Source organism: Procambarus clarkii, chromosome 64 (assembly GCF_040958095.1).
Source record: "Procambarus clarkii isolate CNS0578487 chromosome 64, FALCON_Pclarkii_2.0, whole genome shotgun sequence".
Taxonomy (NCBI): Eukaryota; Metazoa; Arthropoda; class Malacostraca; order Decapoda; family Cambaridae; genus Procambarus; species Procambarus clarkii.
This window is the reverse complement of record NC_091213.1, coordinates 20,433,304-20,500,803: the sequence shown is the minus strand read 5'-3', so window position 1 is coordinate 20,500,803 and position 67,500 is coordinate 20,433,304. Positions and strand designations below refer to the sequence as shown.

Below are 67,500 nucleotides of genomic sequence, written 5' to 3'. Positions count from 1 at the left end.
ATATATATATATATATATATATATATATATATATATATATATATATATATATATATATATATATATATATATATATATATATATATATATATATATGTATATATATATATGTATATATATATATATATATATATGTATATATATATATGTATATATATATATGTATATATATATATATATATATATATATATATATATATATATATATATATATATATATATATATATATATATATATATATATATATATATATATATATATATATGTGTGTGTGTGTGTGTGTGTGTATATCACGAAAATAAACACGTGATTAAGAATGTGACAATGTCAGACCACGGAGGAAAATGAAACAGGAATTTCCTTAAGTACTTTCGTATATTAAATACATCTTCAGAAGGAATGATTTTACAGATCGAGTGATAGGTATAAATAGGCAGGAGAGAGTGGTGAAGTGGGGTGAGGTACAATACTTGGACAACGCAGACGGCCCATTGGCCCATCAGATGCACCCAATTGGCCCATCCGATGTAGCCCAATGGCCCATCTGATACAGCAGACATACAAGCATAATACATAGGTAATTATAACATAAAGAGGTAAATATATACAATGAATTAGTGAGACAAATGTTTTTCAATGATCCTACTTAAATCGCCCTTTAGCTGATCTATTAGAAATGGATCTAAGTTATATAGACCACTGCTAATATTCAAATTACTTTCTTTGGTGATCTGTATCAAAGCGGAATCAATTATGTTTCTGTTATAGGTGCTTTTACAATTTGTTATTGAGGAAGCACTCTCCCAATCAATTTGGTGAGCTTTTCCTGACAAATGCACAAACAAAGCATTAGACAATTGGCCATGTCTTACAGAATATTTATGTTGCGATATTCTACATTTTAAATCTTTAGATGTTTGCCCGACATAGAACTTATTACATTCCTTACAAGGTATTTTATAAATGACGCAATTATCACTACGAGGGCTGTTCCTAACTAATAGCTTACCAACAGTGTTTTCGTAGCTAAACATTACATCTATATTAAAAAGTTTCAAGGCCTTGACAATATTCTCAAACCCAGAGAAATATGGTAAACATAACACATTCTTTGGGCGAATTCTTTCACTGCATACATTATTATAATATGTACGACGTGCTTTGTTACGACAAACTTCCAAAAAATTCAGTGGGTAACAAAGCTTAAGACCAATCGAATCAATATTCTTAAATTCTTCGTCTAAGAATTCTGGACTCACAACTCGAAGAGCTCTTAGATACATTGAAGAAAAAATTGACTTTTTTACATTGTATATATGCCCTGAAAAATAATGAACATAAGATAAATTGTTCGTAGGTTTTCTGTAAACACTAAACTTTAATGAAGAGTTTTCCCTATGAATAAGCACATCTAAGAATGGCAAACATTTATCAATTTCAGTCTCCATAGTAAATTTTATGGAGGTGACTTGGTCATTGAGTTTGGCAACAAATTCGTCTGTGTTTACATCTGAAGGCCAAATACACAAGATATCATCAACATATCTAAACCAAGGAATGATTCCAGGACTTATTTTTGAAACAAATATATATATATATATATATATATATATATATATATATATATATATATAACTAATATATGTATATATATATATATATATATATATATATATATATATATATATATATATATATATATATATATATATATATATATATATATAACTAATATATGTATATATATATACATATATATATATATATATATATATATATATATATATATATATATATATATATATATATATATATGTCGTACCTAGTAGCCAGAACTCACTTTTTGGCCTACTATGCATGGCCCGATTTGCCTAATAAGCCAAGTTTTCCTGAAATAATATATTTTTTCTATTTTTTTTCTTATGAAATGATAAAGCTACCCATTTCATTATGTATGAGGTCAATTTTTTTTTATTGGAGTTAAAATTAACGTAGATATATGACCGAACCTAACCAACCCTACCTAACCTAACCTAACCTATCTTTATAGGTTAGGTTTGGTTAGGTAGCCGAAAAAGTTAGGTTAGGTTAGGTTAGGTTGGTTAGGTAGTCGAAAAACAATTAATTCATGAAAACTTGGCTTATTAGGCAAATCGGGCCTTGCATAGTAGGCTGAGAAGTGCGTTCTGGCTACTAGGTACGACATATATATATATATGTCGTACCTAGTAGCCAGAACGCACTTCTCAGCCTACTATGCAAGGCCCGATTTGCCCTATAAGCAAAGTTTTCATGAATTAATTGTTTTTCGACTACCTAACCTACCTAACCTAACCTAACCTAACTTTTTCGGCTACCTAACCTAACCTAACCTATAAAGATAGGTTAGGTTAGGTTAGGTAGGGTTGGTTAGGTTCGGTCATATATCTACGTTAATTTTAACTAAAATAAAAAAAAAATTGACCTCATACATAATGAAACGGGTAGCTTTATCTTTTCATAAGAAAAAAATTAGAGAAAATATATTAATTCAGGAAAACTTGGCTTATTAGGCAAATTTGGCCTTGCATAGTTGGCTGACAAGTGTGGCTACTAGGTACGACATATATATATATATATATATATATATATATATATATATATATATATATATATATATATATATATATATATATGTATATATATATATATATATATATATATATATATATATATATATATATAAATATATATATATATATATATATATATATATATATATATATATATATATATATATATATATATATATATATATATATATATATATATGTCGTACCTAGTAGCCAGAACGCACTTCTCGGCCTTCAATGCAAGGCCCGATTTGCCTAATAAGCCAAGTTTTCCTGAATTAATATATTTTCTCATTTTTTTTCCTTATGAAATGATAAAGCTACCCATTTCATTATGTATGTGGTCAATTTTTTTTTATTGGAGTTAAAATTAACGTAGATATATGACCGAACCTAACCATCCCTACCTAACCTAACCTAACCTATCTTTATAGGTTAGGTTAGGTTAGGTAGCCGAAAAAGTTAGGTTAGGTTAGGTTAGGTAGGTTAGGTAGTCGAAAAAACATTAATTCATGAAAACTTTGCTTATTAGGCAAATCGGGCCTTGCATAATAGGCCGAGAAGTGCGTTCTGGCTACTAGGTACGACATATATATATATATATATATATATATATATATATATATATATATATATATATATATATATATATATATATATATATATATGTCGTACCTAGTAGCCAGAACTCACTTCTCAGCCTACTATGCAAGGCCCGATTTGCCTAATAAGCCAAGTTTTCATGAATTAATGTTTTTTCGTCTACCTAACCTACCTAACCTAACCTAACCTAGCTTGTTTTGGCTACCTAACCTAACCTTACCTATATATATAGGTTAGGTTAGGTTAGGTAGGGTTGGTTAGGTTCGGTCATATATCTACGTTAATTTTAACTCCAATAAAAAAAATTGACCTCAAACATAGTGAAATGGGTAGCTTTATCATTTCATAAGAAAAAATTTATAGTAAATCTATTAATTCAGGAAAACTTGGCTTATTAGGCAAATCGGGCCTTGAATAGTAGGCTGAGAAGTGAGTTCTGGCTACTAGGTACGACATATATATATATATATATATATATATATATATATATATATATATATATATATATATATATGTCGTACGTGCGTCTGGGATAGTAGCCAGAACGCACTTCTATGCCTACTATGCAAGGCCCGATTTGTCTAATAAGCCAAGTTTTCATGAATTAATTGTTTTTCGACTACCTAACCTACCTAACCTAACCTAACCTAACTTTTTTGGCTACCTAACCTAACCTAACCTATAAAGATAGGTTAGGTTAGGTTAGGTAGGGTTGGTTAGGTTCGGTCATATATCAACGTTAATTTTAACTCCAATGAAAAAAAATTGACCTCATACATAATGAAATGGGCAGCTTTATCATTTCATAAGAAAAAAATGAGAGAAAATATATTAATTCAGGAAAACTTGGCTTATTAGGCAAATCTGGCCTTGCATAGTAGGCTGAGAAATGCGTTCTGGCTACTAGGTACGACATATATATATATATATATATATATATATATATATATATATATATATATATATATATATATATATATATAAACCATTGGAGATGCCGTTATTGACTAGGACCTGCCTTACCCTACAGAGTTCTTCAAGATGAAGAACTCTGTAGGGTAAGGCAATACAATAACGGCTTCTCCAATGGTTTCATCGAAGACATCATAAGAAGGAAAGTGAAAAGCCATGCAACCTCTGAAGAGACAACTAACACAACACCTATACCCCCTATTAGACTATTTTACAGGAACTTCTTTTCCACAGCTCATAAAACGGAGGAAAGGGTCCTGAAAGATATTGTTAATAGAAACGTTATCCCTACAGACAAAAATCAGAGGATACAACTGACGATTTACTATAAAACCAGAAAAACGGCCAGCCTACTCATGAGAAACTCTCCAGACACAAAACAGAACGCTTTAAAAGAGACTAACGTCGTCTTTGCCTTCAAATGCCCACTTGGGGACTGTAAGCTCCAAAAAACCCAGTATATAGGCAAGACAACAACATCTCTTTCTAGGTTTTTAACGATGCATAAGCAACAGGGCTCCATTAAAGAACATATAATCTCTTCCCATAACCAAACCATCGCCAGAGAAATCCTAGTAAACAACACAGAAATCATTGATAGATACAGCGATAGCAGGCGGCTTGACGTTTGCGAGGCACTACACATCAAGAAGTCAACACCAGCAATCAACAGCCAATTATTGCACAACTATATTCTACCCACCTCAAGACTCCGCTCCAATATAGAAGCATCAAGAAATATGGACCAATAGGCTTTCTACAAACACTTCTATTCAATACCCATTGTTTCTGTTCTGTCTTGTGTTGATACTTTTAATACCCTATTAATATCCCCTCTTGTTCTGTCTTGTGTTAATGCCACATCACCCCTCCCACCTCACTCAAATGTAGATATAAAATCAGAGATACGTAAGTTCTAATCAGTTGTGTATTTGTGAAGTCTTTGAAAATGTAATAAGTTTTACGAAACGCGCCCGTGTCGCGTCAGACTAGAAATAAAAATGAATTTTGGAGAAGTGATTTTTGATTTACCTCCAACAGTGAAGCGTAATGTACGAAAGATTGAGAAAATTCGTGTTAGAATTATTAATCTTACTTTTTCGGTCATATTTAATAATATATGTCTACAGGAAAGACTGCTACCAAAATATACTAATATATATATATATATATATATATATATAATATAAACAAATATAAAAGTTGTGAGGGTACCACCTCTGGTGCAAATGTGGGGACCCATAGCCTCAAAGAAGAAAATAAGGAGTATTCAGAGAAGACCTTGTGGATTCTCACTGAACACTTTATTATTTCCTTCTACTACCACCCCCATTCGTTTGTATATACACATATATGTTTATTTTTCTTAAACGTTGTTACAAAAAAGAAGTTACATATTGGGTACAAAGATAATTATCATTAGTTGTCCTTAGTGTGCATTTCCCTTCTGTATCGCAACGCTGATGCGCTGGAAAAGGAAGCTGCCAGCTCTAGGGTCTCTTGTTGTTTCAATGAGCCTAGAACCCAGTTCCTTAAAAAAGCTGGTGGCACTCTTACTCCAGGCGCCGAGTGTCTCAGAAACAATGGGGGCAAAATTGTAGTGGTGATCCAGCTCTCTGTTCTTACGGGATTTGGCTGATTCCCTATGAGTAGCAGCGCCACCTGGTTGTGCAACACTGAAGTTAATGTAGGTGTTAGCCAGGGTTGATACGCAAGTGTAATCCCATACCAACTGCATCCATTCTTCCAGGGGTTCACTGTGATACCATCCGGGCGACCAACAAGAGCATCAGAGTTGCGGGCGTTAGGTAACGGGGCTCTCTCTCAAGGCTGGGCATCCAGCTGTGGTGAGACTCCTCTTGATATCGTTAACTTCACTGTGCCTCGAGTGCCACCCCCCTGTGCTTTGTCAGAGTAGGCCATGTTGGCCGTACATGTCAGCCACCACCTCGCCGCAAATAAACCTATATTTGGTATGGATTGGGGCAGCAAGGTGGAGGGCCACAGCAATTCGGAGGGGTGATCATGTCTCCCCGACCTCTTCTCTCTTCCAGCGACGTGAGGTGCAGTTCACACAGCCGTTCCTCATAACTCATGCCTCGTAGTTCTGGGACTAGCCTAGTGGAATTCCTCTGAACTTTTTCCAGGTTCGTCTTGTGCTTGTCAAGATACGGGCTCCATTCTGGGGCCGCATACTCCAGGATTGGCCTTACATATGTGGCATACAAGGTTCTGAAGGTTTCCTTACACGGGTTTCTGAAAGCAGTTCTGATGTTAACCAGCCTCGCATACGCTGCTGATGTTATTCTGTTGATGTGGGCTTCAGGAGACAGATTTGGCGTGATATCAACTCCTAGATCTTTCTCTCTCTCCGTTTCGTCTCCCATTCGGTATCCAGTATCTGGCCTCCTATTTCCTCCTCCTAGTTTCATTACCTTACATATACTTGGGTTGAGCTTTAGTTGCCATTTGTTGGACCACTCCTTCAGTTTGTATAGGTCATGTTGTAGCTTCATACTATCTTCCTTTGTCTTGATCCTCCTCATAATTTTTGCATCCTCAGCAAACATCAAGAGGAACGAGCCTATTTCTTCTGCGAGATCATTTACGTATATCAGAAACAATATAGGTCCAAGGACTGATCCCTGTTGGATTTCACTGGTGACTCCTCGCTACTCTGAAACTTCACCCCTCACAGTGGCTCGCTCTGTCCTGATGCTACCCTTATCCAGTACAGTACCTTCCCTTTCACTCTTGCCTGCATCTCCAGTTTGTGCACTAGTCTCTAATGTGGTACTGTGTCAAAGGCTTTCTGGCATTCTAGAAATATTCAGTATGCCCAGCCCTCTTCTCTTTTGACTAATTTTTGTTGCTTGGTCATAGAACTCAATTAAACCTGTCAGGCATGATTTGCCATCTCTGAGCCCATGCTGATGTTGTGTTACATAGTTCTTTCGCTCCAGATGTTCTACTAGCTTTTTACGCACATTCTTCTTCATCATCTTGCATGGAATGCAAGTTAGGGACACTAGCCTGTAGTTCAGTGCCTTCTGCCTATCACCCTTCTTGTATATTGCGACTACGTTGGCCGTCTTTTAAATTGTTGGGAGTTCGCCTGTTACCAGTTGTTGTACACAATGGAGAGTGGCAGGCACAGAGCTTCTGCTCCTTCCTTTAGAATCCATGGTGAGATTCCAACCGGGCCTATAGCCTTTGTCACATCCAAATTTAGCAGATGCTTTCTCACCTCCCCACTGGTAATCACAAACTCCTTTAATGGTGTCAGGTTTGATATTCCGTCTCTTATCTCTGGGACTTCTCATTATTCTAAGGTGAAGACCTGGAATTTCTTATTGAGTTCCTCGCACACTTCCTTGTCGTTTGTAGTGAATCTTTCTCCCCCTATCCTCAGTTTCATTACCAATTCCTTCACTGTTGTTTTCCTCCTGATGTGGCTATGCAGCAGTTTGGGTTGAGACATTGCCTTGCTCGCTATGTCATTTTCATATTACCTTTATACCTCTCTTTTCACCCATGACGTATTCATTCCTGGCGCTCTGGTATCTTTCTCTGCTCTCTAGTGTTCTCTTGTTTCTATAATTTCTCCACGCCCTTTTACTTAGTTGCTTTGCTAGCTTACATCTCCGATTAAACCATGGGTTTCTTGTCTGCAGTTCATTTTTTTCCTTTTGGACTGGGACGAACTTGTCTGCTGCCTCCTTACACTTCTGTGTGATATAATCCATCATGTCTTGACCCGTCTTTCCTCTGAGCTCTGTTTCCCCAGCTATATCAGTTAGGAATTTTCTTATCTCCTCACAGTTTCCCTTCCGAAATGCTGGCCTCTTGCTTTCTGGTCCCTTCCTTGAGTACAATAACCCTTCTTCGACCAGATACTCAAACAACACTGTGATCACTCATACCCACGGGGGATTCAAGACCGATTTCCCTTATGTCTTTATCGTTCAGAGTGAATACTAGGTCGAGTCTTGCTGGTTCATCATTGCCGCTCATTCTCGTAGGACCCTTGACATGCTGACTTAAAAAGTTTGTAGTCGCCACACACACACACTAGGTGTGTGTGTGTGTGTGTCATATGGTGTGTGTGTCATATGAGGTGAGTGTCATATTTTATGTGTTGTCTAGTATGAATATCACTCGCTGTATGTGGTGTGTGTGTGTGTGTGTGTGTGTGTGTGTGTGTGTGTGTGTGTGTGTGTGTGTGTGTGTGTGTGTGTGTGTGTGTGTACTCACCTAATTGTGCTTGCGAGGATTGCGCTCTGGCTCTTTGGTCCCGCCTCTCAACCGTCAATCAACAGGCGAACAGATTCCTGAGCCTATTGAGCTCTATCATATCTACACTTGAAACTGTGTATGGAGTCAGCCTCCACCACATCACTTCCTAATGCATTCCATTTGTCAACCACTCTGACACTAAAAAAGTTCTTTCTAATATCTCTGTGGCTCATTTGGGCGCTCAGTTTCCACCTGTGTCCCCTTGTGCGTGTGCCCCTTGTGTTAAATAGCCTGTCTTTACCTACCCTATCAATTCCCTTGAGAATCTTGAATGTAGTGATCATGTCCCCCCTAACTCTTCTGTCTTCCAGCGAAGTGAGGTTCAATTCCCGCAGTCTCTCCTCGTAGCTCATACCTCTCAGCTCGGGTACTAGTCTGGTGGCAAATCTTTGAACCTTTTCCAGTTTAGTCTTATCCTTGACTAGATATGGACACCATGCTGGGGCTGCATACTCCAGAATTGGCCTGACATATGTGGTATACAAAGTTCTGAATGATTCTTTACACAAATTTCTGAATGCCGTTCGTATGTTGGCCAGCCTGGCATATGCCGCTGATGTTATCCTCTTGATATGTGCTCCAGGAGACAGGTCTGGCGTGATATCAACTCCCAAGTCTTTTTCTTTCTCTGACTCCTGAAGGATTTCCTCTCCCAGATGATACCTTGTATTTGGCCTCCTGCTCCCTACACCTATCTTCATTACATTACATTTGGTTGGGTTAAACTCTAACAACCACTTGTTCGACTATTCCTTCAGTTTGTCTAGGTCTTCTTGAAGCCTCAAACAGTCCTCTTCTGTCTTAATCCTTCTCATAATTTTGGCATCGTCCGCAAACATTGAGAGAAATGAATCTATACCCTCTGGGAGATCATTTACATATATCAGAAACAAGATAGTGTGTGTGTGTGTGAGTGTGTGTATGTGTGTGAAAGCCGAAGTCATCAACAGACACAAGCTGTAGCCTGAAGGCTCATTAAACCACTCGGCGTCAATGAATACTCTACATGTCGTACAGAAGAGCTATACATGTTCTTTAATACATATTACTCGTTAAACTATTCCAAGCGGAAAAGTTATTTGTTTTACTGTGATAAACAAATCAACGACAGCCATTCCTTGACTACGACGCTACAAGCGACCTGTCGTTGTCAAGCTCTGGGTACTAGGTCTCACGCTCAGCGCCAAACTCCAAAACCTTTATACAATTTCCAAAAACTATTTCGCTACGTAATGCAAGGGATTTTTTAACGCTAAAACCGAAATAGATATTTAGAAGAATAAAACTCATTTATCTCAAAATAATTGATATACAAAATTTTGATTTCTAATGACCAATTCAAATTTTGGAATTTATTGCTTAAGGTTAAAGAACTGTATAGAACTTCTGTAAAATTGTTGGAATTCTTAGACAATATGAAATGCTAGTATTGACGGAGGCAGCGTTCACCACAGTGCTGGTATTGACGGAGGCAGCGTTCACCACAGTGCTGGTATTGACGGAGGCAGCGTTCACCACAGTGCTGGTATTGACGGAGGCAGCGTTTACCACAGTGCTAGTATTGACGGAGGCAGCGTTCACCACAGTGATAGTATTGACAGAGGCAGCGTTCACCACAGTGCTAGTATTGACGGAGGCAGCGTTCACCACAGTGCTGGTATTGACAGAGGCAGCGTTCACCACAGTGCTGGTATTGACGGAGGCAGCGTTCACCACAGTGCTGGTATTGACGGAGGCAGCGTTCACCACACTGCTGGTATTGACGGAGGCAGCGTTCACCCCAGTGCTGGTATTGACGGAGGCAGCGTTCACCACAGTGCTGGTATTGACGGAGGCAGCGTTCACCACAGTGCTGGTATTGACGGAGACAGCGTTCACCACAGTGATAGTATTGATGGAGGCAGCGTTCACCACAGTGCTGGTATTGACGGAGGCAGCGTTCACCACAGTGCTAGTATGGACGGAGGCAGCGTTCACCACAGTGCTGGTATTGACGGAGGCAGCGTTCACCACAGTGCTGGTATTGACGGAGGCAGCGTTCACCACAGTGCTGGTATTGACGGAGACAGCGTTCACCACAGTGATAGTATTGATGGAGGCAGCGTTCACCACAGTGCTGGTATTGACGGAGGCAGCGTTCACCACAGTGCTGGTATTGACGGAGGCAGCGTTCACCACAGTGCTTGTATTGACAGAGGCAGCGTTTACCACAGTGATAGTATGGATGGATGCAGCGTTCACCACAGTGCTGGTATTGACGGAGGCAGCGTTCACCACAGTGCTGGTATTGACGGAGGCAGCGTTCACCACAGTGCTGGTATTGACGGAGGCAGCGTTCACCACAGTGCTAGTATGGACGGAGGCAGCGTTCACCACAGTGCTGGTATTGACGGAGGCAGCGTTCACCACAGTGCTGGTATTGACGGAGGCAGCGTTCACCACAGTGCTGGTATTGACGGAGGCAGCGTTCACCACAGTGCGGGTATTGACGGAGGCAGCGTTTACCACAGTGATAGTATGGACGGAGGCAGCGTTCACCACAGTGCTGGTATTGACGGAGGCAGCGTTTACCACAGTGATAGTATTGACGGAGGCAGCGTTCACCACAGTGACCCTCACCCACCAGAGTTGATCATTTACCTCCTCAGGTCACATTAATTTACTTTTGGTAAAGAAGCAATTTAAAGTCAGGAAAATTTCCATCTCACACATCTTGGAGAGGTCGGTTACCACAGACCACCAACCCTCACATCTGACAACTTCCTCGAGAAAATTGTAAAGTTTTTATAGGCTCTTCAACACGATTTTGCATTAAAACTCAATGTATTCTTGTTATTTAATAATTTAATAATTCACTGTGTTGGGGGGCAGAACCTTAGAGTGTATTCATACACGTTAGTCTTCTTTCGTGGTTCATACAATATCTTATACAATTCTGTTCATCCCTGCATTGTAACTATTTTGTTTGTCTCAAGAAAAAAAATGGCTCTCGTAATCAACATAAACTGTAAAAGAAACTATATTAACAATAACAACAGTAAAACCAAAAAATTATTATAATCTCGACAAATACGACAACAAGAAGGTCAACAACTGTGCTTGTCAACGACAGCCTCGTCTTCAGTACCAACACTGTCAACGACAGCCCCGTCTTCAGTACCAATGCTGTCAACGACAGCCTCGTCATCAGTACCAACGCTGTCAACGACAGCCTCGTCTTCAGTACCAACACTGTCAACGACAGCCCCGTGTACAGTACCAACACTGTCAACGACAGCCTCGTCTTCAGTACCAACACTGTAAACGACAGCCTCGTCTTCAATACCAACACTGTCAACAACAGCCCCGTCTACAGTACCAACACTGTAAACGACAGCCCCGTCTACAGTACCAACACTGTCAACGACAACCCCGTCTTCAGTACCAACACTGACAACGACAGCCCCGTCTACAGTACCAACACTGTCAACGACAGCCTCGTCTTCAGTACCAACACTGACAACGACAGCCCCGTCTTCAGTACCAACACTGTCAACGACAGCCTCGTCTACAGTACCAACACTGTCAACGACAGCCCCGTCTTCAGTACCAACACTGTCAACGACAGCCTTGTCTTCAGTAACAACACTGTCAACGACAGCCTCGTCTTCAGTACCAACACTGTCAACGACAGCCCCGTCTTCAGTACCAACACTGTCAACGACAGCCCCGTCTACAGTACCAACACTGTCAACGACAGCCTCGTCTTCAGTACCAACACTGACAACGACAGCCTCATCTTCAGTACCAACACTGTCAACGACAGCCTCGTCTACAGTACCAACACTGTCAACGACAGCCCCGTCTTCAGTACCAACACTGTCAACGTCAGCCTCGTCTTCAGTACCAACACTGTCAACGACAGCCCCGTCTTCAATACCAACACTGTCAACGACAGCCCCGTCTTCAGTTCCAACACTGTCAACGACAGCCTCGTCTTCAGTACCAACACTGTCAACGACAGCCCCGTCTTCAGTACCAACACTGTCAACGACAGCCCCGTCTTCAGTACCAACACTGTCAACGACAACCCCGTCTTCAGTTCCAACACTGTCAACGACAGCCTCGTCTTCAGTACCAACACTGTCAACGACAGCCCCGTCTTCAGTACCAACACTGTCAACGACAACATCGTCTTCAGTACCAACACTGTCAACGACAGCCCCGTCTTCAATACCAACACTGTAAACGACCGCCCCGTCTTCAGTACCAGCACTGTCAACGACAACCTCGTCTTCAGTACCAACACTGTGAATGACAACCTCGTCTTCAGTACCAACACTGTCAACGACAGCCCCGTCTTCAGTACCAACACTGTCAACGACAACCTCGTCTTCAGTTCCAACACTGTCAACGACAGCCCCGTCTACAGTACCAACACTGTCAACGACAGCCTCGTCTTCAGTACCAACACTGTCAACGACAGCCCCGTCTTCAGTACCAACACTGTCAACGACAGCCTCGTCTTCAGTACCAACACTGTCAACGACAGCCTCGTCTACAGTACCAACACTGTCAACGACAGCCCCGTCTTCAGTACCAACACTGTCAACGTCAGCCTCGTCTTCAGTACCAACACTGTCAACGACAGCCCCGTCTTCAGTACCAACACTGTCAACGACAGCCCCGTCTTCAGTACCAACACTGTCAACGACAGCCCCGTCTTCAGTTCCAACACTGTCAACGACAGCTTCGTCTTCAGTACCAACACTGTCAACGACTGCCCCGTCTTCAGTACCAACACTGTCAACGACAGCCCCGTCTTCAGTACCAACACTGTCAACGACAGCCCCGTCTTCAGTTCCAACACTGTCAACGACAGCCTCGTCTTCAGTACCAACACTGTCAACGACAGCCTCGTCTTCAGTACCAACACTGTCAACGACAACCTCGTCTTCAGTACCAATACAGTCAACGACAGCCCCGTCTTCAATACCAACACTGTCAACGACAGCCCCGTCTTCAGTACCAGCACTGTCAACGACAACCTCGTCTTCAGTACCAACACTGTCAACGACAGCCCCGTCTTCAATACCAACACTGTCAACGACAGCCCCGTCTTCAGTACCAACACTGTCAATGACAGCCTCGTCTTCAGTACCAACACTGTCAACGACAGCCCCGTCTTCAGTACCAACACTGTCAATGACAACCTCGTCTTCAGTACCAACACTGTCAACGACAACCTCGTCTTCAGTACCAACACTGTCAACGACAGCCCCGTCTACAGTACCAACACTGTCAACGACAGCCTCGTCTTCAGTACCAACACTGTCAACGACAGCCCCGTCTTCAGTACCAACACTGTCAACGACAGCCTCGTCTTCAGTACCAACACTGTCAACGACAGCTTCGCCTTCAGTACCAACACTGTCAACGACAGCCTCGTCTACAGTACCAACACTGTCAACGACAGCCTCGTCTACAGTACCAACACTGTCAACGACAGCCTTGTCTTCAGTACCAACACTGTCAACGACAGCCTCGTCTTCAGTACCAACACTGTCAACGACAGCCCCGTCTACAGTACCAACACTGTCAACGACAGCCTCGTCTTCAGTACCAACACTGACAACGACAGCCGCGTCTTCAGTACCAACACTGTCAACGACAGCCTCGTCTACAGTACCAACACTGTCAACGACAGCCCCGTCTTCAGTACCAACACTGTCAACGTCAGCCTCGTCTTCAGTACCAACACTGTCAACGACAGCTCCGTCTTCAATACCAACACTGTCAACGAAAGCCCCGTCTTCAGTACCAACACTGTCAACGACAGCCCCGTCTTCAGTTCCAACACTGTCAACGACAGCCTCGTCTTCAGTACCAACACTGTCAACGACAGCCCCGTCTTCAGTACCAACACTGTCAACGACAGGCCCGTCTTCAGTACCAACACTGTCAACGACAGCCCCGTCTTCAGTTCCAACACTGTCAACGACAGCCTCGTCTTCAGTACCAACACTGTCAACGACAGCCCCGTCTTCAGTACCAACACTGTCAACGACAACCTCGTCTTCAGTACCAACACTGTCAACGACAGCCCCGTCTTCAATACCAACACTGTCAACGACAGCCCCGTCTTCAGTACCAGCACTGTCAACGACAACCTCGTCTTCAGCACCAACACTGTCAACGACAGCCCCGTCTTCAATACCAACACTGTCAACGACAGCCCCGTCTTCAGTACCAACACTGTCAATGACAGCCTCGTCTTCAGTACCAACACTGTCAACGACAGCCCCGTCTTCAGTACCAACACTGTCAATGACAACCTCGTCTTCAGTACCAACACTGTCAACGACAGCCCCGTCTTCAGTACCAACACTGTCAACGACAACCTCGTCTTCAGTACCAACACTGTCAACGACAGCCCCGTCTACAGTACCAACACTGTCAACGACAGCCTCGTCTTCAGTACCAACACTGTCAACGACAGCCCCGTCATCAGTACCAACACTGCCAACGACAGCCTCGTCTTCAGTACCAACACTGTCAACGACAGCCCCGTCTTCAGTACCAACACTGTCAATGACAGCCTCGTCTTCAGTACCAACACTGTCAACGACAGCCCCGTCTACAGTACCAACACTGTCAACGACAGCCTCGTCTACAGTACCAACACTGTCAACGACAGCCTCGTCTTCAGTACCAACACTGTCAACGACAGCTTCGTTTTCAGTACCAACACTGTCAACGACAGCCTCGTCTACAGTACCAACACTGTCAACGACAGCCTCGTCTTCAGTACCAACTCTGTCAACGACAGCCTCGTCTACAGTACCAACACAGTCAACGAAAGCCTCATCTACAGTACCAACACTGTCAACGACAGCCTCGTCTTCAGTACCAACACTGTCAACGACAGCCTCGTCTTCAGTACCAACACTGTCAACAACAGCCTCGTTTTCAGTACCAATACTGTCAACGACAGCTTCGTCTTCAGTACCCACACTGTCAACGACAGCCCCGTCTTCAGTACCAACACTGTCAACGACAGCCCCGTCTTCAGTACCAACACTGTCAACGACAGTCTCGTCTACACTACCAACACTGTCAACGACAGTCTCGTCTTCAGTACCAACACTACCAACGACAGCCTCGTTTTCAGTACCAACACTGTCAACGACAGCCTCATCTACAGTACCAACACTGTCAACGACAGTCTCGTCTGCACTACCAACACTGTCAACGACAGTCTCGTCTTCAGTACCAACACTGTCAACGACAGCCTCGTCTACAGTACCAGCACTGTCAACGACAGCCTCGTCTTCAGTACCAACACTGTCAACGACAGCCTCGTCTACAGTACCAACACTGTCAACGACAGCCCCGTCTTCAGTACCAACACTGTCAACGACAGCCTCGTCTTCAGTACCAACACTGTCAACGACAGCCCCGTCTACAGTACCAACACTGTCAACGACAGCCTCGTCTTCAGTACCAACACTGACAACGACAGCCGCGTCTTCAGTACCAACACTGTCAACGACAGCCTCGTCTACAGTACCAACACTGTCAACGACAGCCCCGTCTTCAGTACCAACACTGTCAACGTCAGCCTCGTCTTCAGTACCAACACTGTCAACGACAGCTCCGTCTTCAATACCAACACTGTCAACGAAAGCCCCGTCTTCAGTACCAACACTGTCAACGACAGCCCCGTCTTCAGTTCCAACACTGTCAACGACAGCCTCGTCTTCAGTACCAACACTGTCAACGACAGCCCCGTCTTCAGTACCAACACTATCAACGACAGCCCCGTCTTCAGTACCAACACTGTCAACGACAGCCCCGTCTTCAGTTCCAACACTGTCAACGACAGCCTCGTCTTCAGTACCAACACTGTCAACGACAGCCCCGTCTTCAGTACCAACACTGTCAACGACAACCTCGTCTTCAGTACCAACACTGTCAACGACAGCCCCGTCTTCAATACCAACACTGTCAACGACAGCCCCGTCTTCAGTACCAGCACTGTCAACGACAACCTCGTCTTCAGCACCAACACTGTCAACGACAGCCCCGTCTTCAATACCAACACTGTCAACGACAGCCCCGTCTTCAGTACCAACACTGTCAATGACAGCCTCGTCTTCAGTACCAACACTGTCAACGACAGCCCCGTCTTCAGTACCAACACTGTCAATGACAACCTCGTCTTCAGTACCAACACTGTCAACGACAGCCCCGTCTTCAGTACCAACACTGTCAACGACAACCTCGTCTTCAGTACCAACACTGTCAACGACAGCCCCGTCTACAGTACCAACACTGTCAACGACAGCCTCGTCTTCAGTACCAACACTGTCAACGACAGCCCCGTCTTCAGTACCAACACTGCCAACGACAGCCTCGTCTTCAGTACCAACACTGTCAACGACAGCCCCGTCTTCAGTACCAACACTGTCAATGACAGCCTCGTCTTCAGTACCAACACTGTCAACGACAGCCCCGTCTACAGTACCAACACTGTCAACGACAGCCTCGTCTACAGTACCAACACTGTCAACGACAGCCTCGTCTTCAGTACCAACACTGTCAACGACAGCTTCGTCTTCAGTACCAACACTGTCAACGACAGCCTCGTCTACAGTACCAACACTGTCAACGACAGCCTCGTCTTCAGTACCAACTCTGTCAACGACAGCCTCGTCTACAGTACCAACACTGTCAACGACAGCCTCATCTACAGTACCAACACTGTCAACGACAGCCTCGTCTTCAGTACCAACACTGTCAACGACAGCCTCGTCTTCAGTACCAACACTGTCAACAACAGCCTCGTTTTCAGTACCAATACTGTCAACGACAGCTTCGTCTTCAGTACCCACACTGTCAACGACAGCCCCGTCTTCAGTACCAACACTGTCAACGACAGCCCCGTCTTCAGTACCAACACTGTCAACGACAGTCTCGTCTACACTACCAACACTGTCAACGACAGTCTCGTCTTCAGTACCAACACTACCAACGACAGCCTCGTTTTCAGTACCAACACTGTCAACGACAGCCTCATCTACAGTACCAACACTGTCAACGACAGTCTCGTCTGCACTACCAACACTGTCAACGACAGTCTCGTCTTCAGTACCAACACTGTCAACGACAGCCTCGTCTACAGTACCAGCACTGTCAACGACAGCCTCGTCTTCAGTACCAACACTGTCAACGACAGCCTCGTCTACAGTACCAACACTGTCAACGACAGCCCCGTCTTCAGTACCAACACTGTCAACGACAGCCCCGTCTTCAGTACCAACACTGCCAACGACAGCCCCGTCTTCAGTACCAACACTGTCAACGACAGCCTCGTCTTCAGTACCAACACTGACAACAACAGCCGCGTCTTCAGTACCAACACTGTCAACGACAGCCTCGTCTACAGTACCAACACTGTCAACGACAGCCCCGTCTTCAGTACCAACACTGTCAACGTCAGCCTCGTCTTCAGTACCAACACTGTCAACGACAGCCCCGTCTTCAATACCAACACTGTCAACGAAAGCCCCGTCTTCAGTACCAACACTGTCAACGACAGCCCCGTCTTCAGTTCCAACACTGTCAACGACAGCCTCGTCTTCAGTACCAACACTGTCAACGACAGCCCCGTCTTCAGTACCAACACTGTCAACGACAGCCCCGTCTTCAGTACCAACACTGTCAACGACAGCCCCGTCTTTAGTTCCAACACTGTCAACGACAGCCTCGTCTTCAGTACCAACACTGTCAACGACAGCCCCGTCTTCAGTAAAAACACTGTCAACGACAACCTCGTCTTCAATACCAACACTGTCAACGACAGCCCCGTCTTCAATACCAACACTGTCAACGACAGCCCCGTCTTCAGTACCAACACTGTCAACGACAGCCTCGTCTTCAGTACCAACTCTGTCAACGACAGCCTCGTCTACAGTACCAACACTGTCAACGACAGCCTCATCTACAGTACCAACACTGTCAACGACAGCCTCGTCTTCAGTACCAACACTGTCAACGACAGCCTCGTCTTCAGTACCAACACTGTCAACAACAGCCTCGTTTTCAGTACCAATACTGTCAACGACAGCTTCGTCTTCAGTACCCACACTGTCAACGACAGCCCCGTCTTCAGTACCAACACTGTCAACGACAGCCCCGTCTTCAGTACCAACACTGTCAACGACAGTCTCGTCTACACTACCAACACTGTCAACGACAGTCTCGTCTTCAGTACCAACACTACCAACGACAGCCTCGTTTTCAGTACCAACACTGTCAACGACAGCCTCATCTACAGTACCAACACTGTCAACGACAGTCTCGTCTGCACTACCAACACTGTCAACGACAGTCTCGTCTTCAGTACCAACACTGTCAACGACAGCCTCGTCTACAGTACCAGCACTGTCAACGACAGCCTCGTCTTCAGTACCAACACTGTCAACGACAGCCTCGTCTACAGTACCAACACTGTCAACGACAGCCCCGTCTTCAGTACCAACACTGTCAACGACAGCCCCGTCTTCAGTACCAACACTGCCAACGACAGCCCCGTCTTCAGTACCAACACTGTCAACGACAGCCTCGTCTTCAGTACCAACACTGACAACGACAGCCGCGTCTTCAGTACCAACACTGTCAACGTCAGCCTCGTCTTCAGTACCAACACTGTCAACGACAGCCCCGTCTTCAATACCAACACTGTCAACGAAAGCCCCGTCTTCAGTATCAACACTGTCAACGACAGCCCCGTCTTCAGTTCCAACACTGTCAACGACAGCCTCGTCTTCAGTACCAACACTGTCAACGACAGCCCCGTCTTCAGTACTAACACTGTCAACGACAGCCCCGTCTTCAGTACCAACACTGTCAACGACAGCCCCGTCTTTAGTTCCAACACTGTCAACGACAGCCTCGTCTTCAGTACCAACACTGTCAACGACAGCCCCGTCTTCAGTAAAAACACTGTCAACGACAACCTCGTCTTCAATACCAACACTGTCAACGACAGCCCCGTCTTCAATACCAACACTGTCAACGACAGCCCTGTCTTCAGTACCAACACTGTCAACGACAGCCTCGTCTTCAGTACCAACACTGTCAACGACAGCTTCGTCTTCAGTACCAACACTGTCAACGACAGCCTCGCCTTCAGTACCAATACTGTCAACGACAGCCTCGTCTTCAGTACCAATACTGTCAACGACAGCCTCGTCTTCAGTACCAACACTGTCAACGACAGCCTCGTCTTCTGTACCAACACTGTCAACGACAGCCTCGTCTTCAGTACCAACACTGTCAACGACAGCCTCGTCTTCAGTACCAACACTGTCAACGACAGCCCCGTCTACAGTACCAACACTGTCAACGACAGCTTCGTCTTCAGTACCAACACTGTCAACGACAGCCCCGTCTTCAGTACCAACACTGTCAACGACAGCCCCGTCTTCAGTACCAACACTGTCAACGACAGCCCCGTCTACAGTACCAACACTGTCAACGACAGCTTCGTCTTCAGTACCAACACTGTCAACGACAGCCCCGTCTTCAGTACCAACACTGTCAACGACAGCCCCTTCAACACAATTATCGTTAAGAACCACAAGAATAACGTCAATATCATCAATGACAACATCACTACCTCCGCCACCAATAACGGAGACCTCACTATATACTACATCAGCACTACCACAACCATCAACAGATATATCTTTATCTACAACGTTAACAACACCATCTAAAACATCGTCAATAACATCAGCATCATGTACAACATCCACAACATCAACAATATATTTCATAACATCTATACTCAAAGAAATCACACCAACGTGATGAATATTAGTGAGGAGAATCATTTAGAACAATGAGGTGACTCGAACCTGCGATCATGGTATTCACAGCCGTGGACCTTGCCCCTGCACCACGACATGGGGTAAGTTATACATCATGGGATTCCACTGAATTCACAGGAAGTCTGGAAGCTTCCTCGAGTGGCTCCACGACTTCCGTCCAGGAATCAGTGAAAAATGTGTAACTTATACATTTTTGTGGTACAGGGGTAAGGTGCGCGTCTGTACCGTGATCGATGGATCGAGTCGCCTCATTGCTCTAAATGATTTTCTTACTGATACATATAACATCAACATCAACAATATCATCTATACTGACATCAACACCAACAATGCCATTCACATCATCATCAACAATAACAATACCATCTACAGCATCAACAACAACAACAATACAATGTATAACATCAACAACTACATTACCTTTTATAACCACAACAACTAATCAATAACATAACGGCACCATCTATTACACAGATACATCCCACTAACATGTTGTATATCAATGAGATAATCAACTGAAGCTCTGAGATGATTTGAACCCATGACCAAAGAACTCCCCGCCGCTCAGCTTACCACTGTACCACCCCAACTTATTACAAGCTATACATCCAGTATTGTACTAGAACCTCAGGGAGTCTGGAGGCCTCTACTGAAGCCAGTCCAACTTCACCGCACTACACCCAAGTTAGTGGGATTTCTCTGTGTATCTGCAGTTGGAGCGACCGGTGGACGGACCACTTTGTCTGCACCCGAGTGTTTAGGGAGTTATACAATAGGAAAAGGGACAAAGGAGCCAGGCGTTATGTAAACTATAATGGGAGGTCAACTACAGGAGTCAAAGAGAAAGAAGGTTTCGGAATGGATATAATTCCAGTACTCTCTCCAGAGGCTCACATAGACAAGGAAAAAATCGTCAACTTATGAGACACTGAGAAGCATTAGAACGTCGTTTAGAAGCCTAGACGACAGTACCGTTTTACGACTCTTTCAAGGCCCTCTACTTTCAAGGTCACCCCTTGTTAGACCAGCAGTGGAACATGGGGCACCGGCCAGGAATCCCCATCTTTGGAAAAATAAAATTTAAAGTTAAAACCTACAACAAGATTATAACTAGAACAACAAGGGCTGAGTTATGAGAACAGGTTAAGGGAAGTAAACCTCACGACTCTGGAGGAGACAAGAAACAAAGGGAACATGATCATAACATACAAGAAACTGAGAGGAATTTACAAGCGGGACTCATTTTCTGTAGCCAATGATAGGTAAGTACTGATAGGTAAATACAATAGATGAAATAAGAGTATAGGGCTGGTCTGGGGCCAGATTCACGAAGCGGTTACGCATGCACTTACTAACCTGGATATCTTTTCTCAATCTTTGGCGACTTTGTTTACAATTGTTAAACAGTTAATTAGCTCCAAAGTACCAGGAGGGTGTTTATAGCAATAATCAATATTATTTCCCCACTACTCTCATGCTAAAAGAAAACTTTCTAACATCTCTATGACTCATCTGCGTTTCCAGGTTCAACCTAAGTCCTATTCTGTTGGTATTCCATGGGAAAATTTCGTCTATTTATACTCCGGTAATCCCCCCCTAAGTATTTTGTATGCTGCTATCATATCTCTCTGCTCCGTCCTTTTGTTCTAACGTTGTCAGATTCAGTTTCTTCAGTCGTTCTTTTTATCCCATCCAGCAGCTCTGGGACTAACCTCGTCGCAAATACTTATTCCTTTTCTAGTTTCCTAATGCGATTCTTTAGGTGGAGGCTTCATGATGGGCTGCATACTCTATGACTAGTCCCTCGTAGGCAATGAGACCATTTCTCCGTCGGCCGGATTACCCATCGCCATTTTATAAACAAACATTTAGCATGGCGATGGGTAATCCTCTCTCCCCGGTTTTGAACAATTTGTATATTTGAGTGTTTTGAAACGAACATCTTACCCAGGATTTTACCCTCAAATTTGGAGTGGAATAGAAACGTTGACGATATTTTGTGCCTGTGACCGGGTAACCATGACCAAACTGATCTCCTCATTCAGCTTAATTCATTGGTTTTGTCAATTAAATTCATAATTGAGAATGAAGAGAATGGTGTTCGACCTTTTTTAGACATCATGATTCATAGGATCGGTAAGAGTTTCAAATTCAATGTGTATAGGAAACCTACCAATGTGTGCTCGTATGTTCATTTTTACTCAAATCATCCTATTCTGGTTAAGCGGGCAGTATTTTCTGGTATGTTTCTCAGAGTCCTGAGAGTTTGATGCCCGGATTTTTTTGATGAAGAAATAATGAAAATATTTGAAACTGGGTAGAAGTTGAAATACCCAAAATCGGTCTTGGATTTCGCTTTTGGTCAAGCAAAAGGAACGTTCTACAAACAAGCTCCCAAGTGTAAACCAGAAATAAAACACTCGTTGGTATTATTAACCAATTTTAATGGACTAGTGAATCTTGCTCGGGGTCTTAGTTGACATGGGCTTGAAACCGGCCATATACTGCAGGTATGTTGACGACATTTTTATACAGGTACCTGATGCCAGATGTCTGCAGCAGCTGAAGGAGGCATTTGAGCAGAATTCTGTGTTGAGTTTCACGTACGAGATGGAGAACAATGGGAAGCTGCCCTTTCTGGATGTAACAGTCACAGAAAGGAGCGGAGGCTTCCATACTGCAGTCTACACCAAAGAAACAAACATAGGAATGTGCCTCAATGCCAATAGTGAATGCCCACACAGGTACAAGAGGAGTGTTGTCAATGCTTACGTCGACCGTGCTCTATGAAGCCGATGAAGAACTCTGTAGGGTAAGGCAAGTCCTAGTCAACAACGGCTTCTCTAACGGTTTTGTTGAAGACATCATAAAAAGAAAGGTAAAACGCCATGCAGCTTCTGAAGAGTAAACCAACACAACACTTGTACCTCCAATTAAACTATTTTACAGGAACTTCTTTTCGACGGCTCATAAAACGGAGGGAAGGGTCCTGAAAGATATTGTTGATAGGAACGTCATCCCTACAGACAAAAATCAGAAAATACAATTGATAATTTATTATAAAACCAAAAAAACGGGCAATCTACTCATGAAAAACTTGCCAGACACCAAGCAGAACGCTTTGAAAGAGACCAACGTGGTCTATGCCCTTAAATGCCCACTTGGAGACTGTAAGCCCCAAAGAACTCAGTATATAGGCAAGAAAACAACGTCTCTTTCTAGGCGACTAACAATTCATAAGCAACAGGGAGCCATCAAGGAACACATAATCTCTTCTCACAACCAGACCATCACCAGAGAAATCTTAACAAACAACAAAGAAATCATCAATAGGTACGGCGATAGCAGGCGCCTAGACATCAGCGAGGCACTACACATCAAAACGTCAACACCAGCAATCAACAATCAATTAATGCACAACTATATTCTACCTACTTCAAGACCCTCGAACCAATATGGAAGCAGCAAGAGGAAGTATGAGCCAATAGACCTTCTGCAGTTACTTCCATTCATATGTTCACTTATCCAATTTATACCCATTGTTTCGTGTTCTGTCTTGTGTTTGTCACCTCTCCCAAAACTTTTGTATCATATCACCTCATCCAATAGAGTATAATTACGAAGAATTTGTGTGTAAATTAAGACTTTGATAATGGAATACGAATTACGAAACGCGTTTAGGCGTCAGACAATTAAAAAAATGAATTTCGGAGAATTGATATTTTTATTACCACCGACAGTGAAGAAAAACAGCAGAAATATTGAGAAGATTCGTGTTAGAATTATTAATCTTACCTTTTCGGTCATATTCAACAACATATGTTTACAAGAAAGACTGCTACCAAAATATAATAATATATATATATATATATATATATATATATATATATATATATATATATATATATATATATATATATATATATATATATATATATATATATATATACATATATATATATATATACATATATATATATATATATATATATATATATATATATATATATATATATATATATATATATATATATATATATATATATATATATATATATATATATATATATATATATATATATATATATATATTATACTAGCTGTACCCAGAAACGCTTTGCTGTGACTCAGCAACACATTTGCTTGGCTTAGCCACAGCATCCTTCGCCTGTCCCCCAGTCCTCTCCACCATCCGCCTTCCTATGTGCCCTCGTCCTCCCAACCATGCCCCACTCCACCGTCCCTCGTCGTCCCCACCATCTCCCACTCCAGCGTCCACTCGTCCTCCCCACCATCTCCCACACAAGCGTCCCCTCGTCCTCCTAACCATTCCCCACTCCACCGTCCCCTCGTCCACTCCACTATCTCCCGCTTCCCTGTCTCCTGGTCCTCCCCACCATTCTCCATTCCCCTCGCCCCCATCATCCCCAACTTCCTTGTTCCGTTGTCTTCCACCACCTTTTCCCCCCTCCCCTGTCCCATCGTCCTCCCCAACATTCCCCACTCCCTCGTCCATTGCATTCCCAAATAATCTGATGTTCCCATCAGAAAATTGGGAAAATCCAATGATCTGATGTTCCCATCACTGAAATATAAGAAAAATAGTTAATGAAACGAAATGAAAAATGAAAATATAAACAAATACGCTATACTCATGAAATGAACAGTACGTTAAACAACACAGCTGAATTCCAACGCAATGTCACACAAAATAATTAAATAAAACTGAAAATAAATAGAAATCTAGGAAAATTCTATTTATCATTGAAATCGGAAACTTTGTAATGGAATCATAACATATTTAATATAGCGTCTGTTGCTCTTACGTGCAACAGGTGGCACCTTTTTAAAAAAAAAATAAATAAAAAATAAGCATGTTTTTACCTCTCACAGGTGTGGCATCTGTACTTATACTGACGAAATGAACGGTATGGTAAACGACACAACTCAATTCCAACGCAATGTCACACAAAATAATTGATTCAAAATGAAAATAAATGGAAATTTATGAAAATTCGTCAGTGCAATTGTAAACATTGATATTAAATCATATAATTTTTTGTATAGCATGTGTTGCTCCTATTGAAACCGATTGTTCTGTTTAAAAAAAATACATGTTTTTACCTATCACAGGTGTGGAATCTATATAGTAGGTATATAAAAATATACACGTATTCGAATGGAACGTTGTGTCAAGATTTCAGAGCAATCAGTGAAGAACTTTTAGAGATTAGAGCGTCCGTTGCTCTTAGTGCAACAGATGGCACTGTTTTTCAAAAAAGCATGTTTTTTCTTGTCACAGGTGAGGCATGTATATTGTTAGTATATAAAAACACGCACCTATTGGAATGCAACGTTATTTGCAAAATTTCAAAGCAATCGGTAAGGAGATTTCAAAGATTTGAAAAACACATGAAAAAGACAGTTTTTCAAAAAAGCATGGTTTTTACCCGTCACAGACGTGACATCTATTTAGTATGTATATAAAAACCTGCTCGGATGAGAATGGAACGGAGAAAGAAGAACTTGCGGTGATTAGCGATTTTACACAAACGAACATTTATATATATATATATATATATATATATATATATATATATATATATATATATATATATATATATATATATATGTCGTACCTAATAGCCAGAACGCACTTCTCAGCCTACTATTCAAGGCCCGATTTGCCTAATAAGCCAAGTTTTCATGAATTAATGTTTTTTCGTCTACCTAACCTAACCTAACCTAGCTTTTTTTGGCTACCTAACCTAACCTTACCTATAAATATAGGTTAGGTTAGGTTAGGTAGGGTTGGTTAGGTTCGGTCATATATCTACGTTAATTTTAACTCCAATAAATAAAAATTTACCTCATACATAGAGAAAAGGGTTGCTTTATCATTTCATAAGAAAAAAATTATAGTAAATATATTAATTCAGGAAAACTTGGCTTATTAGGCAAATCGGGCCTTGAATAGTAGGCTGAGAAGTGAGTTCTGGCTACTAGGTACGACATATATATATATATATATATATATATATATATATATATATATATATATGTCGTACCTAATAGCCAGAACGCACTTCTCAGCCTACTATGCAAGGCCAAATTTGTCTAATAAGCCAAGTTTTCATGAACTAATTGTTTTTCGACTACCTAACCTACCTAACCTAACCTAACCTCACTTTTTCGGCTACCTAACCTAACCTAACCTATAAAGATAGGTTAGGTTAGGTTAGGTAGGGTTGGTTAGGTTCGGTCATATATCTACGTTAATTTTAACTCCAATAAAAAAAAAATTGACCTCATACATAATGAAATGGGTAGCTTTATCATTTCATAAGAAAAAAATTAGAGAAAATATATTAATTCAGGAAAACTTGGCTTATTTGGCAAATTTGGCCTTGCATAGTAGGCTGAGAAGTGCGTTCTGGCTACTAGGTACGACATATATATATATATATATATATATATATATATATATGTCGTACCTAATAGCCAGAACGCACTTCTCAGCCTACTATGCAAGGCCCGATTTGCCTAATAAGCCAAGTTTTCATGAAATAATTGTTTTTCGACTACCTAACCTACCTAACCTAACCTAACCTAACTTTTTCGGCTACCTAACCGAACCTAACCTAGACAGATAGGTTAGGTTAGGTTAGGTAGGGTTGGTTAGGTTTGGTCATATATCTACGTTAATTTTTATTCCAATAACAAAAAATTGACCTCATACATAATGAAATGGGTAGCTTTATCATTTCATAAGAAAAAAATTAGAGAAAATATATTAATTCAGGAAAACTTGGCTTATTAGGCAAATCGGGCCTTGCATAGTAGGCTGAGAAGTGCGTTCTGGCTACTAGGTACGACATATATATATATATATGTCGTACCTAATAGCCAGAACGCACTTCTCAGCCTACTATTCAAGGCCCGATTTGCCTAATAAGCCAAGTTTCCATGAATTAATGTTTTTTCGTCTACCTAACCTACCTAACCTAACCTAACCTAGCTTTTTTTGGCTACCTAACCTAACCTTACCTATAAATATAGGTTAGGTTAGGTTAGGTAGGGTTGGTTAGGTTCGGTCATATATCTACGTTAATTTTAACTCCAATAAAAAAAAATTGACCTCATACATAGAGAAAAGGGTTGCTTTATCATTTCATAAGAAAAAAATTATAGTAAATATATTAATTCAGGAAAACTTGGCTTATTAGGCAAATCGGGCCTTGAATAGTAGGCTGAGAAGTGAGTTCTGGCTACTAGGTACGACATATATATATATATATATATATATATATATATATATATATATGTCGTACCTAGTAGCCAGAACGTCGTACTCGGCCTACTATGCAAAGCCCGATTTGCCTAATAAGCCAAGTTTTCCTGAATTAATATATTTTCTCTAATTTTTTTCTTATGAAATGATAAAGCTACTCATTTCATTATGTATGAGGTCAATTATTTTTTATTGGAGTTAAAATTAACGTAGATATATGACCGAACCTAACCAACCCTACCTAACCTAACCTAACCTATCTTTATAGGTTAGGTTAGGTTAGGTAGCCGAAAAAGTTAGGTTAGGTTAGGTTAGGTAGGTTAGGTAGTTGAAAAACAATTAATTCATGAAAACTTGGCTTATTAGGCAAATCGGGCCTTGCATAGTAAGCCGAGAAGTGCGTTCTGGCTACTAGGTACGACATATATATATATATATATATATATATATATATATATATATATATATATATATATATATATATATATAAATATATATATATATATATATATATATATATATATATATATATATATATATATATATATATATATATATATATATATATATATATATATATATATATGTTGTACCTAGTAGCCAGAACGTCGTACTTGGCCTAATATGAAAGGCCCGATTTGCCTAATAAGCAAAGTTTTCCTGAATTTATATACTTTTTCCAATTATTTTTTTCTGATGAAATGATAAATCTGTACATTTCAATATGCATAAGTTAATTTGATAAAATTTGAATTAAAACTAATGTAGATATACGACTGAACCTAACCAACCCTACCTAACCTAACCTATCTAAACCTAACCTATCTAAACCAAACCTAAAATAACACAAATAAGTGAATAAATTATGGTCTTAATATAAAATAATAATAATAATTCAAATAAACTACTTGGAAAAAAATTATTGAAAATAAAGAAAATCACTCAGCGTATTAGCCAAATTTGGCCTTGCATAGTAGGCCGAGAAGTGCGTTCTGGCTACTAGGTACGACATATATATAAATATGCTTCGTGACGAAATTGTGAAGAATATTCTACCGGAACATCTAATCTGCGTGGTAGGGTACACGACCCCAAAAATTACACTGCAGTTCCACTGAGTTTCTCTCGCAGTTCCAGCACTCCAGGACAATGAAAACTAACTTCTGATCTGTGACTACTTGGAGTTTTTGGGTCATTGGATAAATAGCTTCGGCTTCCAGTGACTCTTAACAGTCTAGAAGCCACTAGATCAGAGTACTGGACCTCTCAAAGAGTTTTATTGCTCCTGTCAGTCTAGGTTTGAACTTTACACGGGAGGAGTTCATTCTGATATAATCAGCTTGCGTGTTTGTGAAAGGTAATGTGTTACAATTGTGTCTCGTGTACTCTCATACAAGTGAATTGTGTCGCTGAAATGAGAAAATTTTCCCAGCCTCATGTGAAGCTCGGAAGCAATCCAGCTGGGACAGACCAACTGCAGTGTCACCCGGTGAGCGGGTCGATCCGGCACCCAGGTCAAGGTGCCTTGGTCGACCTGGTATAATTTCACCAATAACAAATCCAAGAAAAAATATGAGAATTAGGGATAATAATTAGGAACGTATGCCGCATCCAAACATATGTCAACACCACCCATCTCTGTTTCTGTCTCTATGTGTGTACAAACGACATTCTCTCTTATAGGCATAAGAGAGAATGTTTATCTGTGTGTCCAATGTTGAAGGCCAGACACTTGGGGCTAGCCTCACCCAAGTTAACAGAGGGAATGGTCTAGGGTCCGTGATTAACATAGGCTGGTCGAGGCCGCCAGAATTCAAAAGGAAACAGCGTGTCAGGGTAGCATTTAGACCCCAATGACGAATTGTTACACTGCTTGCTGGCTACACAGTTAAATATTTTGAGAAGAAAAGTTTGAAAACAATTTTGTTTTATAGTAATATACGGCATTATTCACTTATGGGAAATGTACACATTTCCTTCCTTCTATAATTCACATGTAGTCGCGTGAAGCAGACGATCATCCAACAGCTTGAAAGGTTTCAAAAGCCACACCATTATCTCAGAGTAAATAGGGACTCTATTATTGAGCACTTGACACCGACACACTATTGGCGTGTGTCTTACTGACGACAACACACACCAATAGTGGACAATTATATTTTGTATACGAGAGAGAGAGAGAGAGAGAGAGAGAGAGAGAGAGAGAGAGAGAGAGAGAGAGAGAGAGAGAGAGAGAGAGAGAGAGAGAGAGAGAGAGAGAGAGAGAGAGAGAGAGAGAGAGACAGAGACAGAGGCAGACTTACAGAGAGAAATAGAGCTCGAGACACAGAGGGAGGCAGAGGTGGAGACAGACACACAGAAAGAGACCAGCCCATCCTCCTGTTTTGGTCGTAGTTTAAGAAACGATGAGGACTATAGAATATGTACCGACGAACAACGAAATTAGAAAGTAGAAATCTAAACTAATGACTTGGACAAACCGGAAAACAAATTTTTACTTGTGCATCTTTGTGAAACTAATCTAACCATTACTGGATGGATGGACTGACCTTCCTAGACCTAATACACGATATCTCAGGCCTAATATAGTACATATGTGTGCTATAATAGGTCTAGGAATATTAAAGTTTGTTTTTAGTTTTATTTATTTTAAAATAATTTCTTACTAGCCAGTATACTACTATCTAAATGCTAAGTACGTACGAATTGGTGACTATTGATGACTGTCACAATAGGTACTGTCTAAACAGGAGGATGGGTTGAAGAGACTGACAGAAAGTAGATAGTTGGATGGGTAGATGGCTGGACTGACAGATGAATAGTTGGATTGATAGATGGATGGATAGATTGATAGATGGAGTTGATGGATGAGAACATGAGTAGATAGATGGATAGAAGAAAAACTAGATAGATATTTAGATGAGTAGATGGATGATTGGACGGACAGATGGAAGGATAGATTGATGGATAGATCTAAAGATAGATGGATGAAAAGAGAGACAAATCAATGGATAAATGTACATACTGATGGATAAATGTACAGACTGATGGATAAATGTACAGACTGATGGATAAATGTACAGACTGATGGATAAATGTACAGACTGATGGATAAATGTACAGACTGATGGATAAATGTACAGATTGATGGATAAATGTACAGACTGATGGATAAATGTACAGACTGATGAATAAATGTACAGACCGATGGATAAATGTACAGATTGATGGATAAATGTACAGACTGATGGATAAATGTACAGACTGATGGATAAATGTACAGATTGATGGATAAATGTACAGACTAATGGATAAATGTACAGACTGATGGATAAATGTACAGACTGATGGACAGATGTTCAGACTGATGGATAAATGTACAGACTGATGGACAGATGTTCAGACTGATAGATATATTGATTGATGGACGGAAAGATCTATGGAGGGATAGATGTATGAATATATAGATGGATTGTTATCCTGCATATAATAGAACCCGAATCCTGGAGAGGGAGATCGTGGTGGAGAACCAGTGAGGAAGAACCGTGCCTCCAGGTGAAGATGAGACACACATCACGCTGAGAACTCCAGAGAGCCTTGACGGAGGTGGTGGGGAGCGCGGAGGCGAGGTCCTGACCAGCGACCATGTACCAATACATATTTCTTGACTTAAACACGTCCCCTGTTGATTAAATCTGGCTACAACTACTCAGAGTTATATCCACCAATCTGTGAACTGTGGCCTTGGGCCCTGACAGTGTCTATAAACCAGTTGAGAGTAATGTTGCAGTGAGAGTGACTTGTGGCTGGTGCAATAACTGGTCCACTTGTCTCTCTGTCCTCCTCCTCTTCTACCCACCCACTCTCCCTCTGTCTCTGTCTCACTTTCTCTCTCTCTCTCTCTCTCTCTCTCTCTCTCTCTCTCTCTCTCTCTCTCTCTCTCTCTCTCTCTCTCTCTCTCTCTCTCTCTCTCTCTCTCTCTCTCTCTCTCTCTCTCTCTCTCTCTCTCTCTCTCTCTCTCTCTCTCTCTCTCTCTCTCTCTCTCTCTCTCTCTCTCTCTCTCTCTCTCTCTCTCTCTGTCTCTCGCTCTCTCTCTCTCTCTCTCTCTCTCTCTCTCTCTCTCTCTCTCTCTCTCTCTCTCTCTCTCTCTCTCTCTCTCTCTCTCTCTCTCTCTCTCTCTCTCTCTCTCTCTCTCTCTCTCTCTCTCCCCTGATACGCAGACCAATAACTATGAGCCTGCATCTTTGTGTATGCCTCGATCCCCATATTTCCATATGTCTGACAACCATTGTGTTACCACCACCAGTGTGCTGTAGGAGAGAAGGTTAGCACTCCCCCGTATAAGGACGGACAACACATACAGTCGCTACGGTGACACCTGACACCATGTGTAGGAGGCCTGATCGAGGACCGGGCCGCTCGGACGTTGAGCCCCGAAATCATCGCAAGGAAAGGTAACCACAATCATCTGTCTATTGTCCTTCCGTCAGTCTGTCATTCTGTTCGTTACTCACCTGTCTGGTTCACTTGTGTCTTGTTTGCCTCTGTCATTGTGTCCGTTATATCACCTGTCTCCCCAAGATATGAGGATTTGTATGTATTACTTGGCCACCAGGATAATCCCGTTGCATGTGGTGAGTCATGAGTAACATTAATGAGTCCTGATTAAGATCACTGACCGGCAGGGGAGGGTGAGTGTGACGAACGATGGTAAGATGAGAGAGTCATTATGGCCGGACCGAGCTAACGGGGAGATTTTTCTCTAAGCTCACTCTGGTATATAATATAGTGTACCAATATTGGATACCAATATTGGTATCGAGGGACTCCGTCACACCCTTCACTGTATAACGGTGCTCGAAAAGACCCCCTTTACGTCCGGGGTCTCCTCCCACGCGCTTGTCCCTTCTCCAGTAGGGCTCCATGGTAGAGCTGATCACGGAGCTGAGGGTCTATTATTACTTCCTTTAGAGGAAATTCATCCTCTGAGACTTTGTAACATTGTCATACTGGCTAAACTCTTTCTTCTTATTATTCGTCTTCCTTTTCTTTGAGACTTGCGAGGTTGGTAACCAGGTCTTCGACTTAGCCTTATAAGGTTCACAAAGACTTTATTTTGATAAAGAAGAAAGGGGAGGAGGGAATTGTTTGGAAGACGAGGGGACGGGGGAGTGGCAGATGGTGGGGAGGACAAAGGGACAGTGGAGAGGGGAATGGTTAGGAGGACGAGGGAATGGTGGAGTGAGGGAAGATGGTGGGGAAGAAAAAGAGATGGGAGAGGGGGATATAGTGGGGAGGACGAGAGGACGGGGGAATGGGGGAATGGTTGGGAGGACTAGGGGGACGGGGAAGTCAGGAATGGTTGGGAGGACGATGGGACGGGAGGGGAGGAATGACGGGGAAGACTGGGAGACAGGGGAATGTTGTTGTAGGCACATGCGTTGCTGAACCAGAGCAACGCGTGGCCGGGTACAGCTGGTCTTTGAATATACGTATTCAATTTTGTCTCTACTGTATCATGTTCTGTTTAGTGCTGATATATTTAACATCTTATCATTATTTCTTTTCATCTATTTCAGTACATCATTCATATCACCACTTTCACTTCACCGAGGAAAAAATAAGTTTTCCTAATCCCTCATGTTGATGGTTTCCAATTCTTGTGCTGAACTTTGTCATCCTTCTTTGTATCCAGTTAATTGAAGTTATGTCCGCTTTAGATTCTATTTACATTTACTAAAATTGAGGTTCAAACAATTAACTGATTCTCAGCAAAAAATCCCGTTTTGTATCATTTCTAATATAGAGAGCCCAAGAAAGAAGACAGCAGTTATGCACCTTACAAATAGTTGCCAAGCTATGGTCGCTTGCCCACGTATAACTTTCTCTTATAATAGCAGTGATGACCTTCAACGTTCTTAAAATTTATATTTTCACTGTGTTGGGGTCAATCTCGCTTGAACTTGTTTCTTCAGCATTAACCATTGACCCATCACCAAGAAAATTTTGTATACAGCTATCGTCAATATACAAGTATGAAGAAAATTAAAGGAAACGCATACTGAAGTAAGTCTAAATTTAGGTATTAAATTATGTGATAGGCAAAGGAATAAGATTAGCAATTCGTTAAATGACGCGGATGATTCACTTACCATCTCATCAACTCTCCCAATCATTAACTTACTGACTTCTTTATTCCTGTTTAAAGATCTTCCACGGAGTATTGGATGAAGAAGTTGGTGTCAGTATAAGGTCAACATTAACAGTTTGTCACATGAGTGCACAAGTTGACTAATATTGGCATTAAGCGTATATGCAAGTTTAAAGATCAGGATGACTGAGATTTTGCAAAAATGACAATTTTCTGCAGTGGAAGATATTTCAAGTAAAAGACATTAATCTGTGAACACTTGGGAACAGTTAACTTAAACATATTTAATTGAATTCCATTAAATCTAAATTTTTCGTTATATTTACAGTTCCTATAGATGACAATGCTTTAGTTACATTATGCACTGCAAATTTCTTACCTTCTCGCTGAATCTTACTGAAGTTCTGACCATTCACATGCTCAGACAGAAGTTTTGTACTACTTTTGTCACTGCCTGGTAGTCGTGGTCAGTGGTCGTGTCACTGCCTGGTAGTCGTGGCCAGTGGTCGTGTCACTGCCTGGTAGTCGTGGCCAGTGGTCGTGTCACTGCCTGGTAGTCGTGGCCAGTGGTCGTGTCACTGCCTGGTAGTCGTGGCCAGTGGTCGTGACACTGCCTGGTAGTCGTGGCCAGTGGTCGTGACACTGCCTGGTAGTCGTGGCCAGTGGTCGTGGCCAGTGGTCGTGTCACTGCCTGGTAGTCGTGGCCAGTGGTCGTGTCACTGCCTGGTAGTCGTGGCCAGTGGTCGTGTCACTGCCTGGTAGTCGTGGCCAGTGGTCGTCTCACTGCCTGGTAGTCGTGGCCAGTGGTCGTGTCACTGCCTGGTAGTCGTGGCCAGTGGTCGTCTCACTGCCTGGTAGTCGTGGCCAGTGGTCGTCTCACTGCCTGGTAGTCGTGGCCTCACAACCTAACATTACTTGCAATTTCGTCATCAGAGTGAAGGCCATTGCCAGCATCCAATAACGAAACGTGGAATGACGGAGCGCTGTTTCATATGGTTGATACCTGTGACCGAGAGGCTTGACGTGACACTTCGGGAGCTCATATCTACCACTGAGAGCACACGAGTGGCTGACCTGTCTCGCTATACACAGATATTTCATGTCACACCTGAACCATATATGTTAATGAGCAATTTTATAGCTCAATTCTTTGGCAGGTAAGTTTGTGACCTGGAGATATTAGTGGAGCTGGCCACCTATAACCTGTGGCTTCTTGCATACCCTTGCTGCCCCAAAGACGCCATTTTAGGCGCCATGGCATGGCCCGGCACCTGGGCCACATGTAGCCACACACTAACAGATGTTGGGACAACATAAAGTCTTATCAGGCCATATGAACCATACTGCTAAGGCCATGTATAACTTTGTACTAACCTTACTATAGATAGTTATAAGTCACCATATATAGTATAATTTATATGAAATGTAAATATTTATGTTTTTTTATCTCCACCAACTGTGAACATTTACGCCCAACTATATGTAGGTAAAGCTTGGTAGGCTAAATTTACATACCGTCCACTACTTAGAATCACAATTCATTTAGAATAATAAATAATTAAACTAAAAAATATCAAGTAAATAAAGTACAAATTAAATATTCACAAAGAATAAAAACAAATAACTTTCTGCTAGGATTACCCCGCTGTTCCATAGGCTTATAGGGCTTATAGGGTTCATGGGCTTATAGGGCTTATAGGGTTCATGGGCTTATAGGGCTTATAGGGTTCATGGGCTTATAGGGCTTATAGGGTTCATGGGCTTATAGGGTTCCATGGGCTTATAACCCTATGGGTGAGAAAGCATCTCCTGTTCTCAGTTCTTACCTTCATTGTGGCTTGTTAAGCTTGAAACCGTGTCTCCTCGTTCGTGTTACATCTGACCTTTTGAAGAAATTGTTCGGATCAACATCCTCCAAATTGTTAGTATTATAAAGGTTTCGATGAGATCCGACCTGTCATGCCTGGTCTAGTGTTTTTAGCCCTGTGGCCCTCAACCGTTCCTGATACGAGAGATGAATTAGTATGTTGAAGAACTTGTTTTCATTTCACTGCAAAGATCTGGGTCATGGTGGATTTTCGGGCCACTTTTGTAGTATCTGGGGAATTGGATGATGTAAAGTGAATTGGTTTTGCTAATTCATCTACAAATTATTTTTGGAATTTTTCACAGTGTGCCGGCACACATCGTAGAGATATGTCATATCCTACTGAATAGTGTTAGTGGAAAAGCGGGAGGAAAGGAAAGACTATGACTTTGCATCCATGTGAACAGTATGTGATGAATTGAACCTCACTAAGACACTGCCGATTGTGCAATCCCCAGTTGGTATTGTATATATTATTGTTAGAAATGGGACAAAAAAGGTAATTTTGCTGTGAATATTGCTAAACGGTATTATAGTTGTTATTGTTGCTTGAAGCAGTAATGTGGGATCCCCACATCACTGGTGACACAGGATTCAATGTGTTTTTGGATTTGAGATCCATGTGTGTAAATTGCGGTCGTGTTAAGACAGCACATTTTCATGGTAGAGCCGAAGGTTGAGTAAATGACTGAATTATGTGCGCATTTTAGGGTTAAAGGACAATCGTGATTGCTCTAGGAACTGTTTATTGCCGGGTGAAAAAAACTGTAAAATGTATATTTACTGGTTCTAAAATTGATGGCTCCAAATTGAGCATGCTGGGAACTCCTTTCTTCGCATCACTTGGACACTTACGGGCATAAGGAGACCGGTGACCTGTCAAACAATGTAGACAGTCATCGATATCAGGAGCAGAACTTCCACTCAGGTATAGCGAGACAGGTCAGTCACTCGTGTGCTCTCAATGGTAGATATGAGCTCCCGAAGTGTCCCGTCAAGCCTCTCGGTCACAGGTATCAACCATATGAAACAGTGCTCCGTCATTCCACGTTTCGTTATTGGATGCTGGCAATGGCCTTCACTCTGATGACGAAATTGCAAGTAATGTTAGGTTGTGAGGCCACGACTACCAGGCAGTGAGACGACCACTGGCCACGACTACCAGACAGTGAGACGACCACTGGCCACGACTACCAGGCAGTGACACGACCACTGGCCACGACTACCAGGCAGTGACACGACCAGTAGCCACGACTACCAGGCAGTGACACGACCACTGGCCACGACTACCAGGCAATGAGACGACCACTGGTCACGACTACCAGGTAGTGGCACGACCAGTGGCCACGACTACCAGGTAGTGACACGACCACTGGCCACGACTACCAGGCAGTGAAACGACCCCTGGCCACGACTACCAGGTAGTGGGACGACCACTGGCCACGACTACCAGGCAGTGTCACGACCACTGGCCACGACTACCAAGCAGTGAGACGACCACTGACCACGACTACCAGGAAGTGACACGACCACTGGAACGACTACCAGGCAGTGTCACGACCAGTGGCCACGACTACCAGGCAGCGAGACGACCACTGGCCACGACTACAAGGCAGTGAGACGACCACTGGCCACGACTACCAGGCAGTGTCACGACCACTGGCCACGACTACCAGGCAGTGACACGACCACTGGCCACGACTACCAGGCAGTGTCACGACCACTGGCCACGACTACCAGGCAGTGTCACGACCACTGGACACGACTACCAGACAGTGACACGACCACTGGCCACGACTACCAGGCAGTGAGACGACCACTGGCCACGACTACCAGGCAGTGACACGACCATTGGACACGATTACCAGGCAGTGAGACGATCACTGGCCACGACTGCCAGGCAGCTTTCAACGTGACGAGTGTGACGCTGAAAGAGGTGAATGCCGCACATTGAGACCCGGCCCGGGAGCGCCATTCACGCCATCGTCATGTAAAGAGGAAACCTGTAAATATTGGTGTTAAGGGGAGAGTGAAGGATGAGTGGGTGACCCAAGCTGGTACCTGCACCACCAGTAATGTCTTCTAGTGTAAGGAAGCTTTTACTCTTGCTAGCCATTCACGGGAGTCCCTCATGTTAACACATCCTAGTCCAGCAAATATCCTAAGATCACAAGAATAAATGAAACTGCCTAAACCAATTAGGCCACCCGAGGTAAGTACTATATATAGCCTACTGAACGTGTTCCCGTATATATGTATTCCTCGCTTGAAACACTCCAGCAGTACCACGTCTCTCATGTTACCTGGTAAATTATTTCATAAATTAACATTAGTATTTCCTAACGAATATTTAATTATGTCATCTATATAAATAAAAATGTAAACGTTTGTTCAAAATCGCTAATCTCCGAAAGTTTTTCACCGATTGCTTTAAATTTTTCACACAAAGTTTCATTTGCATCCGAACGGGATTTTATATACATACTATATTGATGTCACGTCTGTGACAAGAAAAAAACATGCTTTTCATGAAAAACTCTATTTTTTCATGTTTTTCATGTGAGAGAAATTTTTCGAAACCTCTTTACTGATTGCTTTGTAATTTTGACACAATGTTGCATTCGAATAGATGCGTGTTTTTATACACATACTAAATACATGCCTCACCTGTGACAGGAAAAAACATGTATTTTTTTTTAAACCACCATATGTTGGACGAAAGAGCAACACATGCTGCAATCTCCAAATTTTTTTTACTGATTGCTTTGAAATTTTGACACAACGTTCCATTCGAATATGCACGTGATTTTATATACCTACTATATAGATGCCACACCTGTGATAGATAAAACATGATTTAAAAAAAAAACACCATCTGTTGCAGGTAAGAGCAACTCTCGCTATTAAATATGTTACTATTCCATTTCAATGTTTCCGATTGCATTGATATATTAAATGTTCATAGATTCCGATTTTTTTTTATAATTTTGATTGAATTATTTTGTGTGACATTGCGTTGGAATTGAACGGTCTTGTTTACCTTACCGTTCATTTCGTGAGTATAAGTATAGAACCACACCTGTGACAGTTAAACCATATTGTTTTTAAAAACAGTGCCATCTGTTGCACGTAGGAGCAACACACACCCTATACTAAATATGTTGCGATTCCATTTCAATGTTTCCATTTGCATAGATAAATTTAATTTTCAATGATTTTGATTTATTTACGTTTTGATTTAAATATTTTGTGTGATTTGCCTTGGAATTGAGCTGCATTGTTTACCATACCGTTCATTTCATGAATATAGTTTAGTTATTTTTTTATTAAATTTTTTCATTTCTTTTTTTAACTGTTCTCATTTTTTCATTGATGGGAACATCAGATCATTTGATGTTCCCAATTTTTTGATGGGAACATCAGATCATTTGGGAATGCATCGGAGGAGGGAGTGGGGAATTGTGAGGAGGACGGTGGGATGGGAGTGGGGGATGGTGGGGAGGACGTGGGGAAAGGGGAGGGGGTAATTGGGGGGAGGACCAATGGACGGGAAAGTTGGGGATGATGGGGACGAGGTGACGGAGGGATTGATAATGGTAGAGGAGGACAAAGGGTCATGGGAGTAGGGGATGGTGGGGAGGAAAAAGGGAAGGGGGAGGGGGGAATGACGGAGAGGATGAGGGGACGGGGGAGTTGGGGAATGGTGGGGAGGACGAGGGGACAGAGGAGTAGGGAATGGTTGGGAAGACGAGTGGGACGGGGGAGTCAGGAATGGTTGGGAGGACGATTGGACGGGAGGGGGGAATGGTGGGGAAGACTGGGAGACAGGGGAATGTTGCTGTGGCTCAGCAATGCACATGCGTTGCTGAGCCTCAGTAACGCATCTCACCTAGTTGTGCTTGCGGGGGTTGAGCTCTGCTCTTTCTCAACTGCTCTTTACCGCCTCTCAACTGTCAATCAATTGTTTCTACTACTACTACTATTTTTTCCCACACCACACACACACACACACACACACAAACACGCACACCAGGAAGCAGCACGTGACAGCTGACTAACTCCCAGGTACCTATTTACTGCTAGGTAACAGGGGCATTCAGGGTGAAAGAAACTTTGCCCATCGTTTCTCGCTGGCGCCCGGGATCGAACCCGGGACCACAGGATCATGTGTCCAGCGTGCTGTCCGCTCGGCCACCGGCTCCCCTCTGGGATGTGTTGTCCGTCCTTATACAGGGGAGTGCTAACCTTCTCTCCTACAGCACACTGGTGGTGGTAACACAATGGTTGTCAGACAATATGGATATATTTAGTGGATCGAGGCATTACCAAAGATGCAGGCTCAGAGTTATTGGTCTCTGAGAGAGAGAGAGAGAGAGAGAGAGAGAGAGAAAGTGAGACAGAGAGAGAGGGAGAGTGGGTGAGTACAAGAGGAGGAGGATAGAGAGACAAGTGGACCAGTTATTGCACCAGCCACAAGTCACTCTCACTGCAACATTACTCTCAACTGGTTTATAGACACTGTCAGGGCCCAAGGCCACAGTTCACAGATTGGTGGATATAACTCTGAGTAGTTGTAGCCAGATTTAATCAACAGGGGACGTGTTTAAGTCAAGAAATATGTATTGGTACATGGTCGCTGGTCAGGACCTCGCCTCCGCGCTCCCCACCACCTCCGTCAAGGCTCTCTGGAGTTCTCAGCGTGATGTGTGTCTCATCTTCACCTGGAGGCACGGTTCTTCCTCACTGGTTCTCCACCACGATCTCCCTCTCCAGGAGACGGGTTCTATTATATGCAATATAACAATCCATCTATCTATTCATACATCTGTTCCTCCATATATCTTTCCGTCCATCCAACAATCTATCCATCAGTCTGAACTTCCGTCCATTGATATTTCTCTTTATTCTTCCATCTAACTATAAATCTATACATTCATCTATCCTTCTATCTATCCATCCAATCATCCATTTACTCATCTGAATATCTATATATTTTTTTCTTCTATCCTATCCTATGAGGCTATTTGAACCACTTCCTCGCCAGCACTCGGATGGTAATCTTGGGCATAGCATTTTATCAAATCACCTCATTCTTTGGGGCACACGTGAGGAACACAAATGCAAACAAGCCTGAATGGTCCCCAGGAATGTATACAACTGAAAACTCACGCCCCAGAAGTGACTCGAACCCATACTCCCAGGAGCAACGCAACTGGTATGTACAGGGACGCCTTAATCCGCTTGACCATCAAGACCAGACAAAATGAAGTGATAGCCGAGGCTATTTGAACCACTTCCCCGCCGGCACTCGGATGGTAATCTTGGGCATAGCATTTTATCAAATCACCTCATTCTTTGGGGCACACGTGAGGAACACAAATGCAAACAAGCCTGAATGGTCCCCAGGACTATATACAACTGAAAACTCATACCCCAGAAGTGACTCGAACCCATACTCCCATGAGCAACGCAACTGGTATGTACAGGGACGCCTTAATCCGCTTGACCATCACGACCGGACAAAAGGAAGTGATAACCAAGGCAATTTGAACCACTTCCCCGCCGGCACACAAATGGTAATCTTGGGAATAGCATTTTATCAAATCACCTCATTCTTTGGGGCACACGTGAGGAACACAAATGCAAACAAGCCTGAATGGTCCCCAGGAATATATACAACTGAAAACTCACGCCCCAGAAGTGACTCGAACCCATACTCCCAGGAGCAACGCAACTGGTATGTACAGGGATACCTTAATCCGCTTGACCATCATGACCGGACAAAAGGAAGTGATAGACGAGGCTATTTGAATCACTTCCCCGCCGGCACTCGGATGGTAATCTTGGGCATAGCATTTTATCAAATCACCTCATTCTTTGGGGCACACGTGAGGAACACAAATGCAAACAAGCCTGAATGGTCCCCAGGACTATATACAACTGAAAACTCACACCCCAGAAGTGACTCGAACCCATACTCCCAGGAGCAACGCAACTGGTATGTACAAGGACGCCTTAATCCGCTTGACCATCACGACCAGACAAAAGGAAGTGATAGCCGAGGCTATTTGAACCACTTCCCCGCCGGCACTCGGATGGTAATCTTGGGCATAGCATTTTATCAAATCACCTCATTCTTTGGGGCACACGTGAGGAACACAAATGCAAACAAGCCTGAATAGTCCCCAGGACTATATACAACTGAAAACTCACACCCCAGAAGTGACTCGAACCCATACTCCCAGGAGCAACGCAACTGGTATGTACAGGGACGCCTTAATTCGCTTGACCATCACGACCGGACAAAAGGAAGTGTAAGCCGAGGCTATTTGAACCACTTCCCCGCCGGCACTCGGATGGTAATTTTGGGCATAGCATTATATCAAATCACCTCATTCTTTGGGGCACACGTGTGGAACACAAATGCAAACAAGCCTCAATGGTCCCCAGGACTATATACAACTGAAAACTCACACCCCAGAAGTGACTCGAACCCATACTCCCAGGAGCAACGCAACTGGTATGTACAGGGACGCCTTAATCCACTTGACCATCAAGACCAGACAAAATGAAGTGATAGCCGAGGCTATTTGAATCACTTTCCCGCCGGCACTCGGATGGTAATCTTGGGCATAGCATTTTATCAAATCACCTCATTCTTTGGGGCACACGTGAGGAACACAAATGCAAACAAGCCTGAATGGTCCCCAGGACAATATACAACTGAAAACTCATACTCCAGAAGTGACTCGAACCCATACTCCCAGGAGCAGCGCAACTGGTATGTACAGGGACGCCTTAATCCGCTTGACCATCACGACCGGACAAAAGGAAGTGATAGCCAAGGCAATTTGAACCACTTCCCCGCCGGCACTCGGATGGTAATCTTGGGCATAGCATTTTATCAAATCACCTCATTCTTTGGGGCACACGTGAGGAATACAAATGCAAACAAGCCTGAATGGTCCCCAGGAATATATACAACTGAAAACTCACGCCCCAGAAGTGACTCGAACCCATACTCCCAGGAGCAACGCAACTGGTATGTACAGGGACGCCTTAATCCGCTTGACCATCAAGACCAGACAAAATGAAGTGATAGCCGAGGCTATTTGAACCACTTCCCTGCCGGCACTCGGATGGTAATCTTGGGCATAGCATTTTATCAAATCACCTCATTCTTTGGGGCACACGTGAGGAACACAAATGCAAACAAGCCTGAATGGTCCCCAGGAATATATACAACTGAAAACTCACGCCCCAGAAGTGACTCGAACCCATACTCCCAGGAGCAACGCAACTGGTATGTACAGGGATGCCTTAATCCGCTTGACCATCACGACCGGACAAAAGGAAGTGATAGCCGAGGCTATTTGAACCACTTCCCCGCCGGCACTCGGATGGTAATCTTGGGCATAGCATTTTATCAAATCACCTCATTCTTTGGGGCACACGTGAGGAATACAAATGCAAACAAGCCTGAATGGTCCAAAGGAATATATACAACTGAAAACTCACGCCCCAGAAGTGACTCGAACCCATACTCCCAGGAGCAACGCAACTGGTATATACAGGGACGCCTTAATCCGCTTGACCATCACGACCGGACAAAAGGAAGTGATAGCTGAGGCTATTTGAACCACTTCCCCGCCGGCACTCGGATGGTAATCTTGGGCATAGCATTTCATCAAATCACCTCATTTTTTGGGGCACACATGAGGAACACAAATGCAAACAAGCCTGAATGGTCCCCAGGACTATATACAACTGAAAACTCACACCCCAGAAGTGACTCGAACCCATACTCCCAGGAGCAACGCAACTGGTATGTACAGGGACGCCTTAATCCGCTTGACCATCACGACCTGACAAAAGGAAGTGATAGCCGAGGCTATTTGAACCACTTCCCCGCCAGCACTGGGATGGTAATCTTGGGCATAGCATTTTATCAAATCACCTCATTCTTTGGGGCACACGTGAGGAACACAAATGCAAACAAGCCTGAATGGTCCCCAGGACTATATACAACTGAAAACTCACACCCCAGAAGTGACTCGAACCCATACTCCCAGGAGCAATGCAACTGGTATGTACAGGGACGCCTTAATCCGCTTGACCATCACGACCGGACAAAAGGAAGTGATAGCCAAGGCAATTTGAACCACTTCCCCGCCGGCACTCGGATGGTAATCTTGGGCATAGCATTTAATCAAATCACCTCATTCTTTGGGGCACACATGAGGAACACAAATGCAAACAAGCCTGAATGGTCCCCAGGACTATATACAACTGAAAACTCACACCCCAGAAGTGACTCGAACCCATACTCCCAGAAGCAACGCAACTGGTATGTACAGGGACGCCTTAATTTGCTTGACCATCATGACCGGACAAAAGGAAGTGATAGCTGAGGCTATTTAAAACACTTCCCTGCCGGCACTCGGATGGTAATCTTGGGCATAGCAATTTATCAAATCACCTCATTCTTTGGGGCACACGTGAGGAACACAAATGCAAACAAGCCTGAATGGTCCCCAGGACTATATACAACTGAAAACTCACACCCCAGAAGTGACTCGAACCCATACTCCCATGAGCAACGCAACTGGTATGTACAGGGACGCCTTAATCCGCTTGACCATCACGACCTGACAAAAGGAAGTGATAGCCGAGGCTATTTGAACCACTTCCTCGCCAGCACTCGGATGGTAATCTTGGGCATAGCATTTTATCAAATCACCTCATTCTTTGGGGCACACGTGAGGAACACAAATGCAAACAAGCCTGAATGGTCCCCAGGACTATATACAACTGAAAACTCATACCCCAGAAGTGACTCGAACCCATACTCCCAGGAGCAACGCAACTGGTATGTACAGGTACGCCTTAATCCGCTTGACCATCATGACCGGACAAAAGGAAGTGATAGCCAAGGCAATTTGAACCACTTCCCCGCCGGCACTCGGATGGTAATCTTGGGCATAGCATTTTATCAAATCACCTCATTCTTTGGGGCACACATGAGGAACACAAATGCAAACAAGCCTGAATGGTCCCCAGGACTATATACAACTGAAAACTCACACCCCAGAAGTGACTCGAACCCATACTCCCAGAAGCAACGCAACTGGTATGTACAGGGACGCCTTAATCCGCTTGACCATCATGACCGGACAAAAGGAAGTGATAGCCGAGGCTATTTGAACCACTTCCCCGCCGGCCCTCGGATGGTAATCTTGGGCATAGCATTTTATCAAATCACCTCATTCTTTGGGGCATACGTGAGGAACACAAATGCAAAAAAGCCTGAATGGTCCCCAGGACTATATACAACTGAAAACTCACACCCCAGAAGTAACTCGAACCCATACTCCCAGGAGCAACGCAACTGCTATGTACAGGGACGCTTTAATCCGCTTGACCATCAAGACCAGACAAAATGAAGTGATAGCCGAGGCTATTTGAACCACTTCCCCGCCGGCACTCGGCTGGCAATCTTGGGCATAGCATTTTATCAAATCACGTCATTCTTTGGGGCACACGTGAGGAACACAAATGCAAACAAGCCTGAATGGTCCCCAGGACAATATACAACTGAAAACTCATACTCCAGAAGTGACTCGAACCCATACTCCCAGGAGCAACGCAACTGGTATGTACAGGGACACCTTAATCCGCTTGACCATCATGACCGGACAAAAGGAAGTGATAGCCAAGGCAATTTGAACCACTTCCCCGCCGGCACTCGGATGGTAATCTTGGGCATAGCATTTTATCAAATCACCTCATTCTTTGGGGCACACGTGAGGAATACAAATGCAAACAAGCCTGAATGGTCCCCAGGAATATATACAACTGAAAACTCACCCCCCAGAAGTGACTCGAACCCATACTCCTAGGAGCAACGCAACTGGTATGTACAGGGACGCCTTAATCCGCTTGACCATCAAGACCAGACAAAATGAAGTGATAGCCGAGGCTATTTGAACCACTTCCCCGCCGGCACTCGGATGGCAATCTTGGGCATAGCATTTTATCAAATCACCTCATTCTTTGGGGCACACGTGAGGAACACAAATGCAAACAAGCCTGAATGGTCCCCAGGACTATATACAACTGAAAACTCACACCCCAGAAGTGACTCGAACCCATACTCCCATGAGCAACGCAACTGGTATGTACAGGGACGCCTTAATCCGCTTGACCATCACGACCTGACAAAAGGAAGTGATAGCCGAGGCTATTTGAACCACTTCCTCGCCAGCACTTGGATGGTAATCTTGGGCATAGCATTTTATCAAATCACCTCATTCTTTGGGGCACACGTGAGGAACACAAATGCAAACAAGCCTGAATGGTCCCCAGGAATATATACAACTGAAAACTCACGCCCCAGAAGTGACTCGAACCCATACTCCCAGGAGCAACGCAACTGGTATGTACAGGGACGCCTTAATCCGCTTGACCATCAAGACCAGACAAAATGAAGTGATAGCCGAGGCTATTTGAACCACTTCCCCGCCGGCACTCGAATGGTAATCTTGGGCATAGCATTTTATCAAATCACCTCATTCTTTGGGGCACACGTGAGGAACACAAATGCAAACAAGCCTGAATGGTCCCCAGGACTATATACAATTGAAAACTCATACCCCAGAAGTGACTCGAACCCATACTCCCAGGAGCAACGCAACTGGTATGTACAGGGACGCCTTAATCCGCTTGACCATCACGACCGGACAAAAGGAAGTGATAGCCAAGGCAATTTGAACCACTTCCCCGCCGGCACTCGGATGGTAATCTTGGGCATAGCATTTTATCAAATCACCTCATTCTTTGGGGCACACGTGAGGAACACAAATGCAAACAAGCCTGAATGGTCCCCAGGAATATATACAACTGAAAACTCACGCCCCAGAAGTGACTCGAACCCATACTCCCAGGAGCAACGCAACTGGTATGTACAGGGATGCCTTAATCCGCTTGACCATCACGACCGGACAAAAGGAAGTGATAGCCGAGGCTATTTGAACCACTTCCCCGCCGGCACTCGGATGGTAATCTTGGGCATAGCATTTTATCAAATCACCTCATTCTTTGGGGCACACGTGAGGAATACAAATGCAAACAAGCCTGAATGGTCCCCAGGAATATATACAACTGAAAACTCACGCCCCAGAAGTGACTCGAACCCATACTCCCAGGAGCAACGCAACTGGTATATACAGGGACGCCTTAATCCGCTTGACCATCACGACCGGACAAAAGGAAGTGATAGCCGAGGCTATTTGAACCACTTCCCCGCCGGCACTCGGATGGTAATCTTGGGCATAGCATTTCATCAAATCACCTCATTCTTTGGGGCACACGTGAGGAACACAAATGCAAACAAGCCTGAATGGTCCCCAGGACTATATACAACTGAAAACTCACACCCCAGAAGTGACTCGAACCCATACTCCCAGGAGCAACGCAACTGGTATGTACAAGGACGCCTTAATCTGCTTGACCATCACGACCGGACAAAAGGAAGTGATAGCCGAGGCTATTTGAACCACTTCCCCACCGGCATTCGGATGGTAATCTTGGGCATAGCATTTTATCAAATCACCTCATTCTTTGGGGCACACGTGAGGAACACAAATGCAAACAAGCCTGAATGGTCCCCAGTACTATATATAACTGAAAACTCACACCCCAGAAGTGACTCGAACCCATACTCCCAGGAGCAACGCAACTGGTATGCACAGGGACGCCTTAATCCGCTTGACCACCACGACCGGACAAAAGGAAGTGATAGCCGAGGCTATTTGAACCACTTCTCCGCCGGCACTCGGATGGTAATCTTGGGCATAGCATTTTATCAAATCACCTCATTTTTTGGGGCACACATGAGGAACACAAATGCAAACAAGCCTGAATGGTCCCCAGGACTATATACAACTGAAAACTCACACCCCAGAAGTGACTCGAACCCATACTCCCAGAAGCAACGCAACTGGTATGTACAGGGACGCCTTAATTTGCTTGACCATCATGACCGGACAAAAGGAAGTGATAGCTGAGGCTATTTAAAACACTTCCCTGCCGGCACTCGGATGGTAATCTTGGGCATAGCATTTTATCAAATCACCTCATTCTTTGGGGCACACGTGAGGAACACAAATGCAAACAAGCCTGAATGGTCCCCAGGACTATATACAACTGAAAACTCACACCCCAGAAGTGACTCGAACCCATACTCCCATGAGCAACGCAACTGGTATGTACAGGGACGCCTTAATCCGCTTGACCATCACGACCTGACAAAAGGAAGTGATAGCCGAGGCTATTTGAACCACTTCCTCGCCAGCACTCGGATGGTAATCTTGGGCATAGCATTTTATCAAATCACCTCATTCTTTGGGGCACACGTGAGGAACACAAATGCAAACAAGCCTGAATGGTCCCCAGGACTATATACAACTGAAAACTCATACCCCAGAAGTGACTCGAACCCATACTCCCAGGAGCAACGCAACTGGTATGTACAGGTACGCCTTAATCCGCTTGACCATCATGACCGGACAAAAGGAAGTGATAGCCAAGGCAATTTGAACCACTTCCCCGCCGGCACTCGGATAGTAATCTTGGGCATAGCATTTTATCAAATCACCTCATTCTTTGGGGCACACATGAGGAACACAAATGCAAACAAGCCTGAATGGTCCCCAGGACTATATACAACTGAAAACTCACACCCCAGAAGTGACTCGAACCCATACTCCCAGAAGCAACGCAACTGGTATGTACAGGGACGCCTTAATCCGCTTGACCATCATGACCGGACAAAAGGAAGTGATAGCCGAGGCTATTTGAACCACTTCCCCGCCGGCCCTCGGATGGTAATCTTGGGCATAGCATTTTATCAAATCACCTCATTCTTTGGGGCATACGTGAGGAACACAAATGCAAAAAAGCCTGAATGGTCCCCAGGACTATATACAACTGAAAACTCACACCCCAGAAGTAACTCGAACCCATACTCCCAGGAGCAACGCAACTGCTATGTACAGGGACGCCTTAATCCGCTTGACCATCAAGACCAGACAAAATGAAGTGATAGCCGAGGCTATTTGAACCACTTCCCCGCCGGCACTCGGCTGGCAATCTTGGGCATAGCATTTTATCAAATCACCTCATTCTTTGGGGCACACGTGAGGAATACAAATGCAAACAAGCCTGAATGGTCCCCAGGAATATATACAACTGAAAACTCACCCCCCAGAAGTGACTCGAACCCATACTCCTAGGAGCAACGCAACTGGTATGTACAGGGACGCCTTAATCCGCTTGACCATCAAGACCAGACAAAATGAAGTGATAGCCGAGGCTATTTGAACCACTTCCCCGCCGGCACTCGGATGGCAATCTTGGGCATAGCATTTTATCAAATCACCTCATTCTTTGGGGCACACGTGAGGAACACAAATGCAAACAAGCCTGAATGGTCCCCAGGACTATATACAACTGAAAACTCACACCCCAGAAGTGACTCGAACCCATACTCCCATGAGCAACGCAACTGGTATGTACAGGGACGCCTTAATCCGCTTGACCATCACGACCTGACAAAAGGAAGTGATAGCCGAGGCTATTTGAACCACTTCCTCGCCAGCACTTGGATGGTAATCTTGGGCATAGCATTTTATCAAATCACCTCATTCTTTGGGGCACACGTGAGGAACACAAATGCAAACAAGCCTGAATGGTCCCCAGGAATATATACAACTGAAAACTCACGCCCCAGAAGTGACTCGAACCCATACTCCCAGGAGCAACGCAACTGGTATGTACAGGGACGCCTTAATCCGCTTGACCATCAAGACCAGACAAAATGAAGTGATAGCCGAGGCTATTTGAACCACTTCCCCGCCGGCACTCGAATGGTAATCTTGGGCATAGCATTTTATCAAATCACCTCATTCTTTGGGGCACACGTGAGGAACACAAATGCAAACAAGCCTGAATGGTCCCCAGGACTATATACAATTGAAAACTCATACCCCAGAAGTGACTCGAACCCATACTCCTAGGAGCAACGCAACTGGTATGTACAGGGACGCCTTAATCCGCTTGACCATCACGACCGGACAAAAGGAAGTGATAGCCAAGGCAATTTGAACCACTTCCCCGCCGGCACTCGGATGGTAATCTTGGGCATAGCATTTTATCAAATCACCTCATTCTTTGGGGCACACGTGAGGAACACAAATGCAAACAAGCCTGAATGGTCCCCAGGAATATATACAACTGAAAACTCACGCCCCAGAAGTGACTCGAACCCATACTCCCAGGAGCAACGCAACTGGTATGTACAGGGATGCCTTAATCCGCTTGACCATCACGACCGGACAAAAGGAAGTGATAGCCGAGGCTATTTGAACCACTTCCCCGCCGGCACTCGGATGGTAATCTTGGGCATAGCATTTTATCAAATCACCTCATTCTTTGGGGCACACGTGAGGAACACAAATGCAAACAAGCCTGAATGGTCCCCAGTACTATATACAACTGAAAACTCACACCCCAGAAGTGACTCGAACCCATACTCCCAGGAGCAACGCAACTGGTATGCACAGGGACGCCTTAATCCGCTTGACCATCACGACCGGACAAAAGGAAGTGATAGCCGAGGCTATTTGAACCACTTCTCCGCCGGCACTCGGATGGTAATCTTGGGCATAGCATTTTATCAAATCACCTCATTTTTTGGGGCACACATGAGGAACACAAATGCAAACAAGCCTGAATGGTCCCCAGGACTATATACAACTGAAAACTCACACCCCAGAAGTGACTCGAACCCATACTCCCAGGAGCAACGCAACTGGTATGTACATGGACGCCTTAATCCGCTTGACCATCACGACCTGACAAAAGGAAGTGATAGCCGAGGCTATTTGAACCACTTCCCCGCCAGCACTCGGATGGTAATCTTGGGCATAGCATTTTATCAAATCACCTCATTCTTTGGGGCACACGTGAGGAACACAAATGCAAACAAGCCTGAATGGTCCCCAGGAATATATACAACTGAAAACTCACGCCCCAGAAGTGACTCGAACCCATACTCCCAGGAGCAACGCAACTGGTATGTACAGGGACGCCTTAATCCGCTTGACCATCACGACCGGACAAAAGGAAGTGATAGCCGAGGCTATTTGAACCACTTCCCCGCTGGCACTCAGATGGTAATCTTGGGCATAGCATTTTATCAAATCACCTCATTCTTTGGGGCACACGTGAGGAACACAAATGCAAACAAGCCTGAATGGTTCCCAGGACTATATACAACTGAAAACTCACACCCCAGAAGTGACTCGAACCCATACTCCCAGGAGCAACGCAACTGGTATGTACAGGGACGCCTTAATCTGCTTGACCATCACGACCGGACAAAAGGAAGTGATAGCCAAGGCAATTTGAACCAATTCCCCGCCAGCACTCGGATGGTAATCTTGGGCATAGCATTTAATCAAATCACCTCATTCTTTGGGGCACACATGAGGAACACAAATGCAAACAAGCCTGAATGGTCCCCAGGACTATATACAACTGAAAACTCACACCCCAGAAGTGACTCGAACCCATACTCCCAGAAGCAACGCAACTGGTATGTACAGGGACGCCTTAATTTGCTTGACCATCATGACCGGACAAAAGGAAGTGATAGCTGAGGCTATTTAAAACACTTCCCTGCCGGCACTCGGATGGTAATCTTGGGCATAGCATTTTATCAAATCACCTCATTCTTTGGGGCACACGTGAGGAACACAAATGCAAACAAGCCTGAATGGTCCCCAGGACTATATACAACTGAAAACTCACACCCCAGAAGTGACTCGAACCCATACTCCCATGAGCAACACAACTGGTATGTACAGGGACGCCTTAATCCGCTTGACCATCACGACCTGATAAAAGGAAGTGATAGCCGAGGCTATATGAACCACTTCCCCGCCAGCACTCGGATGGTAATCTTGGGCATAGCATTTTATCAAATCACCTCATTCTTTGGGGCACACGTGAGGAACACAAATGCAAACAAGCCTGAATGGTCCCCAGGAATATATACAACTGAAAACTCACGCCCCAGAAGTGACTCGAACCCATACTCCCAGGAGCAACGCAACTGGTATGTACAGGGACGCCTTAATCCGCTTGACCATCACGACCGGACAAAAGGAAGTGATAGCCGAGGCTATTTGAACCACTTCCCCGCCGGCACTTGGATGGTAATCTTGGGCATAGCATTTTATCAAATCACCTCATTCTTTGGGGCACACGTGAGGAACACAAATGCAAAAAAGCCTGAATGGTCCCCAGGACTATATACAACTGAAAACTCACACCCCAGAAGTGACTCGAACCCATACTCCCAGGAGCAACGCAACTGGTATGTACAGGGACGCCTTAATCCGCTTGACCATCAAGACCAGACAAAATGAAGTGATAGCCGAGGCTATTTGAACCACTTCCCCGCCGGCACTCGGATGGTAATCTTGGGCATAGCATTTTATCAAATCACCTCATTCTTTGGGGCACACGTGAGGAACACAAATGCAAACAAGCCTGAATGGTCCCCAGGACTATATACAACTGAAAACTCATACCCCAGAAGTGACTCGAACCCATACTCGCAGGAGCAATGCAACTGGTATGTACAGGGACGCCTTAATCCGCTTGACCATCACGACCGGACAAAAGGAAGTGATAGCCAAGGCAATTTGAACCACTTCCCCGCCGGCACTCGGATGGTAATCTTGGGCATAGCATTTTATCAAATCACCTCATTCTTTGGGGCCCACATGAGGAACACAAATGCAAACAAGCCTGAATGGTCCCCAGGAATATATTCAACTGAAAACTCACGCCCCAGAAGTGACTCGAACCCATACTCCCAGGAGCAACGCATCTGGTATGTACAGGGACGCCTTAATCCGCTTGACCATCATGACCGGACAAAAGGAAGTGATAGACGAGGCTATATGAACCACTTCCCCGCCGGCACTCGGATGGTAATCTTGGGCATAGCATTTTATCAAATCACCTCATTCTTTGGGGCACACGTGAGGAACACAAATGCAAACAAGCCTGAATGGTCCCCAGGACTATATACAACTGAAAACTCACACCCCAGAAGTGACTCGAACCCATACTCCCAGGAGCAACGCAACTGGTATGTACAGGGACGCCTTAATCCGCTTGACCATCATGACCGGACAAAAGGAAGTGATAGACGAGGCTATTTGAACCACTTCCCCGCTGGCACTCGGATGGTAATCTTGGGCATAGCATTTTATCAAATCACCTCATTCTTTGGGGCACACGTGAGGAACACAAATGCAAACAAGCCTGAATGGTCCCCAGGACTATATACAACTGAAAACTCACACCCCAGAAGTGACTCGAACCCATACTCCCAGGAGCAACGCAACTGGTATGTACAGGGACGCCTTAATCCGCTTGACCATCACGACCGGACAAAAGGAAGTGATAGCCGAGGCTATTTGAACCACTTCCCCGCCGGCACTCGGATGGTAATATTGGGCATAGCATTTTATCAAATCACCTCATTCTTTGGGGCACACGTGAGGAACACAAATGCAAACAAGCCTGAATGGTCCCCAGGACTATATTCAACTGAAAACTCACACCCCAGAAGTTACTCGAACCCATACTCCCAGGAGCAACGCAACTGGTATGTACAGGGACGCCTTAATCCGCTTGACCATCACGACCGGACAAAAGGAAGTGATAGCCGAGGCTATTTGAACCTCTTCCCCTCCGGCACTCGGATGGTAATCTTGGGCATAGCATTTCATCAAATCACCTCATTCTTTGGGGCACACTCGAGGAACACAAATGCAAACAAGCCTGAATGGTCCCCAGGACTATATACAACTGAAAACTCATACCCCAGAAGTGACTCGAACCCATACTCCCAGGAGCAACGCAACTGGTATGTACAGGGACGCCTTAATCCGCTTGACCATCACGACCGGACAAAAGGAAGTGATAGCCAAGGCAATTTTGAACCACTTCCCCGCCGGCACTCGGATGGTAATCTTGGGCATAGCATTTAATCAAATCACCTCAATCTTTGGGGCACATGTGAGGAACACAAATGCAAACAAGCCTGAATGGTCCCCAGGACTATATTCAACTGAAAACTCACACCCCAGAAGTTACTCAAACCCATACTCCCAGGAGCAACGCAACTGGTATGTACAGGGACGCCTTAATCCGCTTGACCATCATGACCGGACAAAAGGAAGTGATAGCCGAGGCTATTTGAACCTCTTCCCCTCCGGCACTCGGATGGTAATCTTGGGCATAGCATTTCATCAAATCACCTCATTCTTTGGGGCACACTTGAGGAACACAAATGCAAACAAGCCTGAATGGTCCCCAGGACTATATACAACTGAAAACTCACACCCCAGAAGTGACTCGAACCCATACTCCCAGGAGCAACGCAACTGGTATGTACAGGGATGCCTTAATCCGCTTGACCATCACGACCGGACAAAAGGAAGTGATAGCCGAGGCTATTTGAACCACTTCCCCGCCGGCACTTGGATGGTAATCTTGGGCATAGCATTTTATCAAATCACCTCATTCTTTGGGGCACACGTGAGGAACACAAATGCAAACAAGCCTGAATGGTCCCCAGGACTATATAAATCTGAAAACTCACACCCCAGAAGTGACTCGAACACATACTCCCAGGAGCAACGCAACTGGTATGTACAGGGACGCCTTAATCCGCTTGACCATCGCGACCTGACAAAAGGAAGTGATAGCCGAGGCTATTTGAACCACTTCCCCGCCAGCACGCGGATGGTAATCTTGGGCATAGCATTTAATCAAATCACCTCATTCTTTGGGGCACATGTGAGGAACACAAATGCAAACAAGCCTGAATGGTCCCCAGGAATATATACAACTGAAAACTCACGCCCCAGAAGTGACTCGAACCCATACTCCCAGGAGCAACGCAACTGGTATGTACAGGGACGCCTTAATCCGCTTGACCATCACGACCGGACAAAAGGAAGTGATAGCCGAGTCTATTTGAACCACTTTCCCGCCGGCACTCAGATGGTAATCTTGGGCATAGCATTTTATCAAATCACCTCATTCTTTGAGGCACACGTGAGGAACACAAATGCAAACAAGCCTGAATGGTCCCCAGGAATATATACAACTGAAAACTCACACCCCAGAAGTGACTCGAACCCATACTCCCAGGAGCAACGCAAGTGGTATGTACAGGGACGCCTTAATCCGCTTGACCATCAAGACCAGACAAAATGAAGTGATAGCCGAGGCTATTTGAACCACTTCACCGCCGGCACTCGGATGGTAATCTTGGGCATAGCATTTTATCAAATCACCTCATTCTTTGGGGCACACGTGAGGAACACAAATGCAAACAAGCCTGAATGGTCCCCAGGACTATATACAACTGAAAACTCATACCCCAGAAGTGACTCGAACCCATACTCCCAGGAGCAACGCAACTGGTATGTACAGGGACGCCTTAATCCGCTTGACCATCACGACCGGACAAAAGGAAGTGATAGCCAAGGCAATTTGAACCACTTCCCCGCCGGCACTCGGATGGTAATCTTGGGCATAGCATTTTATCAAATCACCTCATTCTTTGGGGCACACATGAGGAACACAAATGCAAACAAGCCTGAATGGTCCCCAGGACTATATACAACTGAAAACTCACACCCCAGAAGTGACTCGAACCCATACTCCCAGAAGCAACGCAACTGGTATGTACAGGGACGCCTTAATCCACTTGACCATCATGACCGGACAAAAGGAAGTGATAGCTGAGGCTATTTAAAACACTTCCCTGCCGGCACTCGGATGGTAATCTTGGGCATAGCATTTTATCAAATCACCTCATTCTTTGGGGCACACGTGAGGAACACAAATGCAAACAAGCCTGAATAGTCCCCAGGACTATATACAACTGAAAACTCACACCCCAGAAGTGACTCGAACCCATACTCCCATGAGCAACGCAACTGGTATGTACAGGGACGCCTTAATCCGCTTGACCATCACGACCTGACAAAAGGAAGTGATAGCCGAGGCTATTTGAACCACTTCCCCGCCAGCACTCGGATGGTAATCTTGGGCATAGCATTTTATCAAATCACCTCATTCTTTGGGGCACACGTGAGGAACACAAATGCAAACAAGCCTGAATGGTCCCCAGGAATATATACAACTGAAAACTCACGCCCCAGAAGTGACTCGAACCCATACTCCCAGGAGCAACGCAACTGGTATGTACAGGGACGCCTTAATCCGCTTGACCATCACGACCGGACAAAAGGAATTGATAGCCGAGGCTATTTGAACCACTTCCCCGCCGGCACTCGGATGGTAATCTTGGGCATAGCATTTTATCAAATCACCTCATTCTTTGGGGCACACGTGAGGAACACAAATGCAAAAAAGCCTGAATGGTCCCCAGGACTATATACAACTGAAAACTCACACCCCAGAAGTGACTCGAACCCATACTCCCAGGAGCAACGCAACTGGTATGTACAGGGACGCCTTAATCCGCTTGACCATCACGACCGGACAAAAGGAAGTGATAGCCAAGGCAATTTGAACCACTTCCCCGCTGGCACTCGGATGGTAATCTTGGGCATAGCATTTCTTCAAATCACCTCATTCTTTGGGGCACACGTGAGGAACACAAATGCAAACAAGCCTGAATGGTCCCCAGGAATATATACAACTGAAAACTCACACCCCAGAAGTGACTCGAACCCATACTCCCAGGAGCAACGCAACTGGTATGTACAGGGACGCCTTAATCCGCTTGACCATCACGACCGGACAAAAGGAAGTGATAGACGAGGCTATTTGAACCACGTCCCCGCCGGCACTCGGATGGTAATCTTGGGCATAGCATTTTATCAAATCACCTCATTCTTTGGGGCACACGTGAGGAACACAAATGCAAACAAGCCTGAATGGTCCCCAGGACTATATACAACTGAAAACTCACACCCCAGAAGTGACTCGAACCCATACTCCCAGGAGCAACGCAACTGGTATGTACAGGGACGCCTTAATCCGCTTGACCATCAAGACCAGACAAAATGAAGTGATAGCCGAGGCTATTTGAACCACTTTCCCGCCGGCACTCGGATGGTAATCTTGGGCATAGCATTTTATCAAATCACCTCATTCTTTGGGGCACACGTGAGGAACACAAATGCAAACAAGCCTGAATGGTTCCCAGGACTATATACAACTGAAAACTCATACTCCAGAAGTGACTCGAACCCATACTCCCAGGAGCAACGCAACTGGTATGTACAAGGACGCCTTAATCCGCATGACCATCACGACCGGACAAAAGGAAGTGATAGCCGAGGCTATTTGAACCACTTCCCCGCCGGCACTCGGATGGTAATCTTGGGCATAGCATTTTATCAAATCACCTCATTCTTTAGGGCACACGTGAGGAACACAAATGCAAACAAGCCTGAATGGTCCCCAGGACTATATACAACTGAAAACTCACACCCCAGAAGTGACTCGAACCCATACTCCCATGAGCAACGCAACTGGTATGTACAGGGACGCCTTAATCCGCTTGACCATCACGACCGGACAAAAGGAAGTGATAGCCGAGGCTATTTGAACCACTTCCCCGCAAGCACTCGGATGGTAATCTTGGGCATAGCATTTTATCAAATCACCTCATTCTTTGGGGCACACGTGAGGAACACAAGTGCAAACAAGCCTGAATGGTCCCCAGGAATATATGCAACTGAAAACTCACGCCCCAGACGTGACTCGAACCCATACTCCCAGGAGCAACGCAACTGGTATGTACAGGGACGCCTTAATCCGCTTGACCATCACGACCGGACAAAAGGAAGTGATAGCCGAGGCTATTTGAACCACTTCCCCGCCGGCCCTCGGATGGTAATCTTGGGCATAGCATTTTATCAAATCACCTCATTCTTTGGGGCACACGTGAGGAACACAAATGCAAACAAGCCTGAATGGTCCCCAGGACTATATACAACTGAAAACTCACACCCCAGAAGTTACTCGAACCCATACTCCCAGGAGCAACGCAACTGGTATGTACAGGGACGCCTTAATCCGCTTGACCATCACGACCGGACAAAAGGAAGTGATAGCCGAGGCTATTTGAACCTCTTCCCCACCGGCACTCGGATGGTAATCTTGGGCATAGCATTTCATCAAATCACCTCATTCTTTGGGGCACACTTAAGGAACACAAATGCAAACAAGCCTGAATGGTCCCCAGGACTATATACAACTGAAAACTCACACCCCAGAAGTGACTCGAACCCATACTTCCAGGAGCAACGCAACTGGTATGTACAGGGACTCCTTAATCTGCTTGACCATCACGACTGGACAAAAGGAAGTGATAGCTGAGGCTATTTGAACCACTTCCCCGCCGGCACTCGGATGGTAATCTTGGGCATAGCATTTTATCAAATCACCTCATTCTTTGGGGTACACGTAAGGGGGTAACACGTTGGAGTAAGTCTGAATCGGGTTCGGGTCAGCAAGATGGCCTCTGTGAGCTAGGCAAGTTTGACATTGATCCACGAGATGTTCAATATGTTTTGCCATTTTGGGCCAGTAGTACTTGGGATGAGCCTTCTTCATGGTGCGGTCCCTGCCAGGATTCGCACTGTGTAGGGCGTCAGGGACAAGTTTCAACACGGTAGGCACTATCAATGCAGGAATAACAAGTTGATGCATCATTTTGGCAGTATAGCCAAGCATACCCTTGCGGTGGCGCAAGGGTATGCACATTCTGTTGTTGAGTAATTCTTTTCTGCTTTGGAGAGGGCTCGGCATATGCAGTGGCATGTTCTTTTATGTCGCTAGTTTGTGCTAGTACGGCTCCTAACCCAATATTACTGGCGTCGGTGACCAGACATACGATTTGGAGACGTCTGGGAACTTGAGAATGGAAGCAGATATCAAAGCCTCTTTAAAGGTTTTAAATGCTTTCTCCTGATCAGCTGTCCACGCGAACGGGACGTCTTTCTTAAGGAGGTGAGTGAGAGGAGACGCAATCACTGAATAGTCAGTGATGAAATGGCAGTAAAATTCCGCTAGGCCAATGAACTTTTGGTCAGCCTCAACATTATGAGGGGCAGGATAGTTCTTCACAGCGACTGTCTTTGAGTTAAGAGTGGTGATGCATTGTGGGATAACATTATGGCCTAGAAACTTTATCTCTTTTTTCATGAATGCACATTTGCTAAGTTTGATTTTAAGATTAGCTTCAGATATTTTTTGAAGGACACGTTCTAAACTTTGAAGGTGGGTTGTTACATCCTTGGACATGATTATAAGGTCATCGAGGTAAACCATGAGGGTATTACGTCTCATTCGTCGGAACAAGTTTGTCATAAGTCTAGAGAAGGTAACAGGGCTGCTGCATAAGCCAAAAGGCATGCTGGTGTACTGGTAAGGGCCATTAGGGACTGAAAACGCTGTCAGTTCTCGGTTTTCTGAGTCACGTGGTATTTGCCATAAATCTTGCAATAGATCAAGTGTAGAAAACCTTATTCTATCCTATGTTGTGCAATAAGTCAGTGAGCACGGGAAGCGGAAATCTATCAGGTATCGTCATTTAGTTAGTTTTCTGAAATCAACAAGGTGCCAAGTACCATCTTTCTTGGGTACTAAGATCAATGGAGCATTCCATGGAGCGGTGCTTTCATCAATAACACCGCCTTGTAATATCTCGCCAATAAGTCGGTCTGTAACAGCTCGTTGAAACTGAGGCAATCTGTATGCACGAGTACATAAATTTGTCGAGTACCTGGTTCAAGAGGAATTTTGTGAGTGATGAGTTGTGTCAGTCAAAGTTGTTCTTCTGTCAGTGCAACAACACTACGATGTTTCATGAGGATGGTCAGCAACTGAGCTTGGGCGTCAGGGAAGTCAGTGGGATAAAATGCTCAGGTGAGACCGCTAACTTACTTCGAATTGTCGTATGAGAGAGCGTATGTACCATTTGTTCAGTAAAGGCTTCATCTTCTACTCACACCGGTAACAAATAATGGGTGAAGCAAACAACGCGTGTGCCTGTTTCGAGGTGAATGATGACCTTGGTGACACTGGCAACATAAACAGCAGTAGTATTGTTCTGCATCTGATGTAAGGACGGTTCTATGTAGGTACCTTTTACTTGACATGTGTCATTGTCTGCTATTACGTGATCTAGGTCAGGTACACCAGGAATTTAGACAATAACCTTCGTTAGTGCGTGAGAATGTAGGACGGTGTCTTGGTGTAAGATGTCTCTGACTTGATTGATGTTAGACTCCAGGCAATAAGGTAATGAACAATTGCTGAGGCCTCTTGCAAAGATTCCTTGACCTCATCGACTTGTGAGTGTTTGATTTGTGATGGACTGGTGTCAGTAAGTGATTGAGTGACGGCTTTGTTTGGGTGTGACTGGTAAAGTGTATCCTGGTCACTCCTGGTTTTTTGTGTAACTGATATAGTGCTTATGGATGGTGAACTCGTGTCCCATGATGTACACACCACAAAGAGGTACTACTGTGTCATCAATTGTTGTTTCCCAACGGTAAGCATCGATAGTCATTCTGTAGCCTCTCATAGTGTTCAGTCCTAGAAAGATGTCTCATGGGAACCAAATATTATCAATTAGTAAACACGTCATGGCGAGCGATCTGTCTTTAACTATCAACTCTCTGTCGGCTTCACCCAACACTGCAGTCATTCCTCCAGACACTAAGGTTGGAGACAGATGGCTGGCGTACGAAAAGTGTGTTGTGTATGTTATACAAGGCGGCTTCTTTGATGATCTAGACTCTAGCTCCTGTGTCTAGAATTTTTTTAACTAGTCGACCTTTCAGAGTGGCTGAAATCAGAAGACCTTCTGTGTCCTTGTTAGGCATGTTATTACGAGACTGGTGTGGTCGACGTGGTGTCTGGAGCACATGACTGTGTACTGTCAGCGTGTAGGTGGTGTACGGTATCCTCGTCCTATGCTAATACAATAAACCTGTTATGGGTAGGCACTGAGTATGCAGGGAGGTCGTCTCGCTTCCCTACGTCATGCTGTTGACGAAGGTTGCTATGCCTTTCCCCGATTGGGAGCCATGGGTCTGATCTGTGTTATCCTGGAAGGCAGTAGCACCGTTTGTCATCCGAGAGTCACAGTGTCCGTCTGTGTTGTGACTGTTAGTGGTCGCAAACCTAACATGGGCATGAGGTCAGATTGCAGAAGGACGTGTAGGGCACGGTCTGCACTGGTTAGAGGTTTGCAGCATGCGATTGGTTATGGGCAGGGGAAGCAGGGCTATAACAGTTAGCTTGGTGAGGAGGAGCAGGGCTATAGCGGTTGGCTTTTTTAGTACTGCGGTGAGCTCGACAGTCAGCAATGTCATGGCCAGGTAGCTGGTGGAAAGTGCAGAATGGTGCACGAGCGACTTGGCATTCTGAAGTGTCATGTCCAGGTGTGTGGTGTAATGTGCGTTAAGGACGGTTGTGATAGTACTGCATACATTGTGTTATGTCTGGTATGATGTTGGTAACGAGTATTATTTGATGTGCATTCTGCTTACAGTGGCCTGGTTTGCCACAGTCAAATAATTCTGGGATTCACAGGCGTGGAGGATACTGAGGAGAGTTAGTCCTGGAGTATGACCTGGGGCCATAGGCGGGTGAAGACCTAGCATGAGTCTCAACGTTACTAGGGGAAAGAACGCGAGACAACGTTCACAAGGTTATGGGGGAATTTTTGCGATGAACACACCAGGGTGCTAATCAGAATTCCGGTTCTTTAACCCCTCAGTGGAATCTACTATTTCATCCATTAATTTCCAAATATTGTTGTTTGGTCCAAAGTCCTTAGCTTCTAAGTCCTTCAGTATTGGCTCAGAGGCATGACGCTACATGGCACCAAACGTCAGTAGCCCACACACATTGTCTATGGTGAGGCTTCCCAGCGTTTCTCATCTAGAACCCGATAATGCTGATTTCAGCGAGCTATGTTGCTTATCTAGGAAACCTTTGCGTGTCTCATCAGGGCGCATTACTGCATTAGCTATTTGGCGAGCAATGTCAAAGAGCTCACCATCGACAGCTCATGAATATCTCTTACGATAGAACTTTATAAAGTCGTCCCAGTTCAAAACTTTCTTTAAGTCGTATGATTCTGCCACGAGATATTCTTCTCCAGTTGTATAGTCCAGGTGGACGTCGCCATACTTGTATGGTGACAGCAGTACCCTTGCCCCGCACTCTAGCCTCTAAACTAGAGAACTAAGATTCTAGAAGGGCTGGATCCTATCCAGTAAATGCGCTTATGTCAACAGACTGACAGACTGGGTAAGAACCGTCATGGTGCAAGAGTTATGACCAGCTTCATTTAAGAGGTGAGCCATGTTTGATTCCGAGTCGCTGCTGGTTGAAAAGGAAATAGAATCTACGCTACCATGAGATGAGGGCAATCGCATATTCTGAGAAAGTGAGCGAGACAACAGACTGTAGCGACAGCTGCTGCAAGCGAGGCCTAAGCGATCTAAGGCGATAATGGTTGTCCATAAGTTAACAAAGTTTATATCATGCCCATAATAGTCAAGGTTTATTCTACTACACAAATAACAAAGAGTACTTAACTAGAGCCGACGGCCGCTGGTGCTGCAGTCCATTCAACAAGGTAGAGGTGATTAGGTCGTCGCAGATCACTGATGTCAGTGATGTCACTCACGACACTGTGACACTGATGTCAGTAATGTCACTCACGACAATGTGACAAATCTAAACATATACGTGGGTGTGGGTATCTGGCTGATGATTGACCGAAGTGGGTTTCCAGGCAGGAAACCCACTTTGACCAATCATCAGCCAGATACCCACACCCACGTACAGACTGGTGAAGCGACTCAACGGCTTGTGACTCCTTATGTACCTTGTGCTTTTAGCCTGAAGTCTCCAAAGAAATTTGTTAACTTACTGCGGGGAACAAGGGCCACATGGATAAGAGCCTCGTTGGACGTAGAATCACTGTTTACCAACGTACCTGTGGATGAAACAATCGAGATGATAGCGGACAGAGTGTATCGTGATCTGGCCTGTACTCCTCTTGACATACCAGAAAACATTCTAAGGAAACTACTCCAAGCATGTATTAAAGAGGCACCCTTTTTGAGCCCTGATGGGCACATTTATAAGCAAGTAGATCGGGTTGCCATGGGTTTCCCCTAGGTGTCCTGTTTGCGAACTTCTACATGGGTACCATCGAACAGAAGGTCTTAGTTGGCATGAACTTGAAGCCTGCCATATACTGCAGATATGATGACGACATTTTTACACAGGTACCTGATGTCAGACGTCTGAGGGAGCTGAAGGAGGCATTCGAGCAGAATTCTGTGTTGAATTTCACTTACGAGATGGAGAAGGATGGGAAGCTGCCTTTTCTAGATGTAACAGTCATGGAAAGTAGCGGAGGTTTCCACACTGTGGTCTGCACTAAGGAAACAAACATAGGAATGTGCCTCAATGCCAACAGTGACTGCCCAGACAGGTACAAGAGAAGTGTTGTCAACACTTACGTCGACCGTGTTCTCAGCCACAGCTCAGGATGGAAGCAAGTCGATGTAGAACTCTGTAGGGTAAGGCAGGTCCTAGTCAACAACGGCTTCTCCAATGGTTTCGTTGCAGACATCATAAAAAGGAAGGTGAAACGCCATGCAACCTCTGAAGAGTCTACTAACAAAACACCTGTACCCCCTATTAGTCTATTCTAAAGGAACTTCTTTTCCACAGCTCAAAAAACGGAGGAAAGGGTCCTGAAAGATATTGTTAATAGGAACGTTTTCCCTACAGACAAAAATCAAAAGATACAATTGACCATTTACTATAAAATAAAAAAAACAGCCAACCTACTCATGAAAAACTCTCCAGACACAAAGCAGAATGCCTTAAAAGAGACCAACGTCGTCTATGCCTTGAAATGTCGACATGGGGACTGTAAGCCCCAAAGAACTAAGTATACAGGCAAGACAACAACATCTCTTTCCAGGCAATTAACGATGCATAAGCAACAGGGCTCCATTAAGGAATATATAATCTCTTCCCACAATCAGACCATAACCAGAGAAGTCATAACAAACAACACAGAAAACATCGATAGATACAGAGATAGCAGAAAGCTCGACATTTGCGAGGCACTACACATCAAAAAGTCAACACCAGCAATCAACAGCCAATTAAAGCACGACTATATTCTACCCACTTCAAGATTCCATACCAATATAGAAGCATCAAGAAGAAGTATAGGCCAATAGGCCCTTTGCAGTTACTTCCATTCTTCCCTTTCATTTATCCAATTTATACCCCTTGAACCGTGTTCTGTCTTGTTTTGGTCAAAAGTTTGTTCACCACATCCAAAACTGTTTCAACATATCACCTCACCCAAATGCGAGTATATAAGACAAGTTGTTTAGCATTAGAATTAGTAAAACTCAGTTAAGTGTTTTCAGATTACAAGTTGTATGTGTGTAAACTAAAGTCTTTGAAAATGTAATACGTTATTACGAAACGCGTTCAAGTGTCGCGTCAGACTAGGTATAAAAATGAATTTTGGAGAATTGATTTTTCAGTTGCCATCGACAGTAAAAAGAAACAAAAGAAATATAGAGAAAATTCGTGTTAGAATTACTAATCTTACTTTTTCGGTCATATTTAACAGCATATGTTTACAAGAAAGACTGCTAACAAAATATGTATATATATATATATATATATATATATATATATATATATATATATATATATATATATATATATATATATATATATATATATATATATATATGTCGTACCTAGTAGCCAGAACGCACTTCTCAGCCTACTATGCAAGTCCTGATTTGCCTAATAAGCCAAGTTTTCATGAAATAATATATTTTCTCTATTTTTTTTCTTATGAAATGATAAAGCAACCAATTTCATTATGTATGAGGTCAATTTTTTTTATTGGAGTTAAAATTAACGTAGATATACGACCGAACTTATCCAACCCTACCTAACCTATCTTTATAGGTTAGGTTAGATTAGGTAGCCGAAAAGGTTAGGTTAGGTTAGGTTAGGTAGTAGACAAACAATTAATTCATGAAAACTTGGCTTATTAGGCAAATCGGGCCTTGCATAGTAGGCATAGAAGTGCGTTCAGGCTATTAGGTACGACATATATATATATATATATATATATATATATATATATATATATATATATATATATATATATATATATATATGTCGTACCTAATAGCCAGAACGCACTTCTCAGCCTACTATTCAAGGCCCGATTTGCCTAATAAGCCAAGTTTTCATGAATTAATGTTTTTTCGTCTACCTAACCTACCTAACCTAACCTAACCTAGCTTTTTTTGGCTACCTAACCTAACCTTACCTATAAATATAGGTTAGGTTAGGTTAGGTAGGGTTGGTTAGGTTTGGTCATATATCTACGTTAATTTTAACTCCAATAAAAAAAAATTGACCTCATACATAGAGAAAAGGGTTGCTTTATCATTTCATAAGAAAAAAAATTATAGTAAATATATTAATTCAGGAAAACTAGGCTTATTAGGCAAATCGGACCTTGAATAGTAGGCTGAGAAGTGAGTTCTGGCTACTAGGTACGACATATATATATATATATATATATATATATATATATATATATATATATATATATATATATATATATATATATATATATATATATATGTCGTACCTAATAGCCAGAACGCACTTCTCAGCCTACTATTCAAGGCCCGATTTGCCTAATAAGCCAAGTTTTCATGAATTAATGTTTTTTCGTCTACCTAACCTACCTAACCTAACCTAACCTAGCTTTTTTTGGCTACCTAACCTAACCTTACCTATAAATATAGGTTAGGTTAGGTTAGGTAGGGTTGGTTAGGTTCGGTCATATATCTACGTTAATTTTAACTCCAATAAAAAAAAATTGACCTCATACATAGAGAAAAGGGTTGCTTTATCATTTCATAAGAAAAAAATTATAGTAAATATATTAATTCAGGAAAACTTGGCTTATTAGGCAAATCGGGCCATGAATAGTAGGCTGAGAAGTGAGTTCTGGCTACTAGGTACGACATATATATATATATATATATATATATATATATATATATATATATATATATATATATATATATATAACTGAAAACTAACACCCCAGAAGTGACTCGAACCCATACTCCCAGGAGCAACGCAACTGGAATGTACAAGACGCCTTAATCCACTTGACCATCACGACCAGACATAATGAGGTGATAGCCGAGGCTATTTGAACCACCCCACCGCCGGCACTCGGATAGTAATCTTGGGCATAGCATTTTACCAAATCACCTCATTTTTTGGGGCACACGTGAGGAACACAAATGCAAACAAGCCTGAATGGTCCCCAGGACAATATGCAACTGAAAACTCACACCCCAGAAGTGACTCGAACCCATACTCCCAGGTGCAACGCAACTGGTATGTACAAGACGCCTTAATCCACTTGACCATCACGACCGGACATAATGAGGTGATAGCCGAGGCTATTTGAACCACCCCACCGCCGGCACTCGGATAGTAATCTTGGGCATAGCATTTTACAAAATCACCTCATTCTTTGGGGCACACATGAGGAACACAAATGCAAACAAGCCTGAATGGTCCCCAGGTCTATATACAACTGAAAACTCACATCCCAGAAGTGACTCGAACCCAAACTCCCAGGAGCAACGCAACTGGTATGTACAGGGACGCCTTAATCCGCTTGACCATCACGACCTGACAAAAGGAATTGATAGCCGAGGCTATTTGAACCACTTCCCCGCCAGCACTCGGATGGTAATCTTGGGCATAGCATTTTATCAAATCAAGTCATTCTTTGGGGCACACGTGAGGAACACAAATGCAAACAAGCCTGAATGGTCCCCAGGTCTATATACAACTGAAAACTCACACCCCAGAAGTGACTCGAACCCATACTCCCAGGAGCAACGCAACTGGTATGTACAGGGACGCCTTAATCCGCTTGACCATCACGACCTGACAAAAGGAATTGATAGCCGAGGCTATTTGAACCACTTCCCCGCCAGCACTCGGATGGTAATCTTGGGCATAGCATTTTATCAAATCACCTCATTCTTTGGGGCACACGTGAGGAACACAAATGCAAACAAGCCTGAATGGTCCCCAGGAATATATACCACTGAAAACTCACGCCCCAGAAGTGACTCGAACCCATACTCCCAGGAGCAACGCAACTGGTATGTACAGGGACGCCTTAATCCGCTTGACCATCACGACCGGCCAAAAGGAAGTGATAGCCAAGGCTATTTAAACCACTTCCCCGCCAGCACTCGGATGGTAATCTTGGGCATAGCATTTTATCAAATCACCTCATTCTTTGGGGCACACGTGAGGAACACAAATGCAAACGAGCCTGAATGGTCCCCAGGACTATATACAACTGAAAACTCACACCCCAGAAGTGACTCGAACCCATACTCCCAGGAGCAACGTAACTGGTATGTACAGGGACGCCTTAATCTGCTTGACCATCACGACCGGACAAAAGGAAGTGATAGCCGAGGCTATTTGAACCACTTCCCCGCCGGTACTCGGATGGTAATCTTGGGCATAGCATTTCATCAAATCACCTCATTCTTTGGGGCACACGTGA

General features: G+C 43.9%; 1 protein-coding gene and 2 pseudogenes across 1 annotated transcript; 1 reads left to right on the top strand and 2 right to left on the bottom strand.

The window, feature by feature from the left end:
* Positions 1-9,849: 9,849 nt before the first annotated feature.
* LOC138354783 (uncharacterized) lies at positions 9,850-20,363 on the bottom strand. The gene is made up of 2 exons (XM_069309274.1): positions 20,031-20,363; positions 9,850-11,124 (listed from the first exon to the last, which is right to left on the bottom strand). The coding sequence occupies exons 1-2, from the start codon at positions 20,361-20,363 to the stop codon at positions 9,850-9,852; spliced, it is 1,608 nt and encodes a 535-aa protein (XP_069165375.1).
* Positions 20,364-31,958: 11,595 nt separating this feature from the next.
* On the top strand, positions 31,959-32,010 carry LOC138354848 (U6atac minor spliceosomal RNA; annotated as a pseudogene).
* Positions 32,011-39,879: 7,869 nt separating this feature from the next.
* LOC123750651 (U6atac minor spliceosomal RNA) lies at positions 39,880-39,931 on the bottom strand (annotated as a pseudogene).
* Positions 39,932-67,500: the final 27,569 nt, after the last annotated feature.

Coding starts and splice junctions, on each gene's coding strand:
- LOC138354783 (XM_069309274.1), bottom strand. CDS start 20,363: ATGATTCTCCTCACTAATATTCATCACGTTGGTGTGATTTCTTTGAGT. Junction 11,125..20,030: donor ACGGGGCTGTCGTTGACAGT/GTTGGTACTGAA, acceptor TGACCTGAGGAG/GTAAATGATCAACTCTGGTG.